Here is a 60,948-nt window from a genome sequence, read left to right on the forward strand (position 1 = left end):
TTAAGCCTATCGGTGAGCGCTCTGAACGCGGCAACCAATGAGGGCGCTTCGCGCGGCCGGTCTATAAACATATAACAGTACAAACAGTAGGGCCGGCAGAGCAAGCCCATACAGTACATAAGCACTCATAAGGGTAGGAGAAAAACGACATAGTCGGTCTCACATGAAAGGAAAAATTCCCGCGCGACAGAGAATAATACGGGCGGCCAGCAGCGCGGGCCAGCACCGACAACAGCGCGTAACGGGAAATAGGAAACAGAGCGGATCAGCCGGTCTGAGTCAAACACTTCACCCTGAGTATAGTACCAGAATAGCGCCAGCATATGAACGTAGTCTGCACACGAGAAATGGGCAGAGCATACATGTCACTTATGCTGACAGTATTTTTGCCTGTAGGGCAGGAACTTCCAGGTTATAAAACCTCACGAATGTTGACGGGGAGGCCCAGCCCGCCGCCATACAAATACCATGATTAGAAATTCCGCTGGACCAGGCCCACGACGAGGCCATGCCTCTAGTGGAGTGGGCTCTGATGCCCAGAGGGCACTGCAGGTGTCTGGAGGCATAAGCTGCTGCTATTGCGTCCACTATCCACCTGGACAAGCTCTGCTTCGAGGCGGCAAGACCCTTGGTGCGTCCGCCGAAGGAAACAAAGAGCTGCTCTGAACGCCTGAAAGCGGCGGAGCGCGTGATGTAAACTCTCAGCGCCCGGACAGGGCATAGGAGGTTATCACTGTGCCCACTATCGGATGCTGGCAGAGCCGAGAGGGAAATGATTTGTGCCCTAAACGGGGTTCCAATCGCTTTGGGGATGTAACCGTGTCTCGGTCTGAGAATGACTTTCGAGTCATTCGGCCCGAACTCAAGACATGCAGGGCTAACAGATAGCGCGTGCAAATCACCCACTCGTTTGACTGAAGACAGAGCTATCAGAAAAAACGGTTTTAAGCGACAGATACTTTAGATCCGCGGATTCAAGCGGTTCAAAAGGAAAAGCCTCTAGGGCCGCTAGGACCAAGGACAGTCCCACGAGGGAACCGAGGGGGGCCGCGGGGGATTCATCCGTCTAGCTCGTCTGAGGAAGCGGATAATGAGCTCATTCCTTCCCATTGCCCGGCCGCGCGTCGTCTCAGCGAACGCTGCAATAGCGGCCACATATACTTTGAGCGTGGAAGGGGATCTGCCCTTTTCCAACAGCTCTTGTAAGAAGGAGAGCACCCGCGGTTACCCCGCATGTGCGCAGATCCAAGTTTTTAGTAGCGCACCATTTAGAAAACACCGACCATTTAGACGCGTAGAGCCGTCTCGTGGAGGGGGCTCTCGACTGTGTGATCGTGTTCACGACCCCTTCTGACAGGTCAACAGGTATCCGTTGATCACCCATGCATGCAGCAACCAGCGCTCTGGATGGGGATGCCAGATCGATCCACCGGCTTGGGAGAGGAGATCCTTTCTCACCGGGATCGGCCATGGGGGTGAGTGCGACAGCCTCACTAGCTCTGGGTACCAAGTTTGGTTTTCCCATCGCGTGGCTATAAGCAGCACTGAGTGGTGCGTTTCTCTGATCCTCGAAATGACCTGTGGCAACAGGGAGATCGGAGGAAAAGCATACAGCGGGAGGCTGGGCCATGTCTGGGACAGCGCGTCCTCGCTCTTCGAATAAAACTTCGGGCATTGAGCATTGTCTTTCGACGCAAAGAGGTCGATTTCTGCTCTGCCGAATAGGCGCCAGAGAAACTGGACTGTCTGGGGGTGCAGAGACCATTCTCCCGGGGGAATGTTGTCCCTGGACAGTCTGTCTGGACCGACATTCAGGTGGCCCGGCACGTGCGCGGCTCTCAGCGAGCCCAGCGAGCGGTAAGCCCACACGAGAATGCGTTCTGTCAGCCTGCACAGATTCCTGGATCTGACACCGCACTGTCGGTTCACATAGGATACCACGGACGTGTTGTCCGAGCGGACTAGCACATGGTGATCCCGTATGAATGGGAGGAAGCGCCTGAGCGCATTCTCGACCGCTATCATCTCCAAACAGTTTATGTGGAGGCATTTTTCCCGGTCTGACCATAGGCCAAAAGCCGGTTTGCCCTCGAACAGAGCGCCCCAGCCTGAGGTGGAAGCATCCGTCGAGATAACTTTGCGGTGTGAGATAGCTCCCATTGTCACTCCCCGCTGGTACCAGTCGGCCGCTAACCAGGGCTTCAGAGCTGAAACGCAGCTCTGAGACACTCTGATGCGAACACCGCCGGAAGCCCATGCTCATGCTCTGACGTTCTATAGCCCTTTTGCACAGAAGTGTAGCTATTTCTGCTCGAAGTAGATGTGCTACTTCCACATTCACTCTGGTCTCGATACGCGCTTGAAAGCGCGGAGTGCGGCGAGCGAACTGCAGAGTATAGCCCTGTTTTACTGTGCTTAGCACCCGTTCTGATGCGCCTGGAATAGCTTCCCACGCTTTTGCGTGTGCAGCCAGGGGCAGAATGGCCTCCGGGCTCCGATCGCCGCGCATCGCGGGCTCGAGAGTTCGAAACGGAGGGGCGCGCGCGGTGCGCGCGCTCTTGGTGCTTAGATACGGCGGATCGCACGCAGCGATAGCTGGCCGTTTTACACACAGTGTCCCGGTGGCTTTAGACGGGGAACATATAGTGTGAGGCGCGCGATGGTGGCGTTGGGGGCGAAAATGTTCGTTAGTATGTGTGAGCACTCGAGGACGGGCACAGGACTTACATTTCAGGGGCGGGTGCGGCGGGCGCGATCTTGGTGCTTAGATACGGCGGATCGCACGCAGCGATAGCTGGCCGTTTTACACACAGTGTCCCGGTGGCTTTGGACGGGGAACATATAGTGTGAGGCGCGACGCACGATGTCGGCGTCGGGGCGAAAATGTTAGTTAGTATGTGTGAGCGCTCGAGGGCGGGCACAGGACTTACATTCAAAACATGACCGGTCGTGCGAGGCCGTGTGACAGAGCGGGCAGTGAGTAGGTGTGGGCACGGAGAAGTGGACACGTGACCTACTTCTAACACTAAAGCGGCTTTTGCCTGCTTCATGAGAGTGGGCTCTGTGAGAGACACGGGATGTATAGTGCTTGTGTACAGGGGTGAGCACAGAAACGTGGGCACATTCACTGTACTAGAAACACATACGGCGTCAGCCGTGCAACCAGACATTATGCTCTTTTGAAATTTCTCTGGGTTGCCGTGAGAACGGCGGATGCGCGCAGGCGAGCGGGTAGATATACCGGCTCGTTGACTGCGAGGTAAACAGCTGCAGTAGCCGTGGCAACGGGGACTGACAGTCCGTGAAGCTTCGACGGTGGTCCAGCCGCAGAGCTGCGGGGCTTAACTGTCTTTTCTTCTCTCATGTTTAGACGCTCATAAATACTCGAGCACCCTGAGAAGGTGTGGTGCGAGAGGCGGGTTCGCTTTCTGTAAGTAAGAAAGACTGGCCGCGAGCTCGGAGAAGCAAGCAGCATAAATTTTTATCTGCCCCCGAGAGCTGGGATCGAACGAGGATGTCCCGCACGAAAGCGTATGATTCTGCCACTGAGCCACAGGGGCAAACACATTAGCTTTCAGTTAGCGCGAGCATATAAAAAGCGACCTCATGTGTCGCGTCGGCGTTTGTTTGCAGGCGTGCGTGTGTTTAAAACAGGCTCGTTTACTGCAATAGTAATATTTCCAGTCGCCTGAACTTAAGAGGGGACTGAGAAATGTGTGAGAATTGGCGGTTGTCCAGCCATAGCGAGACTAACACACTTTCTTCTCTTTTCGCCGGTGAGTGAGGCGCGCACGCTGAACGCTGCTCGTGACCGTCCGCTTCGTCATCCCTTGAACGGCGCAATCTGCGCGGCCCAACGAGGGAGAGAGCGGGCTTGCTTTCTGTATGTAAGAAAAACTGGCCGCGAGCTCGGAGAAGCGAACAGCATAAATTTTTAACTGCCGCGAGAGCGGGGACCAAACCCGGGTCTCTAGCTTGACAGTCTAGGATTCCGCCACTGAGCCACAGGGGAGAATACATTAGTACTCGGTTAGCGTCATCATGTCTTGTGACAGCGTTTGCTTGCAGGCGAGCGTGTATTTATAACAGGCTCGTATACTGCAATAGTAACAATTCCAGTCGCCTGAACTTAAGAGGGGACTGAGAAATGTGTGAGAAATGGAGGTTATAGTCCAGGCCACAGCGGGACGAAAACACTCTGTTCCCCTTTCACCTGTGAGTGACGCGCGAGGACGGAGTAGCTTTCTTGTAACGTAAAGAGAGCTCCAAGACCGTCCGCTCCTGCCATCCCTTGTGAGCGGCGCAGTTTGCGCGGCTCGAACAGAGGGAGAGGAAACTCGCTCCGAGACCGTCCGCTTCTGCCATCCCTTGTGAGCGGCGTAGTTGCACGGCTCGAACAGAGGGAGAGTACGGGTATCACATTCGCCTCATCTCCTGACGCGGCGGCGGCGCGGGCGAGAGCCGGCGGTTGAGCGGCCGGGAGGGAGAGAGAGCTCGAGGGAGAGGTTCCGGCGAGCTCCTCAGTCACAACAGTCTCCGGTGGTCGCTGCGAGCGGCGCTTCTTATTGCGCGGCCCGGCAGGGACAGGCGGAGCGACAGCTTGGTCGAAAGCTTCAAGTCGAGCCCGCAGGGTCGACATTGAAAGCTCTTCGCACTCGGAGAGTGCGGTGGCGGCGTGCCCGCGGCCCAGGCGGAGAGCGCAGAGAGGTGGCGGTCTCCGTTGCTGAGCGGGGCGCGGCACGAGCCACAGGAGCTCTTTAGACTACACACAGTAACAGTAATAATGTAAAGGATATGTCGCCGGATAGCGTAGCAGGCACGGATGGCTGAAGGCGGCGAAGATGGCCGGCTTCCTCAGGCGCTGTCCTAAGCTTGCTGGTCGCTGGTTTCAACGGCGGCGGCTCTCAAGATCCAGCGATGCGAAGAGCGTCGCTGAAGACAAGAAAATCAGAATTTTAGCCTGTGAGCGCTGAATATATACACGCTGGCCACACCCATTCTGACGGTTAGAAGGGTGTGGAGGGCGCAAAGCGCCCTCATTGGTTGCCGCGTTCAGAGCGCTCACCGATAGGCTTAAGCAGTTGCCACCGAGCAGCCAATGAGCATGCTTATACAGCCTGCCTAGGTCTGTCGGCTGCTGCACTGCGTTGACAATGAATACAAAATTAAGGATAATTTTTTGGCTTCAGATCTCGAAGAAAGAAGACTTTCCCGGTGCGTAAGCTAACCTTACGCAATACGAGAGACCTCTCGTAAGAGAACCCTTAATGCGCTCCGGCCTGTTCATTTGCACAACAACAGTGCCTTGTGGCTCAAGAATGCAAACCTTTGAATAGGTTCCAAGTAGTTACTGTATCAGTATCAGGCCCAATACTGAGCTCATGTACTCGTACTTGTAAAAATGCTCCGGTGTTGATCAGTAGCTGTCAGTGAGAGAGATCATTTTATTTGGCTGTACAGTTTAGGGAATCGGTGCAGAGGAATGAAAATGAATGTGACGAAAGCAAGCAAATGACAAAGTTAAGAAGCCACACACAGATTTTACATAATCTTATCTGAGTATTCTGATACACAAATATTTGTGTAATAACATGGTCATCTGGAATGAAGAAAGTAAAGATTTCCTCTCATGCAGGCATAGAAAATACATGCTAGCTGGCTGTGGTCTGTGCAGTGTTTTTGCAGTGTTTCAGAATCGACTCAAAAGAGCGATTAATTTGTGAATTGAGCATCACTCATGTCCAAAAAAAAAAAAAGAGACAGCGCGCTTGGAATAAACTACACATTTAACAAAATATTGCATTAAAATAAAGTAACAATAGGAACGTCGCCCAACGTAGCAAAGTAAAAGTACAGTTTTTTCATTAGAAATGTACTCGAATTAAAATAAAAGTACCATCATTTAAATCTACTCTTAGAAGTACAATTTTGTAAATGTAACAAAGTAAGACATATTGCTTGTCTATTTCTATAGCAACCAGCTTCTAACTGAAGCTTCTAAACTTTCACCCGCTTATCGGAAACTGTCGTTGGACCGATTGGAGAGGCCTTACACAGGTTTGCATAAAATTCTGTTTGTTTTCCACTGTCTATTTTCATACATTTTGAGGAAAACTGAATCTGTTTTTGAGTGAGAGGAGAAAATATACTGTATGCAGAAAACAGCATATGTCTGGTGTCTATATTTAGGCAGAATACACATAGATTTTTCTACAAATGTAATTCAAACGGATTGGTTCACATAAATTTAAACACAAATTTTCTTTCTTATTCTAAAATGAACTGCATTACCACATTAACTACAGTAAATCAAAGGCTATCACTAATATTTTAATCTATTGCCTATTTTTATTTTATAAGTGATGCACTATGATGCACAAATGTTACACTACTTGAAATTTAACAAAGGTTATTTTTATTCTAAGGAATAAAAAATGTCAAGAATTTTCAATATCAATATTCAAAATTCAACCTTGGTTTAAACTTTGAAAACATAACGGTTAAAATCAAGCATTTTACAAAATTGATGAACCCTGCATATACCGTGCTATGCATAAGTTTAGACACCCATGCTAAAGTTGACTAAAAAGAGGAATAAAAAAAATCATCTTTTGGAAATTGAACTTAATGCCTTAATTTAAAAAATTAGGAAAAATCCAACCTTTAAGGACACCAATTTTCTTTGTGAATGAATAATGTATCGATATCGATACGATACTATGCATCCTGATAAAGTTCCCTTGGCCTTTGGAATTAAAATAGCCCCACATCATCACATAGCCTTCACTATAACTAGAGATTGGCATGGGGTACTTTCCATAAGATCATCTCTCTATGCAAATCAAACTAGCTATTAGGCTAACTGAAATAAAACCATGCCAATCTCTAGGTATGGTGAAGGGTATGTGATGATGTGGGGCTATTTTAATTCCAAAGACCAAGGGACATTATCAGGATGCATAGTATCCTAAAAAAATAAATAAATAAAAATACTTAAAAATAAAAATATGCCTGCCTCTATGGGAATTTAACATAGGGGTGTCCAAACTTATGCACCCTGTATTTTAAGGAAGAACATTTATTTATTTACGATACATAATTCATTCACAAAGAAAATTGGTGTCCTTAAAGGATGTTTTTTTCCTATTTTTTTTTAATTAAGGCATTAAGTTCAGTTTCCAAAAGATGATTTTTTTATTCCTCTTTTTAGTCAACTTAAGTATGGGTGTCTAAACTTATGCATAGCATATCTGGGGCATCATGAAATAATTAAAGAAATGTACATTTTTGGTAGTAATTTAAGTAATTGGGCACACATTCAGCGGTGCACAAGGAAGGACTACAAAACCTCTTGCATCTTAGCTTTAATCCACATTGAAAAATATGCAATGCATTAAGAAAATAATTTTGTCATTATACATCATCACCAGTGGGCGGTAGATAGGTTGGTCAGGCTGAGCTAGACACTGTATAAATGAAAGGACAGTAAGGAGAAAAGAACAAACTAGTAACAGGAGGAGATTCACTCATGGCCTATGAGACAGAGGATCATGAGACTCAATACTGCTTTCCTGCAATCAACTCATCATGTATCAAGGGGAAACGCTCCAGACATGAATACAATATCATTTACCTGCTCATATCATTGCTGTCAGCATGGACTGTGTTTCTGAACCTGCTGGTGATCATCTCCATCTCTCACTTCAAGAAGCTTCACACTCCCACAAACCTGATTATTCTCTCTCTGGCTGTGACCGACCTGCTTACTGGACTTATTGTGATACCCATAGAGGGCATCAAGCAAACTGAGATGTGTTGGTACTTTGGAGACACTTATTGCGGATTGTTTATAATTATCGTTAGGTTGCTCCTTTCTACATCTCTCAGTAATTTAGTTTTAATTGCTGTTGATCGTTATGTGGCTGTGTGTCACCCATTACTGTACCCACAGAAAATAACCATAACTAAAACTTTAATAAGCATCTGTCTCTGCTGGTTTTGCTGTTTAGGTTACAACATTGGTTGTGTAACTAGTATCGGATATTTTAAAATATCATACAAAACATGTTATGGTCAGTGCATGGTTATGAATAGTCTTGCTTGGACATTCACTAATTTTACCTGTTTCTTCCTATTTCCTTGTGTTGTGATCATTACTGTATATTTGAGGATATTTTATGTTGTACAATGTCAAGTGAAAGTTATAAACTCTCTGATGAAAGTTGGTAAATGTGAAATGGAAAGCTCAGTAAGGAGGAAATCTGAGAGTAAAGCTGCTCTGACATTAGGAATCATTGTGACAGTTTATCTGCTGTGCTGGATTCCATTCTATATCTGTTCTCTAATTGAAACCACTGCAATTTCTTCCACTACAATGACATTTCTAACATGGACTTTGTTTATTAGCTGTGGTCTAAATCCTCTTATCTATGCTTTATTTTACCACTGGTTTAGAATATCAGTTAAACACATCTTGACTCTTAAAATATTTCAGCCAGCATCCTCTCTGATGGAAATCTTTACAGATTATCATTCATGATTGTGGTGGTGGAGGATTTATTTATTTAATTTTTTGCACTTAAAGCACAACCTCTGTTTTCCATCCACAAAAAAATGCACAAATACAACACGTGATTTCAGGAGTTGCTAGGCCGTTCACTTTCCATTCACTTTCAGTGTCCAGAAAAAAAAGATGCAATGAACAGAAATGGTGACTGAGGCTGCCAATATCTCTTCTGTGTTCTAAGAAAGTATCACATGTATTCTTCACAGAGAATTGATCCCAAAGTCCAATTAGAAAGTAAATCCAACATGTAAACAGTGTGAGAGAAATATTTCTTATAAATGCATAAATGTATTTAATTAAATACTGAAAAGTATCAGTACAAAATAGTTCAGTATAGTAAAAATTGACTGCTTTAACCAGTTTATGTGTTTTATGTATTTGAATGCTTATTAAAGTATGAAAACATTACATAATCTGCATGCTAGCATCAAACTCTTTAAAAATCAAATGAGTAGTCTCCTGTGCTCTTCGCATGAAGAGCGGCTGCTTATGTAGGCTGGTATACATAGTGTCTTAATTACATATGTATAAAAGCATCACATGTACACTGAACAAAATTATAAACGCATCACTTTTATTTTTGCCCCCATTTTTCATGAGCTGAACTCAAAGAACTAAGACTTTTTCTATGTACACAAAAGGCCTATTTCTCTCAAATAATGTTCACAAATCTGTCTAAATCTGTGTTAGTGAGCACTTCTCCTTTGCAGAGATAATCCATCCACCTCACAGATGTGGCATATCAAGATGCTGATTAGACAGCATGATTATTGCACAGGTGTGCCTTAGGCTGGCCACAATAAAAGGCCACTTTAAAATGTGCAGTTTTATCACACAGCACAATGTCATAGATGTCGCAAGTTTTGAGAGAGCGTGCAATTTTCATGCTGACTGCAGGAATGTCCACCAGAGCTGTTTCCCGTGAACTGAATGTTCATTTCTCTACCATAAGCCGTTTCCATGCGTTTCAGTGAATTTGGCAGTACATCCAACCAGCCTCATAACCGCAGGCCACGTGTAACCACACCAGCCCAGGACTTCCACATCCTCATGATGAGAGGATCATGAGACTCAATACTGCTTTCCTGCCTTCCTGCCATCAACTCATCGTGTATCAAGGGAAAAAGCTCTAGACATGAATACAGTATCATGGATGTGTTTTTTTATTGCTGTATAAGTATGACAACATATTCAAGCTTTCAAGATAAAGCCAAGCACAAATTATATATTTAGCAGATAAACGCTGAACTTAATATATACGATAATTATTCACCACATGATGTCAAATACATTAGACAACTCACAATGCTTGTCTTGTTGTCAATAACTCCGCCTCTCACTTCCGGTTCTGTGGCTGGGGTTCTGAAACTGGTGGTGCTGAGGGTCTGCAGCGGGATATGTCTCTAATGAATGAATGGCTCGATGACTCACTCATAAAGACAGTGACTTACCACCACCTACTGGAGATTTCAATTTAACATTAAAAAGTTTCACTTCATTTTTACCATCATTGCATATTTATTGAACATTGATTTATTTAAAGCATTATTTATTTTATAAAGGTAAAAAAAAAATGAACTGGAAAAATCAATTACAGGGGGCAAATATTGTCCCTTAATAGAAAAGGTGTGACTGCAGTCTAAGTGGAAGAGAGGGGACAGAATATAGTTAAAAGGGGGTATGTCACTCTAAAAAGAAATTGGAGAACCACTGAACTAAGGAAAAGGGATATGTAGAATTGCACAAAATGCTACTGCAAAAGAGTGCAATGTGAATACAGCCTGTGACCTTAATTTAAATTTCTCATAAGATTAACTGAATTGGCCTCGAGAGAAAAATTATAATGACATTTTTAGTCTAAAGACTACATATAAATAGCTACCAAAATTAATGTCGGTAACTGCAGTTTGACTAAAAGTAATGACTAAAGTTGACAAAAAATGCAATAACTTTTCTTCAACTAAAACTAGACTAAAACTAATGTGCAGCATCCACCTGGATGATGTGACAGCAGGCATATTGTGCCAGAACGCCCACCACACATCAGCTTACTGGTAGAGAGGAGACAGTGATAAAGCCAATCAGTATACAGTATGGGGATGATTAGGAGGCCATGATGGACAGAGGCCAAGAGGCAAATTTGGCCAGGATGCCGGGGTTACACCCCTACTTTTTTTCGAAGGACATCCTGGTATTTTTAATGACCACAGAGAGTCAGGACCTCGGTTTAACATCTCATCCGAAGGACATAATAAAGGTATATTTAAGCAATGTATTATTACACTGCAATAAAGGTATAATTACATTGCAATAAAGGTATAATTACACATTTATTATTACACTGTAATAAAGTTATAATTACACAATGTATTATTACACTGTAATAAAAGTATAATTAGATATTTATTATAAAATTGTAATAAAGGTATAATTACACAATGCATTATTACACTGTAATACATGTATACTTACACTGTAATAAAGTTATAATTACACATTCATTATTACATCATAATAAAGGCATTGTTACACAATGTATTATTACACTGTAATCACTGATCTATATAGAATGACATTATATAATTAATTATAATACATTAATATAATATAATATAATATAATATAATATATAATATATAATGTCATTATATAGATCAGTGACTGTAATACATGTATAATTACACTGTAATAAAGTTATAATCACACATTTATTATTACACTGTAATAACTTTATTATTAGACTGTAAACAGAGGACTTCAGTGGTAGCAACTCGATCGCTCTAGCTGTTTGCGGGTTTCCTTGGTAACGTAGCTGTTACGCTTAGAATTGTGACAGTTTTCCCTTAATGACTGTGGGCGGGGTGCTGAACCAGGGAACGCAGAGATTAATGCATTATGACGTCTGATAATTCCATGTAGCCTGGATGTCTCTGTGTAGTCTTGCTAATTATTCAATATCATATGCCATGTAGTTGCCAGGAGATGAAAAATAATTCAAGTGGAATAAAAATATTTGGTGATGAACGAGACAGAGCTGAGCTCCGGCAGGGTGTGTTGTGGACCTGTGGACCTGGCCTAATTTTACCTCTGATTAGAGTGTATTTATACCTTTATTACAGAGTAATAATACATTGTGTAATTATACCTTTATTACAGTGTAATAATACATTGTGTCATTATGCCTTTATTACAGTGTAATAATACATTGTGTTATTATACCTTTATTACAGTGTAATGATACATTGTGCTATTATACCTTTATTACAATGTAATAATACATTGTGTAATTATACATTTATCACAGTGTAATAATACAGTGTGTAATAATACATTTATCACAGTGTAATAATACATTGTGTCATTATGCCTTTATTACAGTGTAATAATACAGTACATTGTGGTATTATGCCTTTATTACAGTGCCATAATACATTGTGCTATTATACCTTTATTGCAGTGTAATAATACATTGTGTTATTATACATTTATTACAATGTAATACATTGTGAAATTATACTTTCATTAAAATATAATTCATTGTGAAATTATACCTTTATTACAGTGTAATAATACACTGTGCTATTATACCTTTATTACAGTGTAATAACACATTGTGGTATTATACCTTTATTACAGTGTAATGATACATTGTCTTATACCTTTATTACAATGTAATAATACACTGTGTTATTATACCTTTATTACAGTGTAATAAGACATTGTCTTATAATACCTTTATTACAGTGTAATAATACATTGTGTTATTATACATTTATTACAATGTAATAATATGTGTTATTAAACCTTTATTACAGTATAATAATACATTGTGAAATTATACCTTTATTACAATGTAATAATACATTGTGTAATTATACATTTATTACAATGTAATAATACATTGTGCTATTATACATTTATCACAGTGTAATAATACATTGTATAATTATGCCTTCATTACAGTGCCATAATACATTGTGTAATTATACCTTTATTACAGTGTAATAATACATTGTGAAATAATACCTTTATTACAATGTAATAATACATTGTGTAATTATACATTTATTACAATGTAATAATACATTGTGCTATTATACATTTATCACAGTGTAATAATACATTGTATAATTATACCTTCATTACAGTGCCATAATACATTGTGTAATTATACCTTTTATTACAGTGTAATAATACATTGTGTCATTATGCCTTTATTACAGTGCCATAATACATTGTCAGGGTTTCCGCGGGGTTGTAAAAGGTAGTAAAAGGTAGTAAATTAAATTATGCCAAATTAAGGCCAGTAAAAAGTAGTAAAAAGTAGTAAACGTCATCTGACGAGGTAGTAAATTTTCGAAGCCCCATCTCTATATCATGGGTGTCCAAACTACGGCCCGCGGGCCGCAGTTCCAGTTTTTATTGGCCCGCAGCCAGGGTCCGAAATTAACACCCGCCAAGCGCCAAGTGCGGTTAGATTTTCCGTTTGGCGAGTAAATCTCAAAAGGCTATCCGCCACACTGGCGGGTGAATGTTCATCATACCAAAATAGTAATAAAAAAATATTACAATTGCCTTTTGTAATGTTATGATGCCTGGACATTGTTTCAAATCTCCTGCGAATCTAGAGCGAGCGAGCAAGCAAAAGCGCGCATGCAAACCGTGTAGTAGCGAGCGCACGGCAGAGAGGGAGAGACCTTGCGTCTCTCTCTCTCTCTCTCTCTCTCTCTCGCTCTCTCTATCTCTCTCACAGTGGTGACGCGTTCATATAAACGGCACCTAAACGCTGTAAAAAAAAATATTATGACATTTTAATTGTTTATTAATAAACAAGTGTTTCTGTGTCAGCTGCAAAGATGAAGTTGACACTGACTCGCGATCTTCGCAGTAGTGAACGCGCCGAATAAAAATGCATTTCTTACGGATTAGCCTATAGCCTATTTTATTTAGTTTTGAATGGTTCTGTTTAAAAGTAGAAATTTCAAGCTTTCTGTAGATAATAGATATAGGATATTTCTAATTTGTTTAGGTCTGTGAGGCGAGTAGCCTAGACTACCTATACGCTGAGTTTCGGTTCATGTCTGAACGTGTTGTGATTATACAAAATAATGAAACATGGATTAAAATAAGATAAAATTAATACAAAACGAAATTCGTTTCAAAGAGAGGCTTTGTGTTTTCTGTTTGATGTCTCTGTGAAAGTTTTAAAAGCATCCTTAATGGAGAACGAACGGTTAGGCTACATAACATGTTTTTTTCCTCAAATGCAAACAAGAAATAAAAGACAAAATACTTTTTAAAAAGACAAACCATCAATTTTTTGGGGAAAAAATATGGATTTATAGCTTTTGAAAAAAAATCTGGATGGATTTATAGCGTTTTGAAAAAAAAATCTGGATGGAAAGATATTTCATGTCTTGTCACTTTACTTAACACTTAACACTGCTACAGTTGAAGTTTGAAGCCGTGTTGGTAGTAAACATTTTGTGATGGTAGTAAAATAGGTGGTAAAAAGGTAGTAAATTCAATTTAAGAATCTCTGTATAAACCCTGATTGTGTAATTATACCTTTATTACAGTGTAATAATACATTGTGTCATTATGCCTTTATTACAGTGCCATAAAACATTGTGCCATTATGCCTTTATTACAGTGCCATAATACATTGTGTAATTATACCTTTATTACAGTGTAATAATACATTGTGTCATTATGCCTTTATTACAGTGCCATAATACATTGTGTAATTATACCTTTATTACAGTGTAATAATACATTGTGTTATTATACCTTTGTTACAATGTAATAATACATTGTGTAATTATACATTTATCAAAGTGTAATAATACATTGTGTCATTATGCCTTTATTACAGTGTAATAATACATTGTGTTATTATACATTTATTACAATGTAATATTACATTGTGAAATTATACTTTTATTAAAATATAATAATTCATTGTGAAATTATACCTCTATTACAGTGTAATAATACACTGTGCTATTATAACTTTATTAGAGTGTAATAACACATTGTGGTATTATACCTTTATTACAGTGTAATAATACATTGTGCTATTATACCTTTATTACAGTGTAATAATACATGGTGGTATTATACATTTATTACAATGTAATAATACATTGTGAAATTATACTTTTATTAAAATATAATTATTTGTGAAATTATACCTTTATTACAATGTAATAATACATTGTGTAATTATACCTTTATTACAGTGTAAAAATGCATTGTGTTATTATACATTTATTACAATATAATAATACATTGTGAAATTATACCTTTATGACAATGTAATACATTGTGAAATTATACCTTTATTACAATGTAATAATACATTGTGCTATTATACCTTTATTACAGTGTAATAATACATTGTGTTATTATACCTTTATTACAGTGTAATAATACATTGTGTTATTATACCTTTATTACAGTGTAATAATACATTCTTATTATACATTTATTACAGTCCTATAATACATTGTGTAATTCTACCTTTTTACAGTGCCATAATACATTGTGGTATTATACCTTTATTACAGTGTAATAATACATTGTGTTATTATACATTTATTACAATGTAATAATGCATTGTGTTATTATACCTTTATTACAGTGTAATGATACATTGTCTTATAATACCTTTATTACAGTGTAATAATACATTGTCTTATAATACCTTTATTACAGTGTAATAATACATTGTGTTATTATACATTTATTACAAAGTAATAATACATTGTCTTATAATACCTTTATTACAGTGTAATAATACATTGTGTTATTATACATGTATTACAATGTAATAATACATTGTGTAATTATACCTTTATTACAGTGTAATAATAAATTGTGTTATTATACATTTATTACAATGTAATAATACATTGTGTTATTATACCTTTATTACAGTGTAATAATACATTGTCTTATAATACCTTTATTACAGTGTAATAATACATTGTGTTATTATACATTTATTACAGTATAATAATACATTGTCTTATAATAACTTTATTACAATGTACTAATACATTGTGAAATTATACCTTTATTACAATGTAATAATATATTGTGCTATTATACCTTTATGACAATGAAATACATTGTGCTATTATACATTTATCACAGTGTAATAATAAATTGTGTAATTATACCTTCATTACAGTGCCATAATACATTGTGTAATTATACCTTTATCACAGTGTAATAATACACTGTGCTATTATACCTTTATTACAGTGTAATAACACATTGTGGTATTATACCTTTATTACAGTGTAATGATGCATGTCTTATACCTTTATTACAGTGTAATAATACATTGGGTTATTATACATTTATTACAGTGTAATAATACATTGTGTTATTATAAATTTATTACAGTCCCATGATACATTGTGTTATTCTACCTTTTTACAGTGCCATAATACATTGTGAAATTATACCTTTATTACAGTGTAATAATACACTGTGCTATTATACCTTTATTACAGTATAATAACACATTGTGGTATTATACCTTTATTACAGTGTAATGATACATTTTCTTATTATACCTTTATTACAGTGTAATAATACATTCTTATTATACATTTATTACAGTCCCATAATACATTGTGTGATTCTACCTTTTTACAGTGCCATAATACTTTGTGAAATTATACCTTTATTACAGTGTAATAATATACTGTGCTATTATACCTTTATTACAGTGTAATAACACTTTGTGGTATTATACCTTTATTACAGTGTAATAATACATTGTGTTATTATACATTTATTACAATGTAATAATACATTGTGTTATTATACATTTATTACAATGTAATAATACACTGTGCTATTATACCTTTATTACAGTGTAATAACACATTGTGGTATTATACCTTTATTACAGTGTAATGATACATTGTCTTATTATACCTTTATTACAGTGTAATAATAAACTGTGTTATTATACCTTTATTACAGTGTAATAATACATTGTCTTATAATACCTTTATTACAGTGTAATAATACATTGTGTTATTATACATTTATTACAATGTAATAATACATTGTGTTATTATACCTTTATTACAGTGTAATAATACACTCTGCTATTATACCTTTATTACAATGTAATAACACATTGTGGTATTATACCTTTATTACAGTCTAATAATACATTGTGTTATTATACATTTATTACAATGTAATAATACATTTTCTTATAACACATTTATTACAGTGCAATAATACACTGTGTTATTATACATTTATTACAATGTAATAATAGATTGTGTTATTATACCTTTATTACAGTGTAATGATACATTGTCTTATAATACCTTTATTACAGTGTAATAATACATTGTCTTATAATACCTTTATTACAGTGTAATAATACATTGTGTTATTATACATTTATTACAATGTGATAATACATTGTCTTATAATACCTTTATTACAGTGTAATAATACATTGTCTTATGTCTTATAATACCTTTATTACAGTGTAATAATACATTGTGTTATTATACATTTATTACAATGTAATAATACATTGTGAAATTATACCTTTATTACAATGTAATAATACATTGTGGTATAATACCTTTATGACAATGAAATACATTGTGCTATTATATATTTATCACAGTGTAATAATACATTGTGTAATTATAGCTTCATTACAGTGCCATATTACATTGTGTAATTATACCTTTATTACAGTGTAATAATACACTGTGCTATTATACCTTTATTACAGTGTAATAACACATTGTGGTATTATACCTTTATTACAGTGTAATGATACATTGTCTTATTATACCTTTATTACAGTGTAATAATAAACTGTGTTATTATACCTTTATTACAGTGTAATAATACATTGTCTTATAATACCTTTATTACAGTGTAATAATACATTGTGTTATTTTACCTTTATTACAGTATAATAATACATTGGGCCGTCAAAACCCAACCACCTCCTCCAAGTGGCGTCGGCTGGTAGAGAGGACCCTTGGACACTTGGACACTCGGCTAACGGTGGCTCTGGTCTCAGCGACAGGTGATGCGACACACCGGCTGGGTTCCCTTGGTCGCATCAAATGGCAGTTGCAACCAAACAATTATCCGATCAAGCTAGGGCGTCCCCCTTAGGCGACGCCCGTCATTTTCGCCCGGATGGCGTGGGAAATGGACGAGGGCTACCTGTCCATGGACGAGACAGGTCAAAGAAGCTAGTCCATCGAATCCGATTAGCCACCATCAATATTGGCACCCTGACCGGTCGCAGCCGTGAACTAGCTGACACCCTCAAGACTCGACGCATTGACATCGCGTGTATCCAGGAGACCAAATGGAAAGGGAGCAAGGCAAGGGATATTGGAGAAGGTTACAAACTCATCTACCACGGTGCCAAATCAAACCAAAATGGGGTCGGAGTGGTCATCTGCCAGCAGCTTCGAGACAATGTCGTCGAAGTCAACAACATCTCTGATCGTATCATCTCAGTCAAGATGATATCCAGCAAAACCACCCTCAGAATTGTCTCGTGTTACGCCCCCCAAGTAGGTTGCCCTGACCAGGTGAAGGACGAGTTTTGGGAGAGCCTCGACGCGCACCTTCGGACGGTTGCCCCAGAAGAGTACATCCTAGTAGGAGGAGACCTCAATGGCCATGTTGGCAATGACCGCCAAGGCTACAAACAAGTACACGGTGGCCAAGGACTTGGCCCACGCAACAACGAGGGAGCCCGCATCCTAGATTGCGCCGAAGCCCACGATCTTGTCGTAGCCAATACCTTCTTCAGGAAAAGACCCAACCACCTGGCCACCTACATCAGCGGCGGTCATGCAACCCAGATCGACTACTGGATGCTCCGACGCCGCGACCTGAAGTTGGCACTCGATGCCAAGGTGATCCCCTCAGAGAGTATTGGCCCTCAACATCGGCCACTCATCCTTGACTTCCGACTGGACCTATTCCGGAAACCTCGAGCAAGAACCACAGGACCCGAGCACGTAAAATGGTGGAAAATACCAGAACACAAGCAAATGCTCAAGGTGGCACTTGAATCACTCAACATCAACCTGGATCAACCAATCGAGGAACTCTGGGACGATGTTACCCACCAGATACACGCCACTGCCACTGAGATTCTCGGCTCGACGAAACCCGGGCGGCGATACATGGACAAGCAAGTCTGGTGGTGGGGTGAGGACGTCCAGATGGCAATCAAAGATAAGAAAATGGCATACAAGCTATGGCATCGTACACGCCTGGACGCCGACCTCCAAAATTACCGATCCCTCAAATCGGCTGCAAAACGAGCGGTGGCCAAGGCGAGGGCCAGACACTGCGATGACCTGTATGAGAAGCTTGGCACTCCTGAAGGAGAGAAGATGATCTACCGTCTCGCGAACTCACGACATAAATCGACCCAAGCCATTGGCCAAGTGGTGCACATCAAGAACACCAATGGGCAAGTGTTGCGCGACCCTTCTGCCATACTCGCACGTTGGAACGAGTACTTCACCACCATGTCCAACGAGGAATTCCCGCATCCACCTATTCCTAGCTCCGATCCCACCAATGGACCAGTACCTCCAATTTCCACTTCCGAGGTGACGAGAGCCGTGAAGAAAATGAAGAATGGTAAAGCTACTGGGCCTGATGACATCCCAGCTGACGTCTGGAGGATGATGGGACAGCGTGGCACTGACATCCTGACCGCCCTGTTCAATAAGATCATAGACAACAACAAAGCACCGAAAGCCTGGACGACCAGCACCACTGTGCCAATCTGGAAGGGCAAGGGCGACGTATCCGAATGTAAGAACTACCGCCCGATTCGACTGCTGTGCCACGCCATGAAGATCTTTGAACGCGTGTTGGATAACCGCCTACGCAGCATCATCAACATCAGCCCTAACCAATGCGGTTTCGTCAAAGGAAGTGGAACCACAGACGCCATCCATGCTGCCCGCCTGCTAATGGAGAAGCACCGGGAGAAGAACAAGCCCGTCCGCATGGTCTTCCTCGACCTAGAGAAGGCATTCGACCGTGTCCCCCATGCGCTCATCTGGGCCTCCCTCCGTGCCCGCCATGTCCCTGAGGCATATATCAACTGGGTCCAAATCCTCTACAAAGACGTCAGGAGTGTGATCCGCTGTCCCGCCGGGATATCGCCACCATTCGCCATCAATGTGGGAGTTCACCAAGGATCTGCCCTTTCGCCATTGCTCTTCATCACTTGCATGGACGTGGCGACGGCAGACCTGCAGACCCCTCACCCTTGGTCCCTACTCTACGCGGACGATGTATTCCTTGCGGGTAACGAGCAGCAAGAACTTCAAGACCGCACACAAAGGTGGAAGGACTGCTTGGACCAGAATGGCCTACGACTCAACATTGAAAAAACGGTATACATGGAAAGTGACCCCCAGACGCCCGATACCATCAACATCGACGGAGTGGGCCTGAAGAAGGCCACCCAATTTAAATATCTTGGCTCCATCCTCTTGGCTGACGGCGACAGCATCTTGGATGCCAGATCCCGGGTCAATGCGGCATGGCTCAAATGGCGCCAGGTCACTGGCGTCTTCTGCGACAAACGAATGCCCAAATACCTTAAGGCAAAGATTTACAAGACAGTCGTCCGCCCTGTTGCCCTCTATGGATCCGAATGCTGGCCTGCGTCCACCAAGCATGAACAGGTCCTACACGTGATGGAAATGCGAATGCTTAGATGGACACTGGGACTGACCCGATGGGACCAAGTAATGAATGAGGATGTCAGGAAGACTATGGGAGTGACACCGATCACGGAGAAGATGCGAGAGGCGCGTCTCCGATGGTATGGCCATGTAGTCCGAAGCGAGGAAGAGTCAGTTGCCAAGCGGGCCATGCGACTCAACCCTGAAGGGAAGCGACCCAGAGGAAGACCAAAGAAGCGGTGGATGGACCGGATAAAGGAAGATATGAAGCTCGTCAACGCCGCCCCTGAAGACGCCCTTGACAGAAAGAAATGGAGAGCAACCTGCCGAAAAGCGGACCCCGTCTTGCCACGGGACAAACGCTAGGAGAGAGAGACAGTATAATAATACATTGTGCTATTATACCTTTTTACAATGTAATAATACATTGTGAAATTATACCTTTATGACAATGTAATACATTGTGAAATTACACCTTTATTACAATGTAATAATACATTGTGCTATTATACCTTTATGTCAATGTAATATATTGTGAAATTATACATTTATCACAGTATAATAATACATTGTGTAGTATACCTTTATTACAGTGTAATAACACATTGTGGTATTATACCTTTATTACAGTGTAATAATAAATTGTGAAATTATACCTTTATTACAGTGTAATAATACATTGTCTTATAATACCTTTATTACAGTGTAATAATACATTGTGTAATTATACCTTTATTACAGTGTAATAATACATTGTGTTATTATACATTTATTACAATGTAATAATACATTGTGTTATTATACCTTTATTACAGTGTAATAATACATTCTTATTATACATTTATTACAGTCCCATAATACATTGTGTAATTCTACCTTTTTACAGTGCCATAACACATTGTGAAATTATACCTTTATTACAGTGTAATGACACATTGTGGTATTATACCTTTATTACAGTGTAATAATACATTGTCTTATTATACATTTAATACAGTGTAATAATACATTGTGTTATTATACATTTATTACAATGTAATAATACATTGTGTTATTATACCTTTATTACAGTGTAATAATACATTCTTATTATACATTTATTGCAGTCCCATAATACATTGTGTAATTCTACCTTTTTACAGTGCCATAATACATTGTGAAATTATACCTTTATTGCAGTGTAATAATAGCTGGGTTTCAGTCACGTGATTATTATGACGCGCGAAGGCGGGGCGATCTCAGATGGAGGGCAGGAAGTAAACATGGAGAATACGTCTATGGAGGAAACCGTTGCGGAGTGTCCGTATTGTACATTTATCCGATTTTTTTGACCGTCCGTTTACACATTCTTTCAACTCTAACGTTAACCCATATCCGATTCATGTGTTTACACTTGCCATACTATCTGAAACATCGCGCATGCTTAAACGGTTAAATTCTCTTGCACAGATGGGCGGACGCGAAATATGCTGGATGCTCTGCGATATATGCGTAGTTCGCCAAACATCATCATGATTATGAGGCGAAGGAGGACGAAAAGTGCCATCATTGCACATATGCTTCAGTTATTATGTGTGAAAGAGATCTCAGGACTGGTGGGAGCATATTGTGTTTAAATATTGGCTTTAACCGCGGAGACATTGTCTAACGTAATCAGTGGCGCCTCCAGAAATTTTTCATGGGGGTGGCCAGATGGGGCCACTTAAAATCTTGGGGTGGCACACCAAAACTATAAACCATAATTTCAGAATTTTTTTCTACTGTTGTAGTAAACCGGCCTGTAGAAAACTATCAGAAAGACTTAAGGAAACTCCTACTGATATACTATATGATGGTTTATTGTGTTATATTTAATGTTACTAATGATATAATATGCATAGACTAATAACAGTACAGTTAACATTTTGAGTTGCACAACAATTCTGTTTTATTTTGCAATTATATTTGGCATAAGGTGTACATTTATTGCAAACAAAACAGTTACTGGGGAAAAGCAGATACTGGCAGATACAAATATATTATATTTATATATTAATGTCAAGAATTCAGAAGTGTATATATTTATATAGCCTACACTACAAAAAAATAATATACAATTAAATTATGCTTATTTTAAATGTATTGAGCAGGCTAGGTATAAAAAATATAGGCTTTTAATAATCTTTCAGTGCGCAAAACCATGATAATATGAAATGCTTCAAAACAGAGCGCACAAAGCGCGTATGCGCATCGCGGGCGCATAATGATGTGCTCAAAGCAACATGGAGTCACAGTGTGCAGCGCTGCGCTGAACAAGTGAGCATTTAAAAGTTCACGGCACAAAGCAAAGAAATGTCGAGCACACAAATCCTAGTGTCTATCTGTCCAACAGTTTATTGATCATTTGTTTCACAGTTTTAAATTCCAGTTATTGTGCGTTTGATGCCGATTCATAGTCCTTGTGATGTGTGTGATCTAACAAGCACACGGTAGTGAGTCGTTTAAAAATAGCAACAAACTCCAACAAAATAAAGTCATTTTATGCAAATCCACAACCTTTTATCTACAGATAATGCATTATAATGTGAATATATCATATTGGAGAGTTTTACCGTGCATCCAACCGGAAGAGGCGCGCGCGCTGTTTGAATACTGAATGGAGAATGATTGACCGCCACAGAGTAGGGAAAACGAGTTTCTGCATACTTTAATGATGTAAATAGACTTCTGTCCCTCACATTAAGCTATGGAATGACTTCAGATGACTTTGTCACCCAAACTGACACGGTAGTCTTTTTCGTCTTCTTTCTTAACTTCTTTTGAAATTGTTGACCGACGGGCACGCGCTGAGCTGTTGCTGTCTGAGCGCGCAACAGCGGCATTGACGGAGGGGCGGGGGAGTACTGGCTACTGTGTGCGATCGAAGGTCTAGAGCGGCCTGCCTGCCTGGCTGTGCATTAGGGATAAAATGCATAACTGATGCTACTACAATTTATACTGGCCAGCGGGGTGGCCAGTGGGGTGGCCAGGAGTCGGCCAAGGGTGGCCACGGCCACCCCTGGCCACCCCCTGGTGGCGCCATTGAACGTAATGCCTTGCGATCTGCCTGTTTACATGACAGTCGCAGTGGCAAATATCCGATTTATTTCCACATATGAATGAGGCCTGAAACCGATCTCGAAATATCCGAATGCATGCGTTTTTTTTCCCTGTTTACACTGTCATAAAACACATCCAATCTGTCTCACATAAGAGCAAAAAATCGGAATTGGATCACATTTCACTGACAGTGTAAACGAGGTAAATGAGCATTTAACGACAACCTAATGCTATATAAACACAGACACAAAAAACACGTTGGCTAGCTAACATACCTCCGACGAAGTGATCGTTGCAGACTCGGGCATTAACAGACTCTGCTCCTCCCGACCGCAGACGTAGCTTGCGTTAAAAATCCACTTTTTACGGCATTGTTCTGTGAGCTTTTTACATTTCTCACCTTTATGAGTGACAATCTTAGGTACTCTATAAAAACCCTTTCCATTTTCTCAATTAGAACGATTGGAGCAGCCGTAAACTACACAATACACTGGCATTTTTTCAGACAGCAGATTCAGCTATTTCACTTCCTGCCCTCCATCTGAGTTTCGCGCTCTCGCAATGCAGCTGCGTGACGTCATGTGAAAACAACCTATACACTGTGCTATTATACCTTTATTACAGTGTAATAACACATTGTGGTATTATACCTTTATTACAGTGTAATAATACATTGTCTTATTATACATTTAATACAGTGTAATAACACATTGTGGTATTATACCTTTATTACAGTGTAATGATGCATTGTCTTATACCAGGGGTTCCCAAACTTTTCCATGCCAAGGCCCCCCAAATACCACTAGGTTCTGGCCAAGGCCCCCCTTACGGCACATGTAGAAATAAATAAATAAAACATCTAGGTGAACATCAGATTATGTGATGGTGTTTGATACCAGCCAATCAGAAAGATTATAGAGATGCACCGATGACAATTTTCAAGGCAGATTCCGATTTTTCATTTAGTTTGACCTGCCGATACAGATTTTAGCCGATTCTGATTTCATTTTATATATATATATATATATATATATATATATATATATATATATATATATATATATATATATATATATATATAGAAAATAAATGTTATATATATATATATATATACAGTACCAGTCAAAAGTTTGGAAACATTACTATTTTTAATGTTTTTGAAAGAAGTCTCTTATGCTCATCAAACCTGCAGTAAAAAATATATATATATATATATATATATTAAAAAACAGTAATATTATGAAATATTATTACAATTTTAAATAATGGTTCTCTTTTTTAATATACTTTAAAATGTAATTTATTTTTGTGATGCAAAGCTGAATCTTCATCAGCACGTACTCCAGTCTTTGGTGTCTTATGATCCTTCAGAAATCATTATAATATGATGATTTATGATCAATGTTGGAAACAGTTGTGCTGCTTAATATTTTTTTTTATAACCTGAGATACTTTTTTCAGGATTATTTGATGAATAAAAAGTTAAAAAGAACTGTATTTATTTAGAATAGAAATCTTTTGTAACAATATACACTACCGTTCAAAAGTTTGGGAACAATAACTATTTTTTTTTAAAGAAATTAGTACTTTAATTCAACAAGGATGCGTTAAATTGATAAAAGGTGATGGTAACGATTTATATTGTTAGAAATGTTTTTATTTTGAATAAATGCTGTTTTTATGAATAAATGCTGTTAACGTTTTACTCATCAATGAATCCTGAAAAAAGTATTCCAAAAAAAATATATTAAACAGCACAACTGTTTCCATCATTGATAATAACTGAGTATCAAATCATCATATTAGAATGATTTCTGAAGGATCATAAGACACCAAAGACTGGAGTACTTGCTGATGAAAATTCAGCTTTGCATCACAAAAATAAATTACATTTTAAAATATATTAAAAAAGAGAACCATTATTTTAAATTGTAATAATATTTCATAATATTACTGTTGTTTTTTTTTTTTTAACTGCAGGCTTGATGAGCATAAGAGACTTCTTTTAAAAACATTAAAAATAGTAAAACACCAAAAACAAGTTTAAATTGGTAAATTTTCTATAAATATTTTTGTCTTCATTTTCTTTTCTCACATAGCCTACTCCAGTGCTTGTTAAACACACTATACATGCATATTATGTGCATTTTAGGTACTTTTTGTGTGAAATCATATTTATTTTGTCCATCAAAGTGTGCTTTCACTTTAATTGAGAGTAAGCAGCGCAGCAAAAATAGACTCGGCGTCGAAACCCTCCACTTCACTGCTGCTCACGCGACGCTCCTGCTTGACGCTCACGCGCTGCTCCTGCTCGCGGTGTGAATGCACTCACTGAACATGCACGCCGGAAAAAATTTGTGCTGCTCATGCGCCGCTCGTGGTCTGAAACGGCCGTAATTCACAAGGTTTCCTACATGTGCGTTCTGTGTGCATGATGCTGATGTCCCGCGATGTTATTCATGCGGCGCCAGAGTGCATTTGAATCGGCATATGTCAGACTGAAAATCACGTGAAAATCGGCCAATTCTGGTCACTAGCCGATCAATCAGTTCATCTCTAAAAGATTAGCATTAAAAGTATAATGTTCAGATAGGCTATGCAACAAATTATTATAATGTTATTTCATAACAATACTCATATTAACAAATATTTATTTTTTTAACGTTTTTTAACTTTTTTTTTCGCTTTTTTTTCCAACTTGCTGCGGCCCCCCTGGCACCCCCTGGCGGCCCCCCACTTTGAAAACCCCTGTCTTATACCTTTATTACAGTGTAATAATACATTGGGTTATAATAAATTTATTACAATGTAATAATACATTGTGTTATTATACATTTATTACAGTCCCATAATACATTGTGTGATTCTACCTTTTTACAGTGCCATAATACATTGTGAAATTATACCTTTATTACAGTGTAATAATACACTGTGCTATTATACCTTTATTACAGTGTAATAACACATTGTGGTATTATACCTTTATTACAGTGTAATAATACATTGTGTTATCATACATTTATTACAATGTATTAATACATTGTGTTATTATACATTTATTACAATGTAATAATACACTGTGCTTTTATACCTTTATTACATTGTAATAAAACATTGTGGTATTATACCTTTATTACAGTGTAATGATACATTGTCTTATTATACCTTTATTACAGTGTAATAATAAACTGTGTTATTATACCTTTATTACAGTGTAATAATACATTGTCTTATAATACCTTTATTACAATGTAATAATACATTGTGTTATTATACCTTTATTACAGTGTAATAATACACTGTGCTATTATACCTTTATTACAATGTAATAACACATTGTGGTATTATACCTTTATTACAGTCTAATAATACATTGTGTTATTATATATTTATTACAATGTAATAATGCATTGTCTTATAATACATTTATTACAGTGCAATAATACACTGTTATTATACATTTATTACAATGTAATAATAGATTGTGTTATTATACCTTTATTACAGTGTAATAATAAATTCTTATTATACATTTATTACAATGTAATAATACATTGTGCTATTATACATTTATTACAATGTAATAATACATTGTGTTATTATACCTTTTTACAGTATAATAATAATACATTGTGAGATTATACCTTTATTACAATATAATAATATATTGCGTAATTATACATTTATTAAAATGTAATAATATATTGTGCTATTATACCTTTATGACGATGAAATACATTGTGCTATTATATATTTATCACAGTGTAATAATACACTGTGCTATTATACAATTATTACAGTGTAATAACACATTGTGGTATTATACCTTTATTACAGTGTAATAATACATTGTGTTATTATACATTTATTACAATGTAATAATACATTGTGTTATTATACATTTATTACAATGTAATAATACACTGTGCTATTATACCTTTATTACAGTGTAATAATACATTGTGGTATTATACCTTTATTACAGTGTAATGATACATTGTCTTATTATACCTTTATTACAGTGTAATAATACACTTTGTTATTATACCTTTATTACAGTGTAATAATACATTGTCTTATAATACCTTTATTACAGTGTAATAATACATTGTGTAATTATACATTTATTACAATGTACTAATACATTGTGAAATTATACCTTTATGACAATGAAATACATTGTGCTATTATACATTTATCACAGTGTAATACTAAATTGTGTAATTATACCTTCATTACAGTGCCATAATACATTGTGTAATTATACCTTTATTACAGTGTAATGATGCATTTTGCTATTATACCTTTATTATAGTGTAATAACACATTGTGGTATTATACCTTTATTACAGTGTAATAATACATTCTTATTATAAATTTATTACAGTCCCATAATACATTGTGTAATTCTACCTTTTTACAGTGCCATAATACATTGTGAAATTATACCTTAATTACAGTGTAATAATACACTGTGCAGTGTGCTATTATATCTTTATTAAAGTGTAATAACACATTGTGGTATTATACCTTTATTACAGTATAATACATTGTGTAATTATACCTTTATTACAGTGTAATAATACATTGTGTTATTATACATTTATTACAATGTAATAATACATTGTGAAATTATACTTTTATTAAAATATAATAATTCATTGTGAAATTATACCTCTGTTACAGTGCCATAATACATTGTGAAATTAAACCTTTTATTACAGTGTAATAATACACTGTGCTATTATACAATTATTACAGTGTAATAACACATTGTGGTATTATACCTTTATTACAGTGTAATAATACATTGTGTTATTATACATTTATTACAATGTAATAATACATTGTGTTATTATACATTTATTACAATGTAATAATACACTGTGCTATTATACCTTTATTACAGTGTAATAATACATTGTGGTATTATACCTTTATTACAGTGTAATGACACATTGTGAAATTATACCTTTATTACAATGTAATAATACACTGTGCTATTATACCTTTATTACAGTGTAATAATACATTGTGGTATTATACCTTTATTACAGTGTAATGATACATTGTCTTATTATACCTTTATTACAGTGTAATAATACACTGTGTTATTATACCTTTATTACAGTGTAATAATACATTGTCTTATAATACCTTTATTACAGTGTAATAATACATTGTGTTATTATACCTTTATTACAGTGTAATAATACATTTTTATTATACATTACAGTCCCATAATACATTGTGTGATTCTACTTTTTTACAGTGCCACAATACAATGTAATAATAGATTGTGTTATTAAACCTTTATTAAAGTGTAATAATACACTGTGTTATTATACCTTTATTACAGTATAATAATACATTCTTATTATACATTTATTGCAGTCCCATAATACATTGTGTAATTCTACCTTTTTACAGTGCCATAATACATTGTGAAATTATACCTTTATTACAGTGTAATAATACACTGTGCAGTGTGCTATTATATCTTTATTACAGTGTAATAACACATTGTGGTATTATACCTTTATTACAGTATAATACATTTTGTAATTATACCTTTATTACAGTGTAATAATACATTGTGTTATTATACATTTATTACAATGTAATAATACATTGTGAACTTATAATTTTATTAGAATATAATAATTCATTGTGAAATTATATCTCTGTTACAGTGTAATAATACACTGTGTAATTATACCTTTATTACAGTGTAATAATACATTGTCTTATAATACCTTTATTACAATGTAATAATACATTGTGTTATTATAGATTTATTACAATGTAATAATACATTCTTATTATACATTTATTACAGTCCCATAATACATTGTGTAATTCTACCTTTTTACAGTGCCATAATATATTGTGAAATTATACCTTTATTACAGTGTAATAATACACTGTGCTATTATAAATTATTACAGTGTAATAACACATTGTGGTATTATACCTTTATTACAGTGTAATAATACATTGTGTTATTATACATTTATTACAATGTAATAATACATTGTGTTATTATACATTTATTACAATATAATAATACATTGTGCTATTATACCTTTACAGTGTAATAATACATTGTGTTATTATACATTTATTACAATGTAATAATACATTGTGTTATTATACATTTATTACAATGTAATAATACACTGTGCTATTATACCTTTATTACAGTGTAATAACACATTGTGGTATTATACCTTTATTACAGTGTAATGATACATTGTCTTGTAATACATTTATTACAATGTAATAATACATTGTGTTTTTACACCTTTATTACAGTATAATAATACATTGTGAAATTATACCTTTATTACAATGTAATAATACATTGTGTAATTATACATTTATTACAATGTACTAATACATTGTGAAATTATACCTTTATTACAATGTAATAATATATTGTGCTATTATACCTTTATGATAATGAAATACATTGTGCTATTATACATTTATCACAGTGTAATAATACATTGTGTAATTATACCTTCATTACAGTTCCATAATGCATTGTGAAAGTATACCTTTATTACAGTGTAATAATACATTCTTATTATACATTTATTACAGTCCCATAATACATTGTGTAATTCTACCTTTTTACAGTGCCATAATACATTGTGGTATTATACCTTTATTACAGTGTAATAATACACTGTGCTATTATACAATTATTACAGTGTAATAACACATTGTGGTATTATACCTTTATTACAGTGTAATGATACATTGTCTTATTATACCTTTATTACAGTGTAATAATAAACTGTGTTATTATACCTTTATTACAGTGTAATAATACATTGTCTTATAATACCTTTATTACAGTGTAATAATACATTGTGTTATTATACATTTATTACAATGTAATAATACATTGTGTTATTATACCTTTATTACAGTATAATAAAACATTGTGAAATTATACCTTTATTACAATGTAATAATACATTGTGTAATTATACCTTCAATACAATGTAATAATACATTGTGCTATTATACATTTATCACAGTGTAATAATACATTGTGTAATTATTCCTTCATTACAGTGCCATAATACATTGTGTAATTATACCTTTATTACAGTGTAATAATACACTGTGCTATTATACCTTTATTACAGTGTAATAACACATTGTGGTATTATACATTTATTACAGTGTAATGATACATTGTCTTATACTTTTATTACAGTGTAATAATACACTGTTATTATACCTTTAGTACAGTGTAATAATACATTGTCTTATAATACCTTTATTACAGTGTAATAATACATTGTGTTATTATACATTACAATGTAATAATACATTGTGTTATTATACATTACAATGTAATAATACATTGTGTTATTATACCTTTATTACAGTGTAATAATACATTCTTATTATATATTTATTACAGTCCCATAATACGTTGTGTAATTATACCTTTTTACAGTGTAATAATACACTGTGCTATTATAACTTTATTACAGTGTAATAACACATTTTGTTATAATACCTTTATTACAGTATAATACATTGTGTAATTATACCTTTATTACAGTGTAATAATACATTGTGTAATTATACCTTTATTACAGTGTAATAATACATTGTTATTATACATTTATTACAATGTAATAATAAATTGTGTTATTATACCTTTATTACAGTGTAATAATACATTCTTATTATACATTTATTACAGTCCCATAATACATTGTGTAATTCTACCTTTTTACAGTGCCATAATACATTGTGAAATTATACCTTTATTACAGTGTAATAACACATTGTGCTATTATACCTTTATTACAGTGTAATAATACATTGTCTTATAATACCTTTATTACAGTGTAATAATACATTGTGTTATTATACATTTATTACAATGTAATAATACATTGTGTTATCATACCTTTATTACAGTGTAATAATACATTTTTATTATACATTTATTACAGTCCCATAATACATTGTGTGATTCTACTTTTTACAGTACCATAATACATAGTGAAATTATACCTTTATTACAGTGTAATAATACATTGTGGTATTATACCTTTATTACAGAGTAATGATACATTGTCTTATTATACCTTTATTACAGTGTAATAATATACTGTGTTATTATACCTTTATTACAGTGTAATAATACATTCTTATTATACATTTATTACAGTCCCATAATACATTGTGTGGATCTACCTTTTTACAGTGCCATAATACTTTGTGAAATTATACCTTTATTACAGTGTAATAATACACTCTGCTATTATACCTTTATTACAGTGTAATAACACATTGTGCTATTATACCTTTATTACAGTGTAATAATACATTGTGTTATTATACATTTATTACAATCTAATAATACATTGTGTTATTATACATTTATTACAATGTAATAATACACTGTGCTATTATACCTTTATTACAGTGTAATAACACATTGTGGTATTATACCTTTATTACATTGTAATGATACATTGTCTTATTATACCTTTATTACAGTGTAATAATACACTGTGTTATTATACCTTTATTACAGTGTAATAATACATTGTCTTATAATACATTTATTACAATGTAATAATACATTGTGTTATTATACATTTATTACAATGTAATAATACATTGTGTTATTATACCTTTATTACAGTGTAATAATACGTTCTTATTATACATTTATTACAGTCCCATAATACATTGTGTGATTCTACTTTTTTACAGTGCCATAATACACTGTGTTATTATACCTTTATTACAGTGTAATAATACATTGTCTTATAATACATTTATTACAATGTAATAATACATTGTTTTATTATACATTTATTACAATGTAATAATACATTGTGTTATTATACCTTTTTACAGTATAATAATACATTGTGAAATTATACCTTTATTACAATGTAATATATTGCGTAATTATACATTTTTTACAATGTAATAATATATTGTGCTATTATACCTTCATGACGATGAAATACATTGTGCTATTATACATTTATCACAGTGTTATAATACATTGTGTAATTATACCTTTATTACAGTGTTATAATACACTCTGTTATTATACCTTTATTACAGTGTAATAATACATTGTCTTATAATACCTTTATTACAGTGTAATAATACATTGTGTTATTATACATTTATTACAATGTAATACTACATCGTGTTATTATACCTTTATTACAGTGTAATAATACATTCTTATTATACATTTATTACAGTCCCATAATACATTGTGTAATTCTACCTTTTTACAGTGCCATAATATATTGTGAAATTATACCTTTATTACAGTGTTATAATACACTGTGCTTTTATACCTTTATTACAGTATAATACATTGTAGTAGTATACCTTTATTACAGTATAATACATTGTGTAATTACACCTTTATTACAGTATAATAATACATTGTGTAGTATACCTTTATTACAGTATAATAATACAATGTGTAATTATGCCTTTATTACAGTGTAATAATACATTGTTATTATACATTACAGTCCCATAATACATTGTGTAATTCTACCTTTTTACAGTGCCATAATACATTGTGAAATTATACCTTTATTACAGTGTAATAATACACTGTGCTATTATACCTTTATTACAGTGTAATAACACATTGTGGTATTAGACCTTTATTACAGTGTAATAATACATTGTCTTATCATACATTTATTACAGTGTAATAATACATTGTGTTATTATACATTTATTACAATATAATAATACATTGTGAAATTATACTTTTATTAAAATATAATAATTCATTGTGAAATTATACCTCTGTTACAGTGTATTAATACAGTGTAATTATACCTTTATTACAGTGTAATAATACATTGTCTTATAATACCTTTATTACAGTTTAATAATACATTGTGTTATTATACCTTTATTACAGTGTAATAATACATTCTTATTATACATTTATTACAGTCCCATTATACATTGTGTGATTCTACCTTTTTACAGTGCCATAATACATTGTGAAATTATACCTTTATTACAGTGTAATAATACACTCTGCTATTATACCTTTATTACAGTGTAATAACACATTGTGTTATTATTCCTTTATTACAGTGTAATAATACATTGTGTTATTATACATTTATTACAATGTAATAATACATTGTGTTATTATACATTTATTACAATGTAATAATACACTGTGCTATTATACCTTTATTACAGTGTAATAACACATTTTGGTATTATACCTTTATTACAGTGTAATGATACATTGTCTTATTATACCTTTATTACAGTGTAATAATACACTGTGTTATTATACCTTTATTACAGTGTAATAATTGTAGCGACAATGCCTGACATGCGGTCACATGCTGTTCCAATTAGTAAATCCTTGTCTCCAAACACATCCTTCGTTGTCTCCTTAAAAAACAGTCTGTGCATGGTGCCGCTAAGTCTACTATGAACAGTCAAAATTGCAATCTGTTGCTCCCCAGAGGGACATTTTAGTCACAAAAGGAACCCTGTTCTGGACAATCCCCTCTAAAACCCCCATTTCAGCATGGACTCCCTGTGACTTTACAACCTCATGACCCACACACACACACACACACACACACACACACACACCATTCATGGAGCCCTAAAATGTTTGATATGTATTCCTGTGTTTCTCAAGTGTCTTCACATGCCATAACGGAAATACTGACCATTTCATTGTGTGTTTAATCAAACTTTATTTGTGTGTAATTATGCATATAAATGTAACGTTATGTTTCCCCAATCTTTACCTGTCATAACTGATATCTCTGTAATCCTCTCCATCTCACGGAGACGAATCTTGACTGCAAAGTACAATAATATGCATTTGTTCCAGGAAATATCATATTTCTAAGTATGAATCCTTTCTCTCATAAGACATATGGTCAAAGTAGGCGTGTCTTCTTCACACAAAGAAGACTTCTTCCCGCTACAGATCTGAAGATCTGATTGGCTGTTGTCACCGAAAACAGGGCGTAAACAGATGTCTTTAAAAAGCAAGAGACCCTGTTTCCTCGCTCTCTTCTCTCATCGATCCCGCTGATCCCACTTCCTCGCTTCTCCGGTCCCTGTCCTCCTCCTCCTTCTCCACGTGCAGCGCTGCTCCAGCTGGACAGGCCTTGCCCTGGCCTCTGGGACGCAAACCTCCGCGTCATGTAGAGTTGCCTGCCGTCTTTTCAACTAAGCTCATACGTGCCTCTCCCGCCCCGGGAGACGAATCTAAACTTTCTCGGTAATGTTACATTCAGTGAGCCTTTTTAAGCTTCGCGGCACTGGAAGACCCAGCAGAAACAGGACACCGTCCGCGCTGTCCGCTTCCTGCCTCAGCCTCAGCCTCACCCGAAAGAGCACAGAATTCTGAAAGTATATTGAGCTGATAAAAGCTGTTTCCAGGGGTCTCGTGAACAAAGGTTTCTGTATGTAATAATTACTAATTTTCCCTTCTCTCTATTTCTCTCTTTCTTTCATTTCATTTCATTCTGATCATTTATGTTATTGTTTGGTTATATGTTTGTTTGTTTGTTTATTGTTTGCATTTTTACGTACGTTTATATTCGTAGCTCATATAATCTCTAGTTTTGCATTTATTAAAATTCATAAATACTTTTCACTGTCTCTGTGTTTGAAAATCCACCTTATAAGTCAATGAAACTTAAAAGATCCAATTATAAGCTACAAAGCTCGATATATAGACTACTTGAGTAGTTTTAATTAATAAACTCAGAAGGTTTGATGTCCGTGGCCAGAACATAAAACTTTATTGGAGTTTGTGAATACCCCTTCTTAACTGTAAAGATCTTACATTTATTCGCTGGACGAATTAAATGTTGGTCAGACCAGTTACAGAACAAGGTAATCTCGATAATTGATAAAATAAATGTACATGCGACTTATGAATTATGACCATGAGTCATAATTATTAATATTCCCAAAATTCCCCATATTCTTGAGCTAATTCACATTTACCCAGAGTCGTATATGCTACAGTGTGGATAGAGCTTAACTTGCATCAGTTTAAATAATATATATTTTTGCCTTTTATTATGATAGGACAGTATACTATCAAGAAAGTTTGACGAAACGGGACTTGAACTCGGGTTGCCCAAAGCTAAAAAAAAATATTGCCAGGGCACTGACCACTTGGCTATTGGGTTGTGTAGTTAGCTGTAAAGTGATAAATATTAGAACCTCATTGTGTAAGAAACATAGGGGGAACAGAATTTGACGGCAAAAAAACAGCTGTTGGAATCTGTTCCCCCTCTCCCATTATTAGAGGTGTTGATGTAATGGCTTAAAAAATGCTGATTTTATTTTTGTGTGAGGATGGAGCTTAACTTGCATCAGTTTAAAGAATATATTTGTTTGCCTTTTATTATGATAGGACAGTATACTATCAAGAAAGTTTGACGAAACAGGACTTGAACTCGGGTCGCCCAAAGCTAAAAAAAAATATTGCTAGGGCACTGACCACTTGGCTATTGGGCTGTGCAATTAGTTGAAAAGTGATAAATATTAGAACCTCATTGTGTAAGAAACGTAGGGGGAACAGAGTTCGACGGCAAAAAAAACAGCTGTCGGAATCCGTTCCCCCTCTCCCCATTATGAGAGGTGTTGATGTAATGGCTTAAAAAATGCTGATTTTATTTTTGTGTGTGGATGGAGCTTAACTTGCATCAGTTTAAATAATATATATTTTTTGCCTTTTATTATGATAGGACAGTATACTATCAAGAAAGTTTGACGAAACGGGACTTGAACTAGGGTCACCCAAAGCTAAAAAAAATGACTGCCAGGCACTGACCACGTGGCTGTTGGGCAGTGCAATTAGCTGAAAAGTGATAAATATTAGAACCTCATTGTGTAAGAAACATAGGGGGAACAGAATTCGACGGCAATAAAAACAGCTGTCGGAATCCGTTCCCCCTCTCCCATTATGAGAGATGTTGATGTAATGGCTTAAAAATGCTGATTTTATTTTTGTTTGTGGATGGAGCTTAACTTGCATCAGTTTAAAGAATATATTTGTTTGCCTTTTATTATGATAGGACAGTATACTATCAAGAAAGTTTGACGAAACGGGACTTGAACTCGGGTCGCCCAAAGCTAAAAAAAAAGACTGCCAGGACACTGACCACTTGGCTATTGAGCTGTGTAATTTGCTGTTAACAGATAAATATTAGAACCTCATTGTGTAAGAAACATAGGGGGAACAGAATTCGACGGCAAAAAAACAGCTGTCGGAATCCGTTCCCCCACTACCATTATGAGAGATATTGATGTAATGGCTTAAAAATGCTGATTTTATTTTTGTTTGTGGATGGAGCTTAAAGTCATTGAGCCGCTTACCACAGCTCATTGTTTGTTTGTTTTGTTGCTCGGTCTGGGGTCTGTGTTTATGGTGTCCAGTAAATGGTACCAGCAGTATAAAGAGCTTACAGAACTAGCGTAGTGATCTTACGCAGGTGTTGCAGCAACGTAAGTAACGCTGACCTTTTTTTTTCCTCTTAGATAAAATGTATAATTGTTAGCGCTGATTGTTTCCTGTTTTGTTAATATGTATGAATAGAAGCAACAATAGAGAGTGTGCACAGCTTTCAGTCATCCACATCGTTTAATTAAATTGCTATGGGGCATACGACTTTGATTCAAAGAAAAATGTAAGTTTTATCCAGCTTTTTGCCTTAATTTTCTAATCAGTTATTTTAAATTGTTATAGCATCATAAACCATCTTTACTTGTGATTTATAGGAGGATTGCCCACGTCGGTCACTAGCCACTGTTTTTCCTGAGCTTAATCATTGTTTTATTTTTTATTTTTGTGTGTGCATGTGTGCGTCCTGAGGAGCGGCTACCACCAGTGATGACCTGGATTTAGTTGGGCTTAAGCCATTCTAACATTCGGCCTATGGGCATTGTGCAATATTTCACTTGGAAAAAAAGTTTATTTACCCTGAGGTAAACAAATGCTTCACTTTTAAATATCGGCTTCCCGGCCAGTGTATAATCGTTAGGCAATCATAACATACATTGATTCTCGTGGAAAAGTGAAAATTGCAGGTCATGACTCCTTTAAGGGCCCACATCAATCTAGCCCATAATCGATTGTCAAAGTTTTTTTTTTTTTTTTTTTTTTTCGTCATCTACTGAATTTTTCGTCAACGATACCAGGGACACCGAAACAACGGGGAACATGAAATTTTGTGGGCATGTAGCCCCACTAGACTTTTACGGAAAAATTTCGTTTGGTCCCCGGGGGCCACTCCCCCCCCGAGCTGGGCCCCCCCAAACCCCAAAAATGCAGTTTTTCCTACATAACTACCTGAACCGTGGCACCGAGGATGAAGAAATTTTTATGGTATGTTGGTCTTAAGGGCCCACATCAACCTAGCCCATAATCACTCATTTGTGATTTACGCCACTCCCATAGAAAATTAAAATGCAATATTATTCTACTTTAATCGCCCCTATCTTCAGTTGAGATGTTCAGAACTGCACCATATTTCATGTGTATGATTAACTTGACATCCTCTGGGGGTATGCTAAGTTTCGTAGAATTTCATCCATGGGGGGGTATAAAATAAATTCATTTACGTGCACATTTAGTGACTGTACACTCATCGGCCTGTAGATGGTGGTGTTGAGCGAAGGGTTGCTGGTTTAGGATGATACTGTCACACACACACACATGCAGGAATACAAACAAACGCAAGCATGCACACACACTGACATCCTCACGCACAGACACACACCCATACACACACATACAAATCCACATGCACAGACACACACACACAAACACACACGCGCACACACATGTACGCAGGCACACATACACGCACAGACACACACAGACACAGACACACACATACACAAACATACACACAGACATGCACAGACTACTACTTTTTTTAGGTATATACATAAACACGCAATACAGCCAAATTGCTCCACGTCATTTATTTTTGTGGAAAGCCAGTGCAGGCCTGAGCGGCGGTCATATTTTGTACCGCCCTGCGGTACATCTAGTTTATTAGACTTTATGCACTGTAGATTTGATATTGTTAGACTTTATATCTTGTATGCATGCACTATGATGCTTTAACTCACTGTGATCTATTTATTGTAAAATTGCTTACTGTTACCTAGAGGGAATATTTGTCTATTTTTACTGCCAATTATCATATTGATTGTTTAATAAATTTATAATTGAGTACATCAGTCCCATGTCCTTTCCTTCATTGGATACCACCTGCCTCAATATCTAAGAAGGGAGCGTGGGTTTTTGGGGTTTCTAGTTTATTTATACAAATTTCAGTGTGAGCGCCCCCTAGGGGTTACATATGTACAACGTTCTCAATATAATTCATAATCCCATGTTTATAATGAACAACGTGTTATGGTTATTGTGTTATTGTGTTACAAACGATGTGCACAGAACAGAGGGGCGGGGTGAGCAAAGCTCATTATCATTTAAAGACACATGCATTTAAACGGCATGCTGAAAACAGAGCTGTTTTTGACCAGGTAAAATGAGTGTTTTCTTACAATACTAATGAGAATTTTTAATTAAAGTATATTACAGACTTTTAATTTAGACCCTAAAGAATCATATTAGCTTGTACAAAAATGGCATTATATGACCCCTTTAAATTAAAGTAATTGTCTGGTTTTAGCCGGGTTTCTGTCAAACACAGCACATTCTAATCTGTAATCATATCATTAACAATAAGTGCTTATGAAGTATGGGATTGAATATTCAGCAGCCCAAGCTTTATCATTTGTTCATCTGTATTATATCTGTTATATCTGTTATCTGTTATATCTGTTTATTTGTTGAACATCAATTACATTTTTACCCTCAAATGGGTTTGAGAGTTTTTTTTGTATTTCCTAATTCAGGGAACAGACACAGTCTCTATATGATATCTAGGTGAAAGAGTCTCTATGTGATGGGATTTATCTGACCTCGGTGACATGATACAGCTAGCAGATGGTCAGTTTAGCCAGTCTGTCTGCTCATGGGTCATGGCTTCAGAATGACACCGGTTCAACGTATAACGTGATTGGCCAAATCAATTCAACAAGGTAACAACACAAGCTTTGATTGGATCTCATTCCAGCCAACGTTTGTGATCAGCTAGCGAAATTAAATCTATTTATATTAGGGATGGAACGGTACACGGAAGTCACGGTTCGGTTCATACCTTGGTTCAGACATCACGGTTCGGTACAAGTTCGGTCGAATGGAGGGAAAAGCAAAACAAAAATGCAGAAGGCATTTTTTTTTTTTTTTTTTTTTTCACGAGTTCACACTTACATATAATTTGAATGGGTAAGTTTAATGCGTATATGGCGTGCTGTCCGGAGGGAGGGCTCCGAGCTCGGAGTTCAGCCCGAACCCTGAGTACTCCCCCCGTATGTAAGTGTTTAGGACTAGAAGCGTGGAGAAGGGGTGGTGGAGGGATGCTGCAAAAACTGTCAATGGAATGAGGTGAGACTGCTGAGTATATATACCTCTCACCATCGATTGCTGAGTGCTCTCCACCTGTGTTAATTATCTGAACATGCTCCTCCCGAACCTTGTTAATAAAACATCATTTATTGTTCATGTCTCTGTACCACCAAAGGAAAATAAATGTCTTAAGCCTTGTATTTTTTAAATGTTTTATTAATAAAGTAAAGGCATAGAAAAACATGAACAAATGTTGGTTTCACAAAAACATGGTTTTAGTCTAAAAATGTATTGATGGTGTGCTAAGCTTACATGCTATCTAGCCCAAGATCATAGACAGTAAAAGAAATGGACACAGCGACCCCATTGGATTCAACGGAGAAAAGAGAAGTCAATTAGAAGCACTCACTTCCTGATGGCTGAGTGTACTGCACAGACTCAAACTGAGCTTGACGCTGTAGATGTGATGTGAGCAACCTGTCTATCTTCTAGTAGCTGTGCCAAGAGAAATCTGAATCATTCCCTTCCGAAACTTGCAGAGACGGGGAGAGCATGAGTAGGAGCTGTCCATGAGCTAGGAGCAGGAGCAACTTTTACTAAGTATTCTGATTAATAATTTTGTCATTTTGCCTCCACGTCCCCCCGGTTGCCCGCGAGCTTCTCCTCCTGTCTATACGGTAATCTCTCTACTGTGCAACAGAGAGTCGCGTGGTTATAACGCAAACGTTAGCCTATTTTTTACAAAAAATGGCCATAACGTAAGATACAAGGTAATAGAGCCTTTTATACATTTTTGTGTTTCTTTAGAAATAAATAATGGAGAAATGGAGTCTTTAAACGCCTCAGATGTAAAGTTATTCGCTGTCAAAGTGACGGCAAAATAAATAATGGAATGGAAGTCAATGGAATGGAGTCAATGGAATGCTAACAGCAGGTGATGGTCTGCTAATCAATGGCGGCCCTCGGGGAAGCTTCAGTTTCTGGCTGATGGATTATACCCTTGCCCAAGATGCACCTGCCACCTAGCTGTTATTTTTATGAAAAAAAATTAAATAGGAATGCTTACTGAAATGTTTCTTTTTTCAAGAAGGGCATTTGATACAATTTCAAATATGAAGTGAGAACTTCGATAAAAGAAATTAGGGATTGAAAAAGCGTGAATAGCCTGTGAATATCCTGTCGTTAGTAATTATAATGCAGACAAAAGAAAAGCATATTTACAGCCATAACCAGGCCGGAGAGGAGTGAATACGTGCAGGGGAGACTGAGACTGAATGGGGCTCGTTTGCACCACAAAACAATAGAGACAATAGACTGAATAGATGCTTAGAAGATGACAATAAACATCAGTTTGCATTTTAGAGTCTAATCAAAATAAAGTCATATAATGATCTTTATAAACATTTAATTAAATCCAGAGTTTTAGACTTATCATCTTCAGATTTTAATCATAACATGGTCAGACATGTGGCTTTAGCTGCAGTGCATTTCTATATTGATACAATGCCAACTTCAGTATTATGTTCTTGAAGATATTTCATAAAAATACATTTCTAATAACTTTAAAAAACTTTGAAGCTATTTATAATTTGTTTCATTATGACAATAATTAATTCTAAATTTACAATAAACTGTGAAGTGTCAGCTTATAAATGAGACAATACTTGTGCTTTTAGTGCAAAGGGTTAATGAACTGTATCTGTTTTAGTTTGGGTATGCCATTTCTGGACATTTTTCAAAAGTGGGGGCGCAGGCTAACGGGTAAATTATTAAATTATAATTTGGTGTGAGATATATGTAGTGTAAATTACAAAGATAAACTGTTAATCTACCTTTATGCCTGTATAACAATGATGCAGTTTATGTGAAATTGCTCTCAGAGTGAAGGTTTAACCTATTTAATTACAATTAATATTGTGTAAAAATATCAATCAAGAGAGGTATTATTTTCAGGTACAGGTATAGGAAATATTTTCAGAGTTAGGATGTGTTTAACTGTCTTTTTAAACCAGGGATAGAATAAAGCATAGACCAGAGGATTCAGACCTGAGTTTGTGTACAAGACCCATGTCAAAACATTTATGGTTGTGAAAGAGATTACTGATATAGAACATATATAGTATGGAATATAGCACAGCACTGTCACAATAATTCCTAATGTCAGAGCAGCTTTGCGCTCAGATTTTCTCCTAACCGAACCTTCCATTACACATTTACCACCCTTAATCAGAGAGTTTATAACTTTCACTTGCTGATATACTACTTAAATAATCCTCAAAAGTTATGATCAGGATACAAGGAAAAATAAAAGACATGAACAGATCAATGATTCTCCAGGCAAAACATAACAGAACACTCTCCATAAAGCATGTCTGCTCTGTGTGAAGTGTCAAAATATCAGCTATTAATTATAAAGGCAGTAATACAAGCTGAAGAGCAAACCCAGCTCAGACAGATGCTCAATAAAGTTTTAGTTGTGGTTATTTTCTGTGGGTACATTAAAGGGTGACACACAGCCACATAACGATCAACAGCAACTAAAAATAAATTACTGAGAGATGCTGAAAGAGGCACATCTGTAAATATTGAATAGAATCCGCATAAAGTGTCTCCAAAGTACCAACACGTCTCAATCAGCCTGGTGGCCTCTATGGGCATGACAAGTCCCATAAGCTGGTGGGCCACAGCCAGAGAGAGAACAATCAGGTTTGTTGGAGTGTGAAGCTTCTTGAAGTGAGAGATGGAGATGATCACCAGCAGGTTCAGAAACACAGTCCATGCTGACAGCAATGAAAAAAACACAAACATTGTATTCATGTCTGGAGCGTTTCCCTTTGATACATGATGAGTTGATGGCAGGAAAGCAGTATTGAGTCTCATGATCCTCTGTCTCATAGGCCATGAGTGAGTCTCCTCCTGTTAGGAGTTTGTTTTGCCCTCCTTACTTTCATTTCATTTATACAGTGTGTGGATCAGACCGACTAATCCTCTACCGGCCACACTGATGCTGCGTAATGACAATTATTTTCTTTTAATAATCTCAACATATATATATATATATATATATATATATATATATATATATATGATTAAAAATTAAGAATGAAGACAAAAACTATTTGACAAATAAATGACAAAAAATAAACAAATTTAAATAAATGGCTTAAAATTAAGTACAGTACAGTTGGTCTTTGAATTATTCATAATCTGTATAAAGGTCTATGAAAGAGGAAGATGGCTCCAATATTTTAAGCCTTAAGATGTGTTTAACTGATATTTTAAACCAGCGGTAAAATAAAGCATAGATAAGAGGATTCAGACTTGAGTTAACATACAAAGTCCATATTAGAAATGTCACCATGGCAGAAGAGATTACTGTAGTCCCTGTTACATATAATATATAGTATGGAATATAGCAAAGCAGATAAACTGTCACAATGATTCCTAATGTCATTGCAGCCTTTCTCTCTGATTTCCTCCTCACTGAACCTTCCATTACACATTTTCCACCCTTAATCAGAGAGTTTAAAAGTTTCACTTGCTGATGTGCAACATAAAATATCCTTAGATATAAAACTATAATAAGGGTACAAGGTAACAAGAATGAAAACAACAGGTCTGTGTATATCCATGAAAAACTGATTATTAAATAACACTTTCCAAAGCACACATCTGGTCTTTGGGAACTTTCAAAATATCTGCCACTAATTAAATAGCCAATATTGTAGGTAGAGGAGAAAAACCAGCAGACACAGATGCTTATTAAAGTTTTAGTTGTGGTGATTTTCTGTGGATACTGTAAAGGGTGACACACAGCCACATAACGATCAATAGCAATTAAAACTAAATTACAAATAGATGTTGAGATAAGCAGTCCCATGATTATCATAAACAGATCACACAAAGTGTCTCCAAAGTACCAACACGTTTCAATCAGCTTGATGGCATCCACAGGCATAACAATAAGTCCAACAAGCAGGTCGGCCACAGCCAGAGAGAGAATAATCAGGTTTGTTGGAGTGTGAAGTTTCTTGAAGTGAGAGATGGAGATGATCACCAGCAGGTTCAGAAACACAGTCCATGCTGACAGCAATGAAAAAAACACATACATGATATTGTATTCATATCTAGAGCGTATTCCCTTGATACATGATGAGTTGATGGCAGGAAAGCAGTATTGAGTCTCATGATCCTCTGTCTCATTGGCCATGAGTGAGTCTCCTGCTGTTAGGAGTTTGTTCTGCTCTCCTTACTGTCCTTTCATTTATAAAGTGTCTGGATCAGACTGACTTACCCTCTACGGGCCACACTGACGCTTCATAATGACATCGGTCTAATTATTTTCTTTTAATAATCTCAACTTTGACATTGAAACTGCTGTTCATAAGAAACAAAAGAGAGACATGAAATTGTTTTTACACATTGCAATTACCAAACAATAGGTGTGTCAGTATAAAGTAAAAGAACATTTACTTTGTCACATCTGCTGTAAGTGTATCAGCAGTCATTTACATTTACATTTTATTTTCATTTTAAGTTTAGTGAATTCTTATGTTTTTAGATTGTAATGTTACAATGTTAGAATGTAATGTGATTTGGTTATTCACTATGTTTGTTTTCATTGCCTTCAATATGAACATTGTTTGTAGGACAATATTGGCCAGATATAAAAACTGTAAATAATGAAATTTTACCATATATTGGTATTTTACAACCCTACCTTATGGCATGCTTTAAATGCTGAATTTTCCATGTTAAGCAGCAATGATACATTATTATCACTGTTAAATGGTTATTTAACAACTGACGACAGACCGGGTGGAAAGCGCCTCCGTTACGACTGTAACCTCGGTTCCCTGAAGACGGAACGAGACGCTGCGTCGAATTGACGCTAAGGGAACGTTTTGCGTGATGATGTCTTGAAGCACATGTAAAATCAGTCCACTGGTGTGGCAGAACGTCAGAGGCGGATGACGTCATGAACCAGGAAACTATAAAGCCTGTCCAAAACAAAGCAGCGGTAGCTTCTTAAGGTCTGAGCAAGTCGCTTACAGGCACGTAGGAGATATGGCAGGTGATGCAGCGTCTCGTTCCCTCTTCAGGGAACCGAGGTTACAGTCGTAACCGAGGTGTTCCCTTTCAAGGGAACTCGCGTTGCGTCGAATTGTCGCTAAGGTAACGTCTATACCAATAGCACCATAGCGAGAAGTGTCTGTCCTGTGAGAAATCATAAGAGCAGCACTAGGACGAGAGCACCCAAGACCCCGGAGTAGATTCCAAGTCCATAGAGTAAAATCTGACAAATGTATGTGGTAAGGACCACCCTGCCGCATCACAAACATCCTGAAGGGGCACTCCTGACAATAAGGCCTTAGAGGCTGCCATACTCCAAGTTGAATAGGACCGAACAGCCATAGGAGAAGGCTGTCCGGTCGACTCATAAGCAAGTGAGATGGCCTCGACCACCCACTTGCTCATTCTCTGCTTGGATGCTGGGGACCCTATATTAGGGGGTCCAAAACATACAAATAGTTGTTCGGTTTTACGCCACAGGACAGCTCTGTGGACATAAGCATCAAGTGCCCTAACTGGGCATAGCAGATTGTTCTTTTCCTGGTCCAGACAGAAGGCCTGCAGTACTATGGATCTGGCCACGTTAGTGGAGACCTTAGGAACATAACCTGTTCTGGGATGGAGGAACGCTTTCACCATGCCAGGAGCAAATTCCAAGCATGAGGGTGCCACCGACAAAGCCTGAAGATCTTCTATTCTTTTACGAGATGAGATAGCGAGGAGGAACAGAGCTTTCAAAGTAAGAAACCTGGCTGAAACTTCCTCCAAAGGCTCAAAGGGAGCCTGGGAAAGGCCTTGGAGGACAATTGCCATGTCCCATGTTGGAACCCTGCCTCAGCCTCAAAGTGCCACAGAGGAAACAAGATACCAAGGGGTCTTTACCCAAAGACATTCCACCCAAAGGAATGTGGTAAGCACCTATGGCCACCACATAAACCTTTAAAGTGGACGGGGATAGACCTGCAGGGAACTGCTCCTGCAGGAACTCCAGCACTGTACCAACCGGGCAGTTAACTGGGTCCAACTGACGGTCGCTACACCATGAAGTGAAAACCTTCCACTTCAGGGCATAAAGTTTCCTCGTGGAGGGAGCTCTGGATTGAAGGATGGTCTCTACAACCTCAGTTGAGAGACCTGACCCTATGAGTTCGGCCTCCTCGGAGGCCAAGCCCACAGGTTCCATAGTTCGGGTCGAGGGTGAAGAATAGAGCCCTCTGCTTGGGACAGAAGGTCCCTCCTGACAGAAAGCTCCAGTGGGCGCCCATCGAGGAGAGACACTAAGTCGGAAAAAACAACCTCTGCCCAGCCAATGGGGGGGCTATAAGGAGTAGGCATAGAGGGTACCTGCGAATTCTCTCCAGAACTCCTGGGAGCAGAGTGATTGGGGGGAAAGCCTACAAACGTAGCCGTAGCCATGTCTGTACCATCGCATCCAGTCCAAGAGGAACTGGATGCGTGAGGGATAACCAGAGTGGACAGTGAGACGTCTCTCGAGATGCAAACAGATCCACTTGTGCCTGGCCGAATACACTCCATATCTGCTCCACCACCTCAGGGTGGAGCCAGTACTTCCCTGGGCCTCGGCCCCTGTCTCGACAGGACGTATGCTCCTATATTCTGGGCTCCAGGGATGTAAGCTGCTCTGATTGAAAGCAGCTTTCCCTGAGACCACACTAGGATTTGGTGCACCAGTTTGCACAGTGGGCGCGAGCGCAAACCCCCCAGGTGATTTATATAGGCGACCACCGATGTGTTGTCTGATCGGACCAAAACATGGTGGCCCCTGAGATCTAGGAAGAAATTCTTGAGGGCAAGAAATACAGCCAGCATCTCCAGGCGATTGATATGCCAGGAGAGATGATGGACCCCCCATAGACCCTGAGCTAAGCATCCTTCTAGGATCACTCCCCAGCCCGCGAGGGAAGCATCTGTCGTTAGCATCCCGCAACGACAAGGAGCTCCCAACATGGGACCTTGGGACAGGAACCAAGGTTTCTTCCACATAATCAGGGCCCATATGCATCACCGCGTAACCCTGATCAAGCAAAAGGGGTTGCCCCTCGGGGAAAATCCTTTGGACCTGAGCCACCACTGTAGGGGTCTCATGTACAGCAGGCCAAAAGGATTCACGTTGCTGCCATCAAACCCAACAGTCTCTGAAACTGTTTTACAGTGAGTGACTGACCTAGCTTTATCCTTTTCACAGCTGACAGGATAGACTCTATGCGTGCAGGTGATAGGCATGCCCGGATCGACATAGAATCCCAAACCACGCCTAGAAAAGTGGTCCTCTGTTGTGGAGAAAGCACACTCTTCTCTGCGTTTAACGACATCTCGATACTGAACCGCCAACTGATACAACTGAGCTAGAATCAACCAATCGTCGATGTAGTCAATGATGCGAATACCCTGCAGACGAAGTGGTGCCAGGGCTGCATCTAAGCATTTCGTGACAGTGCGGGGTGATAGTGCTAGGCCGAATGGAAGAACTCGATGTTGGTATGCTTTGCCCCCGAAAGCAAACCTCAGGAACTTCCTATGATATGGAAGGATGGAAATGTGGAAGTATGCATCATTGAGATCTATCGTGATAAACCAGTCCTCGGATCTGATCTGTGGCACGATCTGTCTCAGTGTTAACATTTTGAACTTTAGTTGCATGGCTGACTCGTTCAGGACTCTCAGATCCAAAATGGGACGCAACCCCCCATCCTTCTTTGGAACGATGAAATACAGACTGTAAAACCCGGTGTCCCTGCTGGAGGGAGGTACATGTTCTATGGTCCCTTTCTCTAGCAGGGCTTTCACTTCTTGTTCCATTACCAGAACCTGCTCGGGGCCTACCACAGTGGACAGGACCCCCATAAACCTGGGCGGGCGAGACCCTAACTGTATTTGATAACCCTTTTCTATGGTCTGCAGGACCCAACGAGAATCATTTGACAGTAGTTTCCACGCTGCCAAAAAATTCTACTAGAGGTACCAGCCTCTCGAGGATTTAGTTGCTGTTGAGTGGTCAGTTCGTCGCCCTTTAATGGCGCACCGGCGGGAAACGACTGAAATGACTGCTCTGGGACCCTCCTCGGAGGGGACGAGCATCCCAGGACCACTACGTTTCTGGGTGGCCTCTGAGATATGTGCTTGCCGGAGACCGCTGCGCCCTGAAGCACACAAGGTGGCAGGGTTAGCGTAACAGTCCCCTGAGGGCACTGAAGGGAGACGGGCACCGTATAGTGAGGTGTTGACCGCTCTGCTTCGGGGGGGACTGCGCCCTCGGGTGTCAGGACCTTTTACCTGCAGCCTTCTTGGAAATAATGACAGTCCACAGATCCATCTTACCCCTTGAAGGCTGCGGTTGAGCGCGCTGCTTTTGAGTGGCACGGTGTGAGGAGCTGGCTTTAGACGTTTGGGGCTGCTCCCGCTCAGCAGCCCCGGAGACATGAGTTCGGCGGTGGAGGAGTTTCTGGAATGCAGCCGCTTGCTTGGTTGATTCCTGAATAGTCGATTCGGCCGATAGTTTTAGCCGTCTCCTTGACAGTTTGCAAACCGTGTCTGGGCCAATACCCCCGCCCTCATCCAGGTCTCCTAACAGTTTGGCTTGGTGAGCCTGCAGCAGCGACATAATGTGAAGGCACGCTGCAGCCTGACCAGCCGACGCATAAGCCTTACCCACCAAAGCTGACGTAACACTAACGGGCTTAGTGGGTAATACCAGGGCCTTAAGGGAAGATACTGATTCAGGGGAGAGATAGCTCACAAGCGTCTCTTCCACCTTTGGCATCTCCCCATAACCGTGCTCTTTATAATTCGATATATAGAGGAATAGTGAGATGTTTGTGTACTGTAGACTCTATTTGAAAATGGTTTCTCCCACGATCCCGGCACCTCGGTGTGGAGGGATCGGAGTGTCCGCAATGGAAGCACTTCACAGTGCTCACAGCCAGCGCCCTCGAGCGCTGACCGTGCATGCTCCTCACCCAAACAAACAATGCACAAAACGTGCATGACCAACCCATGATCCACCTGGGTCCATCACTGATGCTGCAACTTAAAAAAATAGAAAAATTAAAAATAGAAAAATTACAAAAAGTTCTTCGATTTATCGATTGTTATTTTGTAACAGAAAATAATCTGTCACCTAAAATGTGTGTTTGAATCTGCCCAAATATTAGACATTCATATTCATATCTTAAATAGGTACTTCACTCTGGTGAATCGCAACTACAATACTATTTTGTCCATCATATCGATGGTATCATGATACAGTGATTCTGAAATAGCCTACTCTATTCATTGCCAGACAATCTGATCTACGATATATCTTGATGTAAACCTATGTGTAACAGGAGAGGCAAAAAAGTGTTTGTTCAAAGTATTCATTGTATTTATTCAAGACATTGTGATGTCTGTTTCAAAAACTGACCACTGAGATGAAAATGTCTTGCAAAGTGCACAGTGCCTGAAAACAAAACATTTCTGAACTTCTGGAAATAAAAGAAATACATAATAAACAATCTGGCACAGTGCCAGAAAACAAAACATTTCTGGACTTCTGGAAATAACAGAAATATATAAATAAACAAATAATGAATGCGAAAAATAAATAAATGCACATTTCAGTTCTTAACAAAGAAGTTCACCCTCTGCAGCAGCTCAGGCGACAAAAGCACCTCTAGGGTCATCATGGCCAAATTCGTGCTCTTTTGTCCATTCCGGATTAAATGAGGTCTGACATTTCTGCATATAAACGTTATGATATGACGAAGCCAGCACATGGACTCCATGTCGTGGAGGCTTGTTTACGTTTTGTATCAGATATTTATTTCACACTGCTTTCAGCCAATCATTTTTTTGACCAGAGATCTTATGACATTAGATGCTATGCTGCTATGTCCCAATAAAGATTCTAGAGCGGGTTTTTTTTAGGCCGATTCAGCGCTACTCCAAAAAGGAGGACAAATGACTGTCCGGCTTGAGGCTTCGCCGGACACCGTACAGGGGGCTTAAAATCCGGACTGTCCGGCCAAAATCCAGACGTATGGCCACCCTTATTATGTTATGTTCCACAGAAGAAAGAAAGTCATACACTTTTGGAATGACATGAGGCTGAATAACTGTGTGAAGTCTGAAGTCTGGTTCTTTTTGTCTGGTCCAAAAAAGAAAATTATACATTTAATCCTGGTTCACTTAACATGCACACTGTCATTTTTAATGACACTGGATAGACCAAACCTAAAAACATACAGTGTATATATATATACAGTGTATATATATATATATAAAATGGCTTTTGTGACGTATATTTTGCAACGGAACTTACCGGACATCCAAAACAATGCTGTGTGTGCTAGGCTTAATGCGCTCAGCTGAGAACTTGTGAAGAGCTTATAAAATGTATGAAAGAGTCACACTCAAGTGGAGATTTGAGATTTAGGAGATGTTAATCAAACTATACCTTCCTATGCATTTAAATGACACAAATTAATTTATGAACAGCCGCTCACTGGTCACTAACAAGTTTGTTGCATAATTTTTTTTAATGTGAACTTTGGTGAATCAATCTGTGAAGTGTTGTAGTAGATGTCATTGATAAATGTGTAATTTTGTTGATTCTGGTTGTGTAAGATTCACCACATTAAGCAAAGCATTGTGGACATTGTTTTCTTGTTATGAGATGTGTACACAGCAAATTCTGGTCTTTGGAATAAACTCCATGCGAGTTAAAATCAACTCAATTTGAGTGTACATGCGTGACCATCAAATAGACTTCAACGCAGAGTTAAAATAACTCCGCTCTTGGTGTTGAATTTTTAACACTTTTTCAGATTTAAAATATAACTCTTTCTGGAGTTAAAATACAAATCATACAGAGAGTAATTGTAACTCTAAAATTTAGTTATTTATAATATGAACTCCTTAACAGTGTCAAAAATCAACGCTTAAAAAATATTGCATTTAACACTTCTTAGAGTTAACATATATTTAACATAATATAATGTTTTATGTGAAAATGATATACTGAACGCCATACTCTCAACTCAGTGCTTTTATTTGATCAAATTCATACATTGGTTTAAAAATTCCATGTATGGACACACTTTAAAATAATATCTGTCATAAAATACTGTAAAAATCTAACAGCAAAACATTTACATTTATGCAGCTAACAGAGTGCCAACTAAAAAAAATTAAATTGTATAAAACAATGTCAACAACACATCACTTCATTATATAAAATCAAGACTGCAGGATTATATAGAAAAACATGTAGTGCAGTAGGATTGTGTAACCTGAGATAGACACTTATACATCAGATGAAGTAACAATGAACAACTTCACAGTGAACTCATTTAAATGGGACTTGAACAGCTTGTCAAAAGCACCCAAGGATGTACATGACTGACAAGGCAAGAGTTTTTTGTCCAAGACAATGTAAAAGGTGAAAACCTGTGCTTTCGAAGTCCCTGAGGCAAGAAGGTATAGCTGAGGGTTTCCTTCAGTGGTCAGGATATGATCATCAAGGCTTTGGAATGACTTGAAACACAACATAAATGTCTCTTTATAAACAATTTGTTTAAAAATAGGCATTAACTACAATATTTGGAGTAGGATAGTGTTGTCTTAACAAACCTTGTGAAATTTCGCCAGATTCCACCAGTTGTGGAGTGAGAAGATGCAGCAGGACAAGTAAAGAAGCCATGTCGCTGTCCCATTCTGGAGACAGAAAAAAACGTAGTTGTTTCAAAGTATGTTTAGGGCATCTCTAAGTTAGCCCTGTGAATTGTGTATCATAATATATCAAAATGATGAAATATTATTGGGGTAGTTTTATTAGTAGTTTTTTATTGTGTGCTGGAGAGCAAACTGGATACTGTACATGCCCAAAGCCAAGGGGACTTACTCTTACTATGTTCTTACATGCATCATGATTTTTTTTAATGTAAAATTTATGAAAAGCATTCACAAAGCATGAATTCATGAGCTTTCATAATAAATTACATTAAGAAATAACTGTGTATTAAGTGTTTTTAGCAGACTTTTTGGGAAATAATCAATAAAAACTTTTTAACCAGAAGATTGATTGGCTCAAGTAACAACATTACTATTTTGATGATGACTGTACCTGGATCATCAGTAGTGTCAGATACTTCATTCAGTGCAGCTTTCAAAAGCTGTTTTAGGAGAGCAGTCTCTTTAAGGTTCCTCCTGGCCTCCTGGATGACTTTCTTTAAAGAGCAACTTGCAGGTTAGAATACCCAACAAGTCAATGTATAGAAAAATAATGTAGGAACTAGATTTTCTTTAAAAAAAAATTATAAATATGCTACAGTGGCTTCTGGAGTCGTTTTTGTGAGAAAATTTTACTTCCGCATCTGAAAATGGGCGTGACGGGCGAGAGTCGTGACGTAGCACGAGGGAGAGCGGTCGATTCACACAACAGGGAAATATGGATTGCAATGACATTTCGGACGCTGAGGAAATTGTTTACGGACCACAGCCATACAATTATGAGCCTGCTAGGCTGCCAAGAGAGCAGGGACAGGCCAGGATTAATGTTAGACAGAACATATTGGAACTTACAATAACAGAAACTAAGCTTTGATCAGGCGTTTGTCATGCTCATTAATATCCGCCCAGACTAACGTTACGTGATATAACTTAGCAGTTTCTCATGGAGAGACAGAGAGATATTTATTCATGATACATTTTTTGTTCCATAGGTGCTTGTGTGGGAAATGCGAGGCAATGTTTACAGCTGAGGAAAGTCAGTGTTACAGGGAGGTGGATGCATACTGGGCCTTAGTGGAAAATGCCAAACTTCCATGGTTGCAGTTAGTGTTACTACAGTAAAGCCATGGTGAATGTTGCTGATCTGTGGACACTGGATAGTTCGTTCATTCATTGCACAATGTTTATTCCTGGTTTTCACGTCAGCGCTGTTTGATTCGTTAATAACGGAGAAATGTGAATATTTCTCACTAGATCTCGCAGCGATGTTATTACTTCAGTGGCGAACTCTTTATTTACCTCGCAGTTAGGCTAGTGTTGCTTGATCAGGCTCGCGCTGCACTGGTCCAAACTGATAAACGGTCCACACAAACACAATAACGAGTAACTGTTAGCTCAGTTTCGTTCCGCTTACATTGCGTTTGCCAGTTGATGTTGTGCTCGCGCCTACATCCAGCGGGAGAACCCGAAGATGCGTACACTGAAGGAACCGCACTAGCTCTGAGTCTCACCCGGTTCTTACTTCGGTATCCCATGTTGAACTCCTTCATATCGCCGGGACGATAATCATCCGATCTGAAGTGAACGCTACACACGACCGCGTTTTCCGAAGCCGACGCGGAAGAGAAATCCCGTCTCTTCACCTGCACAACCCGCACCCAGGCACAAAAGATAGCACCGTCCTTTTTCCTGTTAGGAAACCGGTGGACTCGATGTCCTGACAGGCTGGAGTTTTTGCAAGCTCCACAAACACATACATTTACCATGACGATGATAAATTGAAATACAAAAACTACTGAAAACACACTGTCTCACGACCGCTCTTACTGAATACCAACCTACTCTGCACTGAGCTGCGGCAGAGCACAGCACACGTCTCCCTCGTGTGACGTAAAATGACGCGATGTTGAAAAAAAAGCGGCTTGTACGCAAGCGGGAAGGAAGTCGACCGGAAGTTGAAGTCGGCCGGGTGCCGCCATCTTGAGCGGAACTTCACTTGCGTTAGCAATCCCATTGACTTCCATTCATTTTGGCGTCACTTTGACAGCGAATAACTTTACATCTGAGGCGTTTGAAGACTCCATTTGTCCATTTTTTATTTCTAAAGAAACACGACAATGTATAAAATGCTCCATTACCTTGTAGCTTATGTTATGGCCCCGTAGAAGCAGTTTTTGTAAAAGTAGGCTAACGATTGCGTCATAACCAAGCGACTCTTTGTCGCACATTAGAGAGATTACCGTATGGACGGGAGGAGAAGCTCGCTGGCAATCGGGGGGACGTAGGGGCAAAATGACAATATAATTAATCAGAATACCTAGCAAAAGTTGATCCTGCTCCATGCTCATGGACAATTCCTACTTACACTCTCCGTCTCTGCAAGATTCGGAAGGGAATGATTCAGATTTCTCTTGGCACAGCTACTAGAAGACAGACGGGTTGCTCACGTGGTCCGTGTAACGCTTTGCTCGGTTTGAGTCTGCGCGTCAGGAAAGGAAGTGCTAAGAAATCGCTAAAAATGGGCTTCACTTGTCTCAATTGAGTCCCAATGGGGTCGCTGTGTCCATTTCTTTTACTGTCTATGCTTGTACGAGCAGTCAAAGAAACGCTCACTTTATCTACTAAATTGGTGTCATTATGTCGTTTTAAAACATTTTAAATCCTGCATTATCTTTTCATATGGTATTTTCATACACGGTTATATATTCATTTAGATTTTTTTTTACCTGCAAGTTGCTCTTTAAAACTGGTGTTCCATTTTTCCAGGAAACTTAAAGCAACCTCTGCTCCAAACATCAGTAAGAAGTCTTGCAAAATCTAATTAAAAAAGGAAAGACAACCATTCAGACATCTAATGTAATGTAATATTTTTGATACAATTTTCATAATCACTGTCATCCCTGCTGGCTTTGACGAGAGAATTTGCTTTACATTCACGTTGCACTATTATCAACATCGTGAACTGACATTAAAGAGAAAACATGTAATTTTTGTTAACTGTTATGTTAGTGTGATTGAAAATGCAAAAAAAATAAAATAAAAAAATGTTTAAGCTGAAAACTACGCACTTTTTAACTATTCACTAGTCTAAAACGTTTATCATTACAATTCAAACCCGTTGCAGGCCAAACGTTACACTTTCACGGCTCAAATATATTATTATCCAGGGTAGACACTGCAGTTAGGACGTCTGTAAAACAGGCATAAAGTTCCATGGCTGTATAAAGTGTATTACCTCGTCGGCATTAACGTATGGAAGCTCAACAGAAGAAGGTTTCTTGAGTTGAGTCACCATTTGACGGCAAAAAAAAAAAACTAATTTTCAGAAACACGGTGTGAAAGACGGTTAGCCTATCTAATGTTAGTTCGTTTAATCGAGGGGAAAAAAACTCACAAAACAGGCTAACAGCCACTCAATTCAAACACCACGTTCGCCACGGTCATTGACGTTAGTACACACACATATAATGCAACAGCTACGACAAAACGTGTTTCTGTCAGAAAATATCGAACATTTTGAAAATATATATATATATATATTGTAATAAAAACGTTTTTACATACCTCACGGCGGATCCATTAGGCCTTTAGTGCTGCACCAGGGTCGTGACTCGATCGTGTGGCGCACTTCTTAATATGTAACTCCAGATGTAGTGTTAAAACACGCTTCTGAACACCATTGAATAAACTCCAAAATACAACACAAACAGGGAGTATCCCATAACACAAACTGTAGTCAGAGTTAAAAAATAAACTCACAAATCTAACTCTTTCGCACTTTTTTGCCTAACTCTGGATTTTTCAACTCCATAAATTTGCTGTGTAAGAATGTTTGTAAGCCCTCATGTTGGGCTTGGCATTAATTGATTGTGAACCACTGGATATATAAGGCCAGAGATGCTATATGATTCCAGTTGCTCTTCATGGGATTAAAGAGCCTTTCAGTTAGCAGATCAAAGCCTTGACCATTAGGCAGTGACCCCTCATGATTAGATGATACAAGCATCTGAGTAAATCAATAATAGTACACTCTGAAGACCAGTTATGGTTGTGACTTGTTTATGAAATGTGCCCCGGAGGGTGCTGTTAAAATCTTTGCTGAATACTGAGATGATCCTTAACTGAACCATTAATTAAAGGTGTGAAAAACACAACACATAACAGACTGATGCAACAGCTTCTGCTTTTTTGATGAGTCATGGGTCAGTGACCTACTGTTTACTTCTGATTAACTGATTTTAATACCATAATGTATCTATCCAAATGAATGTCAAATGAAGATAAACATCCTAACAAAACTGTGAAATCTCTGAGCTATACCACAAACTGAATGTCTTCACACATTAAAGAAACACTCCAACTTTTTGGGACTTTAGCTTATTCACAGTATCCCCCAGAGTTAGATAAGTCCATACATACCTTTTTCATTTCTGTGCGTTCTGTAAGTGTTACAGTATTTGACGCACCCACCGCTAGCCTAGCTTAGCACAAAGACTGGATGTAAATGGATAAGGTAGCATACTAATCCCAATAAAATAATTAAATAATAATATAACAAAATAAAATAAAACAAAATAATGCAAACATTTTCCTATTTACATGTTGTGATCTGTATAGTCACAGCGTGTACAAATAACAAGGCTATATGAGACAGAGACCATTTTTAATTGTATAAATACTGGGAACTATATTCTCACTAGACGTAGGAGCACAGCTACTTGGGCGGAGTGGCTACTTGGGCGGAGTGATTAGCGCAGCACACGAGACGCCCTGTTGATGGTTCCGTAAACAAAACAAACGTGACTAACTAGCTAGAAGCGAGCGTGACTCGTGATCATGGCTGACTTTGAGGAATTTTACTGGGTATCAAACCAAGATCCAGAACCATATAGTTTTGAGCAGACGAGGAGTAACAAACTTTGGAAGCTGTAAGACAAGATGTCGAACAGATTGATGTCGAGGGGAGAATCAGAACGAACACGGACTGGTGGTGTAAATGTGGAACATGCCAACCTATGCTGACAGAAACCGAGTGACTTTGTTGTAATGAATGGGACCGGGTATTGCCATCAATGTCAAGGCTTGATGACAATCAAAATATTTGCGTCACTACCACGGATGATTTCTCTGCCCTAATACACCTGGCAGTTGTCGTTTTTTTTTCCCATTGTGATAAGATCAACTGGAAGAAACGCCCCATGCCGACTGAACCTAATGGTCAGCTGTCCACCAAGTAAGTGATTTTGTTATAATGATCATTCATAGTTCAATGAAATTGTAGTATAGCCATTGCATACAGTGTGTCAATAGACAAAATATGCACACGTCAACTGACATAGCACATTTGAAATAGCCTTTCATGATCACCTGTTTACTTGTAGCTTAGCTATTCATACAAAGTTACGTAATACGTAATAGTGTCACTACTAAGGTTACATTACATTAGCATGGCACTGTTACAGTATGGCTAATGTTAGTCATCTCATAACATAACGGAACACTTAACGCAGCAACAGGTGATCCAGTTTGTCCTGTCTTTATTATCGATGGGATGGCTGTATCCTTTAGCACACGTTTCATGGTCCATGTGGCAACTTGCATTTTTTCAAAATAGTCGTCTATAGTAAAATGTTCAGAGCAAACGAAATACTTCTTGATGCTGTTTACAGGTGTGTTTGGATCTATACCCAGAACAAGTAGCCATCGATTCATCAGGTCAGCGTTTTTGGTTGGAATTCTTTGAAACATCATAGTATTACCTGGTCTCCCCTGTTTATTGTCGCAGCTCTTTACAATACAGCGAACACCCATGATTTTAAACTATAAATTTACTATCTAGTAATTGCTGACTCTATTACTCCAACTCTGAGCGAACTCTCTGCTCCTCACCACAGGGCGTCTCGTGTGCTGCGCTAATCACTCCGCCCAAGTAGCTGTGCTCCTACGCCTAGTGAGAATATAGTTCCCAGTATTTATACGATTAAAAATGGTCTCTGTCTCATATAGCCTTGTTATTTGTACACGCTGTGACTATACAGATCACAACATGTAAATAGGAAAATGTTTGCATTATTTTGTCACTTATTGGGATTAGTATGCTACCTTATCCATTTACATCCAGTCTTTGTGCTAAGCTAGGCTAGCAGTGGGTGCGTCAAAGTGCGGACTTGCAGAACGCACAGAAATGAAAAAGGTATGTATGGACTTATCTAACTCTGGGGGATATTGTGAATAAGGTAAAGTCCCAAAAAGTCGGAGTGTTCCTTTAATCATGTTAGCATTTATTATTTCTTCATCGGAGTGAGAAATTTTAACTGTGCACCTGTGGAATGAAAAAAAAAATTAAACATTGTTTTCTTATTGTAATGTTAATAAAAAATAAAATTGAAAGTTTGAAAAGCAGCAGTAGTGTTGATGAATGTGTATCAATGCATCATGTAAACTTAATTTAAACCATCATTAAGGGATTTGACACTAAGACCCCATAAAGCCCCATAGAAAGCTGACTCAGACACTCTCAACTATGTCTGTGTGTTTGTGGCGCGGCGCGCTTGGGTGAGAGACCGGCCGCAGCGGGACTCGCACACCTGCGCTTTCCTAGGCGAGCTAGGACTTCTTCTGGGCTTCCGGCTTCACCACAATCCTCGGCCGCGGCCCGCGCTGAGTGGGGCGTCGGCTGCTAGAGCGAGAGCGGGGCCTCGAGCTGCTGTCGCTGCTGTCGCTGCTGTGAAGAGGCGGCCGAAGGCGGGGGCTGAGACTGAGAGCTCCGCGGGGTCTGTTTTTCACGACTCGCTGCAGAACCAGAGCGCTTCTGGAGGAAGTGCTTGAAGGCTTGAGACGCTTTCTGGGCTTCGGTAAATCTCTCCACGAACTCGGAGAGAGAAGAACCGAAAAGGCCAGCGGAAGACAGCGGCGTCGAGAAACGCGGTGCGCTCGGAATCAGCCATCTCCGTAAGCGTCAGCCATAAATGCCTCTCAGCAACAGTGGCGGAAGCCATACACCGTCCCACGGCTTGTGCAGCAGACTTGGTAGCGCGGAGAGTGAGATCTGAAGCGATTCTCAAATCCGCGATGCAGATAGCGTCAGGTCCCATCTTGTCCAGCTTACGGAGGAGATCACCCTGGAATATCTGCAGCGTAGCCATGGTGTGTAGTGCTGACGCGGCCTGCCCAGCGGCGGAGAAAATTCCAAAAGGCTTTGGCAGGCAACACCGGTTTAGTCCGCCGTCCAGCAGAGGGCGGGCAAAGGTGGGTCGCTATCGCCTGTTCCACCGGCGGAAGAGAAAGGTAGCCTCGGTCTTTCGCATTATCCAGGGAGGAAAATGCTGGCGACACAGACGAACGCGTCCGTGCAGAAAAGGGAGCGTTCCAGGCCTTCGCAACTTCTTCATGAAGCTCAGGAAGAAAAGGAGTGGGCTTTGATTCCGGAGAAGTGCGCTCACCAGGGAGGAAGCTACCATCCAGCCGGGTGCGAGAGGGGAGCTCCGGTGCAGACCACTCGAGGCCGAGGCTCGCCGCGGCCAACGCGAGTACTCGCATGAGCTCCTTCTCAATGTTAGCTCTCGTAGTGGGCCTACGGGCAGGAGGCACGAGATCCTCGGAGCTCGCCCAGTCCTCGCTGCCTGAAGCTAGCAGAGAGCAGGAATCTTTGACCTCCTACGCGGCCTCAGAAACGACTTCCTCTGATGAAGCGGCGGCAGACTGCGGGCGCTGAGCATCAGGAAGTGACTCAGGAGAAGCCGGTGAAGCAGGCGGGTGAACCGGCGAGCTTAGTCGGGCTGGAGCGGGTTCCGGGACCCGCTGCGAGCGGCGCTTCTTACGGCGCGGCAGCGCGGTGGGGAATGCAGGCTCTGAGAAAGATGCCAGGCGAGTCCGCAGAGTCACCATCGGCAAAAGTTCGCAGTGAGGGCAGCCGCCGTCAGCGAGCGCGAGCGCTGCATGGTCCTCACCCAAACAGGAGACACAGAGAAGATGACGGTCTCCCTCGGTGAGTGGGGCTCGGCACGAGCTGCATGAAGGCATCTTTAAAAAGACGCAGCTCTTTTAGGGGGTGAGTGTTGCAAGGCGAACACACACACACACACACACACACAAGAACAGTAATATAGCAAAGGATATAGCGTCGGAAACTATATCCTTTGCTATATTATACAATGATGGCTGAGCGTACTGCACAGACTCAAACTGAGCTTGACGACGTAGATGTGACGTGAGCAACCTGTCTGTCTTCTAGTAGCTGTGAGAAATCTGAATCATTCCCTTCCGAAACTTGCAAAGACGGAGATTGTGAGTAGGAGGTGTCCATGAGCTAGGAGCAGGAGCAACTTTTGCTAAGTATTCAGATGAATTATTTTGTAATTTTGCCTCCACGTCCCCCTGCTTGCCTGCGAGCTTCTCCTCCTGTCTATACAGTAATTTCTCTACTGTGCGACAGAGAGTCGCGTGGTTATGACACAATCGTTAGCCTATTTTTACAAAAACTGCTTATACGGGGCCATAACGTAAGATACAAGGTAATGGAGCCTTTTATACATTTTCGTGTTCCTTAAGAAATAAATAATGGAGAAATGGAGTCTTTAAACGCCTCAGATGTAAAGTTATTCGCTGTCAAAGTGACGCCAAAATGAATAGGAGTCAATGGAATGCTAACAGCAGGTGATGGTCTGCTAATCAATGGTGGCCCCCGGGGAAGCCCCAGCTTGGTTATAGCCATAGAGGGTCGCAAAGCGAATGCAGAATTGCCTGTCACCCTGTTACGGCGAGGGCCAGTCAATTGTGCTGCAGGTAACTTTATATGGTATTTTGTGAGTTGTTTGCTAACCTGAGATGTAATTTTAGATAGAGTGTATGCGTGGTTAATGACCAAATTGGGTAATTATTTTATAGAAATCTGCCCGCTGTTGTGTTGCTGCTGTGTGGCGGCTCGTTACTGCGACCCGTGGTGCTGTGCTGTGGAGACTGGAGAGGTTGCGCGCCCAAGTCCCATAGACTACCATGATTTAGAATCGCACGGTTGTGTGAGCGGGGCTTTATTTGAGTGTGTTGATGCGAGCGCATGTTTGTGAGCACGTTTTTTGTGAACGAGTCTATATGTGAGTGTGTGTCCATGCGAGCACGTGTTTGAGAGAGCTTGGTGTGAATGCGTGTTTGTGGTGGTGTTTGTTTGTGTGGAATTGTATGCGTGTGTTGAGATTATTTGGTATTGAATAATTGTTTATTATATTTGTTGATTTAATAGTATTTTCTTTAATTTG

General features: G+C 38.3%; 3 pseudogenes across 3 annotated transcripts; 1 reads left to right on the forward strand and 2 right to left on the reverse strand.

Moving 5' to 3' along the window:
* The first annotated feature begins 7,474 nt into the window (after window positions 1-7,474).
* Window positions 7,475-8,539, forward strand: LOC308684049 (trace amine-associated receptor 13c-like; annotated as a pseudogene). The gene has a single exon. The product of its transcript is annotated as a trace amine-associated receptor 13c-like (transcript).
* Window positions 8,540-41,819: 33,280 nt separating this feature from the next.
* On the reverse strand, window positions 41,820-42,812 carry LOC308683474 (trace amine-associated receptor 13c-like; annotated as a pseudogene). Its single transcript has one exon. The product of its transcript is annotated as a trace amine-associated receptor 13c-like (transcript).
* A 276-nt stretch (window positions 42,813-43,088) lies between these two features.
* LOC308683475 (trace amine-associated receptor 13c-like) lies at window positions 43,089-44,095 on the reverse strand (annotated as a pseudogene). The gene has a single exon. The product of its transcript is annotated as a trace amine-associated receptor 13c-like (transcript).
* Between the last annotated feature and the right edge of the window lie 16,853 nt (window positions 44,096-60,948).

Source organism: Scardinius erythrophthalmus, assembly GCF_964197995.2.
Source record: "Scardinius erythrophthalmus genome assembly, chromosome: 23".
Lineage (NCBI taxonomy): Eukaryota > Metazoa > Chordata > Actinopteri > Cypriniformes > Leuciscidae > Scardinius > Scardinius erythrophthalmus.